Source organism: Sorex araneus, chromosome 1 (assembly GCF_027595985.1).
Source record: "Sorex araneus isolate mSorAra2 chromosome 1, mSorAra2.pri, whole genome shotgun sequence".
Classification (NCBI taxonomy): domain Eukaryota; kingdom Metazoa; phylum Chordata; class Mammalia; order Eulipotyphla; family Soricidae; genus Sorex; species Sorex araneus.
The window spans coordinates 184,718,738-184,779,685 of NC_073302.1; the positions used below are offsets into that span (position 1 = coordinate 184,718,738).

Genomic DNA, 60,948 nt, shown 5'->3' on the forward strand with positions numbered 1-60,948 from the left:
CAGAATTTTTTTAAAGTTTATTGGTATCCAGCAAGGGTTATCTTTATTTTTCAAAATTAAAAAAAGCTATAAAATTTCATTGGCTATAAAATATTCATTCAATTGGAATATATCTTCCAAAGAAGTAGAACAGTGGCTAGAAAGATAGGACAGAAAATTCAGCTGTCCCAGATTCAGTTGCCAGCACCCCACATGATCCCCTAGATGCCATCAGGAATAATCCCTGAGCAAAGAGCTAGGAACAATCCCTAAGCACCACTGAGTGTGTGCCCCAAAGAAAACAAAACAAAAAGAGAATAACTGAATGGGCCAGTATTTCTGGATGGTTCTGATATGTATATAAATATATATATTTATATATCACTGTATCACTGTCATCCTGTTTTCATCGATTTATTCAAGCAGGCACCAGTAATGTCTCCATTTATCCCAGCCCTAAGATTTTTAGCAGCCTCTCCTTACTCGGTTTTTCAATGATTGGAGGCTCTTTTCAGGGTCAGGGGAATGAGACCTGCTATTGTTACTGTATTTGACATATCGAATATGCCATATATATATACATACATACATATATATGGGGGTGTGTGTGTATGTATTGTAATTTGGGGCTGTAGCAAATGTTCTCTCATTGACTTGCTACCATGTAAAAATCTAGTCAAATGTTATTTAATTGTAGATTCCTATTTCAATGCCATAAATAATATCTTGTTTGAAATGTCTTTTAACTGTGTCAAGTAACATTAATGATAGCACCAGGACTTCCTCGCGGCAACTAAGATGAGCTGGGGTGGGTGTAGCTGTGCTTCTCCAGGCTTGACTGTCGGCCAGTCGCCACCGCCTGTCGTGCATACTCAGCTTCTAGGTTCCAGTGGGCACGAGGCATCTGGAAGAATGCTATCACTTGAGACCAGCTGATGTGCACTGAACATCAGCTGCAAGCAAGACAAGTGCCTTACAACTGGGGAAAGATACAGAGGGTGTGGCTGGCAGCTTTAAATTAGAATGAAAGGAAGGAGGCTAAAGGGCAAGATGGAGAGCCAGAGAAATGGCTTACACGGTGACATGGTGACAGCAGAACAAGGTCCAGGGCTCCATCCCAAATAGACATGTGCCCCCATCCCAGCACTGCCCAATATGGCACTGATGGCCCCAGGTACCACCAGTTTCAAACAAGATTATTCACAGGTACATAGCTCAGCCAGGTATTGTGGGTGTGATCCCTGGGCCCCAAAGTTTCACTGAGGGAACTATATCTTTAAAAAAAAATAATTAGAAAAGAATGTTGGGCCACAGAGATAGTTTAGTGAGTGAGACACTTGATTTGCATGCAACCAGCCCAGGTTCAATCCACAACACGGGTATGGTTCCCCAACATCACCAGTAGTGACCCCTGAGAACAGAACCAGGAGGAAGCCTGAGCACAGCTGAGTGTGACCCAAACCTTCCCACATCCCCCCACAAATGAGTCTGGGACTATAACTCAGCAAAGAGTACCTGCCTTGCATATATAAGTCCACGGGTTCAATTCCAGCACCACAAAAATAAATACACAAGTAAATAAAGTGGAAGAAAACTGAGATGGGGAGCACATTGAGTTGATATGTTGATATGTTGATACAACCACGGAAGGAACTAGGCAGATATTTGAAATGTAGACAATAAAAATTCCAAAATATGTCATCAGCCAAATAAGAATTTTCGATAAATTTCTGCTAAGAACATTGAAGAGGGAAAAAAAATATAAGAAAATAAGAGAACAGGAAAAAAGAAAGGAAAAGAAAGAAGTGGAAAGAGAAGTCCAAGAATCCAACACCTAGAATTCTCATCTCAATTACTAACTCACCTTCCAATCTGAAGGCATCCCCAAGTCTCAACGGGTGGCAACTCCCACATGTGTAAACCACTGAATTCTCACATAGACAAGAGCCAGGCAGGAACGCCCATCTAGTATTATGACAATCTGAGCTTCCAGCTGCCAGATCATCCCAATGAGCATAGGTTGACAGAAACACATTCATACTCGAGTACCTGTTGAATTGGAAAAGTCCAACCTTTAAAAATGGGAACAGCTCCTTCAAAAGCCAGTGAACGGGGCAAAGCAGAGCTAGGAAACAAACACTGAACTGCACTGACCTCTGGCCCTTCCTTTTCTGCCTCCAGACTAAACTCTAATTAACATTAAAATTCCATGAGTTTAACAGCTGAGTCTTCTAGGATAAAGCAATGTGAAAGGTGGGAATGTTTTCTACGGGAAAGGGGATGGATGAAACGTGCAGTCCACCAAGTTGTCCTTTTTGCTCTTCTCCCCTGAAAAGCAACACTGCATTTTGTGAGCATGAAGCAAGAGATGCAGGGATCTCTCTCTATGACCATCACTCAGAGACTGGGCAGAGAAGAGAACCAGAAGATGATTTTACTCTCCAGGGAAATGAGATAAGTGTACCCTTTCTGGGGAAAGCCAAGAAGGAAATCGGTAAGGGCACTTTCAAAACACATACTGTTTGTTACTTTCTAGAGCTCACTTAGTCCCTAACTCTTTAAGAGTAGATTTTGGTACTGTACATCCTAGAGAGACAAGACTGGCTGACTGTGCATGATTTAACTTTACCTTCATGGTGAATGACGACTGGAGTTTATACGCCAAAAGAGGACAAAAATCAAGACTTTGAAGGAGATTCAACAGTTTGGCCCAAAATTCATTAGCCAAAGGCCTCAAGCCCAGGTCTCTCCACACAAATGTTCTTGCTCATTGCTCTTTCCTGCGTCTCTGAATAGTCAAGGAACTAAATCCTATTTCTTTGGATTGTGAGGTCCAATCGCAACTCAGGGCCCTCCAGCCTCTGTTGCTTTTCCTGTCTACTCTCAAATGCATCATTCTGGGCCCTTAGAAGAACCCACTTGAAATCTGCCTGGCTGGAGCGATAGTACAGGGGGGATGGTACTCACCGTGCATGTGCCTGAGCCATATTTAACACCTCACCACCGTATACAGCCCCTAGGAGCAATCCCTGAGCACAGAGCCAGGAGCAAACCCAGGCATGGCTCAAAAATAATAACAGCAACACGAAAAATAATGCCTCTCTATTTACATCTTGTAACATACGTGTAATCCTTATATTTCTAAGCCAGAGCAAGTGTCCACCGTGTGCAGAATCCCTTGTTCCTCCCGGGGTGGCCCAGCAATAGAACATCCACCCTGCAAGCCTGAGACTAAAGAACTGTAAGTTCGGTGCCTGACACTGCACCACACACTGTGGAGTGACGCCAGCTCTGCCTTTTGGAATTCCTACTGCCACAGCACAAAGCAACACTGGGTGCGGAGTTAGACATTTCATGCTCATTTTTATGAATTACTGCTATAGCTTTTATTGGAGGCCCCAGAGAGGACAAGTATCACTCTTGGTGCAGCTCAGCCAGGTGGCCTGGGAGTGTGGTGTGTGTGTGTGTATGTGTGTGGTGGTGGGGGGTGGGGATGCAGTGGGGAGACATGTGAAGGCAGGCTTGGATCTCAAGCAAAAACTCCTCTCTCTCTCTCTCTCTTTCTCTCTCTCTCTCTTCCTCTCTTTCTTTCTCTCTTTCTGTCCTCTCTCCTCATTTATCAACTTATTTCTCTAAATAAAACTAAAAATATAAGAAAAATGGGGACTGGAGCAATAGCACAGCGGGTAGGGCATTTGCCTTGCACGCGGCCAACCCAGGTTCAATTCCCAGCATCCTATATGGGCCCCTGAGCACCGCCAGGAGTAACTCCTGAGTGCATGAGCCAGGAGCAAGCCCTGTGCTTCGCCGGGTGTGAGCCAGATAAGCAAAATATATATTACGACCGCATGACATCTTATAGCCAACTTCTCCCTCTGGGAGAGCCTGGCAAGTTACCAAGAGTTTCCTGCCCACGTGGGAGAGCCTCACAAACTCCCCATAATGTATTCATATACCAAAACCAGTAACAATGCTGGGTCTCATTTCCCTGACCCTGAAAGAGCCTCCAATGCGGCACCATTGGGAAGGACAAGTAAAGAGAGGCTGCTAAAATCTCAGGGCTAGGATGAATGGAGACATTACTGAGACCGCTTGAGAAATTTGTCGATCAACAGGATGATGATGATGATGATGATTAGATATATATGAAAAATGGAAAGAAACACCAATGCTACTTTACTTTCCATCTTTTGTCATAGAAGTCAAATCTTTAGGTTTTCTGTAAGAACAAAGCTGTGTAATATGTACTTTTGGGAAACTCAGGAGATGTGCCTATAAATAACTTTGAACTTGGTAGATACTACACCAACACGGACATCGATGTAGACATACTACGTCCCAGGCTCTTTACAAGCACTGTCTCATTTCATCGTGACCCCAACCCGACTTTGGAGACATAAAGTGGATAAACGAAGAGCCCCAGGTAAGTTGTGAAGCATTCAGAGGCACTATTAGGGACAGACACCGTCTGCAGGTAACTCAGAGCCTTGCAGAATAGCCACGACAGGAAACATGGCACAATTGATCATAGTCATCATCCTTTGTAGGATTTGAAGAATACTTTTCTCTGGGTGTTTTAATTTCCATTTATTTATTTATTCATTTATTTATTTATTTATTTATTTTTGGGTTTGTTTAGGAGTTATATCCAGCTATGTTCAGGGGCTACTCAGGAATTACTCTGGCACTGCTTGGGCGACTATATGAAAATCCTGGAAAATGCCTTGCCTTCTGGACTATCTCTTCAGCCCTTATTTTCCCCATTTTCCAAAAGTACACAGTCAATTACAGTGATTCAAACCAAAGGGCTTAGTATTTAAACTATAGCTACATGAATATTTTTTGTTTGTGTTTTTTTTTGAGGACTCTGAGGATATACCCAGTGGTGCTCAAGGCTTCCTCCTGATTGAGCTCAGAGATCACGTCTGATGTTCATAGGTAGTACTGGGTGATCATAGGTAGTACCGGGAATTAAACTGGTGCTGGCCACATGCAAGGGAAGCACCTTACTGCTGCACTATCTCTCTGGCACAGAAACCTTTTCTAATGCATGTTAATTCTCTTATGTCTGGAGGAGACTATTGAACACAGATATTGAAATATCATAGGCTTTTTAGACATGAAGGCACTAGGAATTACACATCTTACAACGTGTTTATTATTACTACGTAAATAGATAGTCTCCAAAAATGAGATTGGGAGTTATATTGGGAACACAGTGTTTGCTTAATAAATGTTGAATGAATCAGTGCAGACACATTCAATTATATATGTGTGTGTACATTTATGTATTATATATAAAGTCTCTAAAAATTCATTTATTTAATCACTCAATAAATAATTATTTGACAGATGCTTTTAAAATATTGTCCTTGGCGAAGAATTTTTTTAAGCCAACAACTCTTCTAAGTTTTGGTTGTACTATAAGTGCAACATACTAAACAAATTTGTTTAGCTCATATTGTTGGGTAAACTGGAGCGATAGCACAGCGGGTAAGGTGTTTGCCTTGCATGCGGCCAACCCAGGTTCAATTCTTCCATCCCTCTTGGAGAGCCTAGCAAGCTACTGAGGCTATCTTCCCCACCCAGAGAGCCTGGCAAGCTACCCTTGGCATATTCGATATGCCAAAAACAGTAACAGCAAGTCTCACAATGGAGACATTATTGGTGCCCGCTCAAGCAAATCGATGAACAATGGGATGACAGTGATACATATTGTTGGGTACTTTTAAAATTCAGGTATGAGAGGTAAATTTTCTATACTTTCAGAAAATCACAAACATGATAAAAAATATGATCTACCTTATATGTTCTAAAGACAGGTCTAGATCATTATTAAACTTTTGCCTATTTATATCAATGCCTGATACATCAAAACCAGATATAGCTCCAAAGAAACAAAAACACTTAAGCAAAATCCCATCTGGAGCCTTCTGAAAAATAATCCGCTCTTGTAGATTCCTGCTGTCCTTGTGTGACCCTTTTGCAGTCTGAGTAGCACTTGAGACAGAGACCATATAACATGGTCTATTGCCCACACACATCCCTCCTAGCATTAACAAAGCAAATCACCACGCAAAGTACATATAGCTACCACACTGAGAAAAGTTTTTATTCTCTTTCTCTCTCTCTCTCTCTCTCTCTCTCTCTCTCTCTCTCTCTCTCTCTCTCTCTTTCTCAAAATGAAGACTCACTAATGAAGACCCATTGAGTATTAAAGTGAAATGATTTCACACTCTTCAAGGTCTTGAAAGCAGACACTCTGGAACTGGAGTAAATTCAGATTATCACTCAAAACACAATTCTCTGTAGCTAATACTCTAAGGAAGAAGAGAAAAAGCACCATTCACCCACTCAATAGTTACCTGTGTGGTCAGCACTCAATTGTCTAAAATCAGACACTGAGCTGAGCATAAGTGTTGAAAGATTTTTTTCTTCAAAATTTATTTGTCTACAAAGAAACTTTTATTGTGTCCAGTCCTGGAACTTGTCGGATGACAGTGATGACAGTGATACAGTGATATGATCTTAAGCTTATTTTCACACAACACATTACAACATTATTAATAACTGCAAGTGTACAATTCAGACATTTTAAAAAATTATCCAGACTTACTTCTGTGATCAACAAGTTTTTCAGGTTCATTTGAATAAAGCCCTTATATTTATTACCTGGGTTCTGTGAGGTTCTTAATTAGAACCAGGCCCGTGGAGAGTCGCCCAAATGCATTAGGAAGGAAGACGGCCTGAGCTCCTTCAGCTCTGTTCAAGACAGCACGCCCCAGCCTAACAGCTAAATGTCACTGCTCCTTGCCAAATGCATCAAGGACTTTGCTGGCACCAACGTGCCCGCTTCTGAATGAGCTATATTTCAGCATCATCAGAATTAACCGTCCACTAAATTCAATTTAATCAGTCTGCCTCATCCCTGGTGTTTCACCTTCATGCACAATTTATTATAGTTTCATCCGAAAAGTGAAGAGCTCAGAGCACACAGATGCTATCCTGTTTCTGAAAAGAAGGGCCTTTTGCCGGAGCAGATTCTGACCCTGGGGAGCAGTCCTCACTGTAATTGGCCTCTTTGTGGAGAGGCTGACTGTGTTCGCACGGAACAAGATGAAAGATGCAATGTCAGGGCTTAACAGCTGCGAGAAATCTCAGCACTTTGCGTTATCCCTTCAGCGACAAGATGAGAAGACACCTCCGAAAGGACACTCCCAGTTCCTTTCTGGGGGCACCTCTAGTCTCTGACTGTCCTGGGGACCTCCACACTCACTGCAGGGGGCAGGGCGTGGTGGTGGGGGCGGGGGGTGCTGGACCCATTTTATGTGACTTCAGAGGGACACCTGGGAGGCACTTCGTCTGCATGTATGTCTTCTCTGAACTTCTGCTTCTCTGTTTATTACTTTCTTGTGGTGTCTAAGAAAAAGTAACAGACACTGTCATGCATATAAAAATTGAGAAAGAAAAATAATAAAGTAAGCCTTATGGAAGGAGTGTCAAGTAGTATTTAATATCAGCAACATTCACTAGGAGGGACTATCATTTCTGCAGCCTTTAGTTAAAATGCTGCCTTTCAGGGCTGGAGAGATAGGACAGAGGGGAAGGCACTTGGTTGGCGTCCAGCAGGCACAGGTTCAATCCCCGGCACCCCAAAGATCTAAGAGCTCCATCAGGAGTAATCCCTGAGCGCAGAGCCAGGAGTAAACCATGAGTGCAGCCGGATGTGGTCCCCAAACAAGTGTTGCAGCTCACAAGAAGCTCAATTCGGCAACAAAGCAATTGGGACATCGTAGGAGGCTTCTAGTTAGGTAGAGGTGATATAGGTTCCAAATTTTCAGGTTTAAGCAAAAAAAAAAAAAAAATTTTTTTTTTAAACAGACTTTTAAGGATGGTGGAGAGGCACGGAGTCCTTTCTCTGCTGACACAATTCACCAAGTTGGTCACTTGGTACCAGCTAAATAGGCAAGCTGTGTGCTTGCCAGGAAAGCAGAAACCAGCGCCTTTGGGCATGATCTTCGAGCAGCTCCAGGGATCGAACAGGTGTGTGCAGAGAAGACTCTTCCCTTGGGTCATTCCAGCTGGTGCCGACTCACGCCTGGACTTACACACTGAACAATAATCCGGATCCATAACCAGATCACATGTCAGTCCTCCTCGGTGAAATAGGCCTTTATTTTTAGAGAACAATGGGAATTATAGGAAGCCAGCGGCCTGACATCAGAGAACTATAAATAGTTGTTGGAGAAGGCACCCCCACGCTCCTGGAACCCAATTTGCAAAGGCAGTTGATAATGGGGATAGGTTCTGCCCCTGCTACACAGCTTGCAATGCCCCTTTCCGATCAGACCCAGCACTCGCTGTCACGGGGAATTTGGATCAGCAAGATTGCTCACTGCGCTGGGTGTCCACAGCAAACTGAACACCGCTGACCTTCCCTGCACGCAAGATTTAAATTTGTACCGTTTGGCTGGTAGGCTTTCCTCCTTCTCCCTATGGACCAGGATTAGAGATGAACTTTCAGGCTCGGGCATACACTAAGAACACAAACACAGACGCTGTGAAGAGCGGGGCCTGATGTCGTTCCTCTGAACCAAAGGTCAGCATTGTTTGCTCCCACAATTCGGCTCAGCAAGAGGCAGCCACGCACACTGGCCCCACTCAAGAACTCACCTGGGGAAGGCACCAGCTCAGGGGTCCTGCGTCGTTCCCTTCCTTAACATCATCTACTGTCCTCTCAAGGAAAAATCATTTCCCTAGTTAGAGACCAAGTGGGAGGGCCGACGTAGAAATAATATCTATTGATCAAAATAATCTGCATTGGTATGAAAAACTCTGATTCGTAAGTGGCAAATAGGAAAAAGAGAAAAAGTTGCAGGTAAATATGCCTTCAAGGAACCTGCTTATGGTTGAAGCAAGCCATTCCAAGGCAACAGCCTCTAAAACTCTTGCATCGTCAAGTATGGAGTCAGCAGGGCAGAGAATGCCACAGAAGCTGACCCCCATTTTAACAGTCAATTAAGAGTAGCTTTGGGAATGGAGAGTTATACAGCACGTACAGTGCCTGCTGTACACTCGGCTGGCCCAGATTTGATCCCTGAAGCCCTATATGGTCCCCCAATCCCCACCAGGAGTGATCTCCAAAGTGCAGAGCCAGGAGTAAGTCCTGTGTGGCTCAAACACCAAATAAATCACTGTCTGATGGAAGAGAGTTGCTATAGTCTCCTGTTTTAAATTTGCAATTGTTTCTCTATTTCCAAAATGGAACTCATAGGTGTATATAAAGAATCTCGAGGATCCTACACAGTATTTTCTTGACTTAGAACCGAGAAAGAAAATGTAGTATAGTCTTAATTTAAGTATTATACCAGACACAGCAGATCTCAAAACCAAGAGAACCAGGGAAAAGTTTGGGGGTTTCTATTTTTGTGGGGGGAGTGGTATATTAGTGCTCTGGGATTACTCCTGGTTCTGCGCTCAGAAATCACTGCTGGTGGATAGGGGGACCATATGGGAGTAGTCAGGGATCGAGCCTGGGTTAGTTGAATACAAGGTAAGTGTCCTACCCACTATACTATCATTTCAGCCCACTGAGACAGTTTTATTTCTTATTTAAAAGCTTATGTCTAAAACCAAGCAATTCTTTTTCTCATCAACATGTAATGTTGAAATTACTTTTCATTTTAATTTGTGTAGCTATACTACTATATCTGATACACAAAGAAAATGCACTTCACTATCACTGCTTCTCAGAGAACATGAAGAAAACAGTTAGGAAGTCTAATCTTCTCTTAGCAATCCATAGGTCTATTAGCAATCCATAGTACTTAAGAAAATGTTTACAAATTGCATCATTGGGATTATTTTCCAATCTGTGTAAAGAACGCTTTGCAGTTTACTCATAGAAGTGCAGGGGATATTTCCTGTTTATTTTGAAATTTTTAAATCAGTAGGGACTGTTTTATCCATATAAGTTTGATTACACTAACTGTTTAGGTCTGGTTTTTAATTGGGGTTGGGCATGCGTCCCACCAGTGTGTGGAGGAGGGGAGAGTCACTCCGAATGCTACTCAATCCAGAAACACAAGTCTCACTTCTGTGCCTGAGCCCCGCAGTGCTGAGACCACCCCTCAGTACTCACAGAGTCATGAGGTACCAGGGATCAAATGTGGGACCTCCAGCATACAGAGTTGAGCCATCTCCCCAGCTCTTGTACACAGCTTTTATGATCACCTTCATCATTAAAATGAGAAATATCTATGATAAATGAAAATCACTATCGGACACTCTCCTTGGACACACAATTCAGATGTGGCATCAGCTATATAAGTCATATTGCATGGTATCAAATACAAAGAGCTACTGTGAAAGAGTATGTTTGGTCCACTGGAATTTTGGAGTATGTCTGTCAAGTTGACAGGTGGGGAATGGGGCTGCCCAGGTGTTACTGGTGGTTCCCAGAACAACAGGGTCCAAAGCTCAGGCCTTCGCATGAGCCTATCCACACCTCCCTGGACAACAATGCACACCTGGGCCCTGGACTCAAGTTGTCAAAGCCAGTCCCTGAGCACTGCTGGGCTAGCCCAGAGACCCTGGGCCAGTGCTGAGGAAGTTACACCCTACCCAATCTTTTTAAATGAGGTCAGGTACAGGAGGGCTGGCTCAAGTGGCTGGAGAACAGGCTCTGCCTCTGTAGGCCCTGGATTGATCCCTGATATTTCACGGTCCCCAAGCCTGGCTGTGAGTGACTCCGAGCTCCACCAATGTGGCCCAAAAGCCAAACTTTTTTTTTAATGAGGACAATATAAATAAATAATGCAAAAAAGAAATCCTTCATTCTGCTGGTGCAGAATAATTAGGAATCTGAGAATAATAATTAGGAATCTGAGGAACAAATGATTCGCACATCAAACTTTTTGCTATGCAATTGCATGTAAATATACATGCTGGCATTTTCCACATTTGCAAAAAAGCAGTCTCAAGGATATCAGCTAAGAGGGCTCAAGGCCAGCCTTCAAGTGCAAGTTTTGTCTACTCATTGCAGATTCTGCTATTTGGTTTCAGGCTGACCTCCCTTGAGTCACACAGCCTTCGATATGATGATCGGCCTTGGTAGAGCAGAGCAAAGGTTGCTGCTACCAAACCTCGCTGGCTTTGTCTCAGGATACACTTCCATTATACTGTCCAGGTAATGTTCTCCGATTCTCACTAAGTGATTACAAGAAGCACCTAAGCTAAACAGTGCAGGCAAAGAGATTTTAAAGTAATTCCCATGTGATGATCTTAATCAACAAAACACATCAGCAAATCAAACTTCAAAAAAGAAAAGATTGTGTGGGATGGAATCATTAAATCATAAGGTCAGACTTTCATAAGGTGCATTAGATTCTTATCACCTTGCTCTAATTCTTGAATATATCACTACTCACATCCCTGGTGACTTCCCAGAAATAACAAGACATTTAAAAATCCTGAGACAGCTGCAGTGTACAGTTAATACACACTATGCATCACATAGGGCCCCCAGCACTTAGAACCTCGGGATAAACTTGGAAGTCTGCAACTGAAAAGTTATTTTTAAACCCAAAGCAGGTGATAATTTAAAAGAAGGAAGAAGGTGTTAACAAACCAGTTCTGATTCTTTTCTCAGTTTCTATATTGTTTGCATTGCTCCTTTCATTTTTCAACTCTCAGTGTTAGAAGAGTTGGAATCAAATCTAGAAACCCTGCCAAAGGACGTTGACTTGATCATACTAAGGCCTTCCATCAGCATCTTTCTTCAAACATTGAGCAAAATTATCTATTTGTAAAGATGCTTTATTTCTATTTTTAGAACATCAGAAATTATACATATAAAGACTGATGACAAAATGGTGACACCACAACTACATAAACTGTTATTTTTATTTACACAAAGTAAAAGGCATACAATATTGAACTGAGGGGGAAAAATGTAAGGCTTTCTGACCAATACACCTTTTGAAGCTATCTACTACCTAATTAAGTAAGTTATTAGTATCAGACCATTTTTGTATGCAGCAAATTTTTAATGGAGTCCAGAAAAATACATAACTTGTGATTTAGAAAGTGGGGAGGGAAGGGGAATATATTTACTAGCAGTGACTAATTTCAAAATAATACACGGATGGAATGAGTCTGAGGCACAACATGTGGGAAGCAGCCTTGGACAAGGGGCAAGACATCCCAGGTATACTGAGAGCAGTTTCTGAGTGCTTAGTCATTACACAGCCTTCAGGAAGAGGTTGGTTAATACAGTTTTGATGGTGCCACCAGCCACACATAGGGTGGTGTGTTCAAATTTGTATGAATAGATTACTGCTTTTATACAGAAAATTAAATTAATGAGAATTTATATCATCTCAAAAGGTTCCAGAGCACAGTCACGGAGCTCTGTTCCACCCCAATTTTTGAAAAGCTATTTGCATTAAAACTAGCAGCTACACGGGCAGAGCAAATGCTGGACATACTACTTTCCTTTCCATTTGATAACAAATAAATACTGACAACATTGTTTTTGTCAAATTGTCCCACTTTAAACACAATTCATAGCCCTAAAGTTTAAATTTCAGACTGTGTCACAAAATTAAGAATGCAGTGTCATTTGTGTATTCATAGCTTTGAAAAACTGTATCTATCATAGACTTGGGGGGGAAGTTTTTTTTTTTTTAGTGGCTAATATATTTCCATGTGAGAAATGAAGACAAGTTGGATTCCCAATAGTGCTTGTCAAAGTCAGTTACGTGGTGGTTAAATGACAAATAAGAACTTTGTCAGCGACTCAGGGAAACTCCAGTAGAATCAATTGCAAAATTCTCCCTCTGAAGTCTCAATTTAGCTTTGGCAAAACAAAAACCACTCGAAAATTAAATGCGGACTAGAACCAAACCAGACAGTGAGTTGACAAAGAAAATCCACGGAGAGACATCAACCTGTAGGTTCTGGTACCTCCATTCTACAGATCAAGTAAAGAAATGCAATCAGGAGAGCTGGAGCGATAGCACAGCGGGTAGGGCCTTTGCCTTGCACGCAGCCAACCGGGTTTGATTCCATCATCCCATATGGTACCTGGAGCACCGCCAGGAGTAATTACTGAGTGTATGAGCCAGGAGTGACCCCTGAGCATCGCCGGATGTGACCAAAAAAAAAGAAAGAAAGAAATGCAAACAGGAGCCTTCTTTAATATTAAGAATAACATGTATATGCCTTAAGGCAAGTTAGAGGAAGATAATGGCAGCACAGTTAATTGGAGCAAATAATTGTTCCCAGGCAGTCATCACGTTCTATAGTTTGAGGCCAGTCTAGGGCTGGAGAGAAGCCCCACTGCCTTACCTTGCCTCTCAGTGAACATGCACAATTCAGTCTTGAAGAGGGGGAAGTCAACTCCAGTTCTCAGACACTGTGGGTATAGCAGGGAACAAAGCGGGAGGAGGAGAGGGAGAAGAAAGGAAGACACTCTCCGTGGATGGATCCTTACTAGGAGTGGTCAGTGTTTCTGACAATGAAATCAAGATCTGGCACCAAAGAGCAGGATCTGCAGTTTCTACCTTCCCTTCCTCCGTAAGGTAGAATAGGGATTAAACAAACAAGGTACCAGTCCAGGCAAGAGAAATGCTATTCAAAAGTGAAATATTCTGGGGACTGTAGTGATAGCACAGTGGGTAGGGCATTTGCCTTGCACGCGGCTGACCTGGGTTTGATTCCCAGCATCCCATACGGTCCCCTGAGCACTGCCAGGAGTAATTCCTGAGTGCAGAGCCAGGAGTAACCCTTGTGTATCACCGGTGTGACCCAAAAAGCAAAAATAAATAAATAAAGCAACTCCAAAATGAAAATACACACACACACACAAAAAAAATAGTGAAATATTTTTTAAAGGAGTCACAGGTCCAAGTATAAAATCTGCTAATGTGAAAAAGAGGTGGCTGGCCAAAGGAATGACGAAATAAGCAGAAATCTCTGCAGGATAAGGCACCATATGGCCTCATTTTTGCAGCACCTGGACCACTGAGACATGCCTGGGGGGTAACTTTCACCCCTGACCCCTCTAAAGGCTCAGAAAGCTACTAAGGAAGATCGATTCTGCTCTAGAATCTCTCCTTGCCCATATGGTATCATGTTCTCCAGTGAGGAACTAGACAACAAATGCAAGAACTGCTGCACTGAAGAGAAAATCCCAAGCAAAGATATGTATGACAGGGGCCAGAGAGATAGCACAGTGGGCAGGGCACTTGCCTGCATGTGGCTGACGAAGGTTTGATCCCCGGCATCCCATATGGTCCCCTGAGTCAACCAGTTGTGATCCCATCCCTGAGCACAGAACCAGGAATAAGCCCTGCACTCTCCCAGGTGTGCACCACGAGAAAAAAAAATCAACATATATTACAGTAGACATACCTCTGAACCCCACCCAGGCTGCAGCGCATGTCCAGGGCAGCTCAGCAAAAACCTGCACAACTCAATCACCTCCATTTCATAAGTGTATCTGCTGAAAAACTCAGGTATGCAGGTTTGTTGGGCTTTTTGTTTTGTTTTTTTTTTGCTTTTTGGGTCACACCTGACGATGCACAGGAGTCACTCCTGGCTCTTGCACTCAGAAATTACCTCTGAAGTTGCTCAGGGGACCATATGGAATGCTGGGAATTGAACCCGTGTTGGCCGCATGTAACACCCTACCCACTGTGCTATCACTCCAGCCCCAGATATGCAGGTTTTGTGACTGAAATCTCTAGGCTCGCATGGAGTCAGGAACGGGCAACCTCCCCCCATCTCCCTGAGCTTCCTGGAGCCTGGCAGTCACACCCACAAACTGCCGCTGGCACCATACAACCACATTAATGGCCATGACCCAGATAAATCTCACAAGAGAGCAACACACTGCAACATGCTGCAGACATGCAGACAGGCCTCCAACCCCAAGGTCACCATTCGGTCAAAATTTAACTCCAGCTGCATCAGCCCGTTCAAAATTTTAGAATCTCTAGAGTGACATCCCATACTCTACCCCACTGATACACCAGGAGTACCACACTGAATGGGGTGTAAAGTAGAATGCACTACTCTCGATTAAAACACGTGTGTGTGTGTGTATTAGCACACAAGTCTCAACTTATAACCACATGCTAGTAAATCTCTTATACAAGGGCTTAAGAGCTCCAGGCTGAGATACAATAATCTTCATACTCTTTCTTCTAAGGAAACTTTGATCACTTTTAGCAGATTTTCATAACAAGCAATACAAAATAAATTATTTAGGGCCCACTACTGGGGTAGGTTTGGGTGGCGGATAGGGAAAATTCGAAATTCTGGTGGTGTGAAAGTGTAATGGTGGTGGGATCGGTATTGGAATACTGAATGTAATAAATTATTGTGAACAACTTTATAAAAGTAAAATTAAAATTAGAAAAAAGATGTATTATGGGATTCAAAAAAATCTTTTATTATATATCCCTTGAGGCTCATTCGAACATGTGGAGAGTGGCCTTGAGCATGGCTGTGGCTAGGCTCCAGAGGTCTTCAGCTTCGGGAGCTCTGCTGGACCCCATCCCCGAGGGGCCCCGGGCAAGACAGCCATGTGCGTGGGCAAGAGACTCTCTGCATCACTCTCTTCTGGGAGCTTGGTTTTAAATCTCTGGATGTTGGCCATTGGTGGGATTACACGGCGCTGGGGAAAGTCCCTGAGTGTGACCACCTAGCTACTGGGAAATGGGAAATCAGTAACAATGCTAGGTCTCATTCTCCTAACCCTGAAAGAGCCTCCAATGCGGCACCGTTGGGAAGAATAAGTAAAGAGAGGCTTCTAAAATCTCAGGGCTAGGACAAATGGAGCCATTACTGAGACTGCTTGGGAAATTCGACAATCAATGGGGGGGATGATGATGATGATGATGATGATGATGATGATGATGATGATGATGATGATGATACATCCCTTATTTTGGTGCTCTTGCTAGATTTCAAACTCATGTGCAGACATTTAATTAAATAAAACTTCAAGAAGGCAACTTGAACTCAATAAGAATAATTTTCATGCTATAAAGGGTATGGCCATTTGGATGATTTACTCTTATGGTCATGAGTTTAAAAAATGTAATTGAGTTAATATGCTAAGAAACTATAGGCATGATATATACTTTAAAGAATAAGTTTTTTATTTTAATTTCAAAAGAAAGTCTACTTTCTTCACAAAAGGAGCAAGTGGGATTCTAATCCTGATTCTGTTTGTTTCTTTATGAGCACACCAGCAATTCTAAGGGTTTAACTCCTGGCTCTGCACGCAGGGATTGCTCCTGTTAGTGTGTAGGAGATCATATGTGGTGTTGGGGTTCAAACCCAGGCTGGCTGCATGCAAGGCAAGCACCTTATCCCCTGTACTGTCTCCCCAACACCTCTTTTAATTTCCAAATGGAACTCTATCTCCCTTGGAATATCAATAGTTCAGGTCAGAAATCACAAGTTTAGTTCAATAATTGGGTCGCTATTCTTACAAAAGAGCGACAGGTTTACTCGCCACAAGTCACACACTTTTAAAGATTCTGTAATATGTTATACAAAACACTTGCATTTTAAAAAGAGTGCCTTAATATTGCCATCTAGCACCTTTTAAAAGCAATTGTTGGGTGAATAAAGGCACAGACATCAGGAGTTTCAAAGACTGTTTTGATTACTGCCAGCGGTTAGTTTATTCTGCTGCCTGTGACAAGCATCTTGCACATTATGTTTAATTCGCACAGAAACTGTAAAGTAGAAATTATATTTTCTGTTTTATATACTTAAAAAATTATACTGGGCTCGCGGTAACTTAATCTACAAATTATGAGCTAGAATGGATGAACCATTCTAAACCACAAAATTAAACCACAAAATTAAAATGGTGGCAATGACAGTCCATTAAATGAAATGCCAAGCATTTTAGCTCCTGCTTGCTCTCTCTGTCTCTCTCTATATATAATATATAAATATTTAATGTATTAATTATATACTTAAATATATAATATATTCATCATCATCATCATCCCATTGATCATCGAATTTCTTGAGTGGTCTCAGTAACATCTCCATTCGTCCTAGCCCTAAGGTTTTAGCAGTCTCTCTTTACTCATCCTTCCCAATGGTGTTGGAATATAGCTCTAAATATGTTAGGCCTGACTTTGGTTCGTCCTTGCTCCCCTTGCCCAAGGAGCTTAGGTTTATCAGTCACACCCATCAAAGTGCTCCCGAGTCACTCCCATTCTTTTGTTTATCTGTAACCAATTCTACCAGTTTATCTGCTCTTCCCTTAATCAAACTCTGTTAATTGGTAAGGTCAGAACTTCCTAGGACACTGAATATTATAACATTGCCTTTCTCTCCTCTTTATGCCTTTTGAATAATTTACTTTAAAGCTATGTCTTTTTTGTATAGACACAAGAAGACAATATTATGTTCTTATAACTTAAGACTTAATTGGCCTCGATATTCCCTTCTGGGCATCTGCTTTCTCCACTTAAGCCTCAGTTGCCCTCAGTTCCTAGCACCCCAAAGTAGGGTCCCCGACGTGGGATGGGAAGGATCCAGGGCAAGCGGTGAGTTATGTGCTACCCTGGCATCGAGATGGGCCTGGCCAAAGTGCCTAATTCTTAACTATAAGTTAAGAGCTTGATCATAGACAAATGCTGTCATGATCCAATAGTAATTATGAGACTGGGACCCTGCCAGGGATAGGAAAGACTGATCTGGCCTGAGCACTGTAGTCTGAGATTGAGATGGCCCCAGGAGAGCAATTCTATAAGCTTTAATGCATCTCTTATTGTGTCCATACAAAATAATTAATATTATGAATTCTTATATGTTTGCTGGATGAGGAGAGGAGAAACACATTCATGGGACTCTGCCCTTGGGTGGATCCTCCTGCTGAAAGAGAATTAAGTCCTAGGAGAAGCATCCCCTGAGGAAAAAGAACCTTAATCTATTGCTGACCACACCTATGTGTATGCCCCAACCCCCTGATGCTGTGGAGATTTAACTAGGTTGGAAGAGTGGGTTGGGGGCCAGATCCACGGCGCCAGATCCACCGGGGCCAGATCCATGGGAGCCAGATCCATGGGGGCCAGATCCACAGGGCCAGATCCACGGGGGCCAGATCCACAGATTGAGAGAGAGACCGAGAGCCGGGAGAGAGGCAGAGAGAGAGAGAGAGAATGAAGTAGGATGGGGGAGAAAGAAGCAGGAGGAGAATCAGAGGAGAATGGAGATGGACATGAAATAAACCGATCGAGCAACCAGTTTGGCCTTCTTCCTTCCTTCTCCTGCCTCGCCGCCTGCGCGCCCCTTCTTTTTCTTTTTCTTTTAGTTTTATACACAATGGTACCACATTGGAGGCTCTTTCAGGGTCAGGGGAATGAGACTCATCATTGTTACGGTTTTGGCATATGAATATGCCACGGGGAGCTTGCCAGGATCTCCCATGGGGGCAGGAGACTCTTGGTAGCTTGCCAGGTTCTCCCAGAGGGAGAACTAGGCTATAAGCTTCCGGGAGCTTGGTTTTATAATCTCTGGATGTTGGCCGTTGATGGGATTACATGGCGCCAGGAGCAGTTTCTGGGTCTGACCGCCTAGCTACTGGAAAATGGAGGATCTGGGCGGAAGAGGTCCAGTCCTGATCCAAGCTGCCTTGAAGATCTCAGCCCCGGGTCCCACACACCTGGGTTTCTCTGCTGGTTCCTTCATGCATGAGGCTTTTCTGAATGTGTGGAGAGGGGCCTTGAGCATGGGAGTAACTTTCAATAAATTCATTCTTTAAGACCTTAAAGCTCTCTCATGCAAGGAGAAGAGCTTAGGTAAAACAGTCTATGCAAAGGAAATGGACTGAACTGGCACACACATAAAAATGTGTTGCAACACATATTTTCATATTTTTAAGACTCTTATCTATCCTTTCTTATAATACACTGCATTGGTTTAATTTTTTGCAAGCATAGATAACATGCAATATATAAATATATATTGAAAGAGAAAACAACTAAGCCTTTATTTAAGCTTTTTAAAATGTATTTATATAAATAAAATTTATATAAATTATTTAATATTACTTAAATAATAAATGTTTACTTATTATTTAAGAATTGACAATTCTCCAGATAACAAAATTAAAAGGGTTGGAGAGATTGTGCAACAGGAAGGGGCTTGCCTTGCATGCTGCTGACCCAAGTTTGATGCCTGGCACCCCACATGGATCCCTGAGCCCCATCACAGTGATCCCTGAGCTTAGAGCCCGGAGTATATCCTGAGCATAGCCAGGGGTGGCCCAAACACCAAAAATATTAAATAAATAAATAAATAAATAAAAAGTAATAATAAAGAGAGCTTGGGAGAGAGCGCATACCTCCTGAAACGGATATGGGGTCCAGCGAGAATGAGAAGCCTGTTTATTCTCTGGCACTATATAAGGTCCTCTGAGCCCTGCCTGGTGGGACCCCTGATCTCAGAGCCAGGAGCAAACCCTGAGCACTGCTGGGTGTGACCCCCCACACCAGAAATAAACAAACGTACAAGAAAAGGCATAAAAACAAAGAAATAGTGGGCCCCAGGCATGCCCACCTGCGCTTCTCCTTCTCCTCTAGCCGAAAGTTAATCATCACAGCGCAGTAATAGAAACTCCTCTCCTGACCCGTTGTGGGGCCCAGGCCTGCCAGTGTCAGGTTCAACCAGTGGTGCCCTCCAAGAGCCTTCTGAGCGCCCAGATCACTCTCTGGGCCCCACAGACAGCGGGTTCGGAGTGGCTTGGCCAGCCCGGGGCTCCGGGAGGAGCCGACAGAGAAAGCAGAGAAGAGGCAGCTGTTCTCGCAGGCTCCTTCGCAGGATGCTGTTGCGAGCGGCTGACTTCTTCCCAAGGCCAGTGCCCAGCTCTGCTCCCCGACAGGGCTGGGAGCAGGCCCTGAGTCCCCCAACGCCTCTTTATCTTTACAGCACAGAGGCATCTACTCTGTCCGAAACTACACTGCCAGGGCCACATGAAAGATGACAGAATTCTGGGAACCTGGGATGTGACCTTAAAGTTGACTTTTATTTCTTAGTAGAAGGAAGTGGGGGGCAACCTAGGAGGAAAGCTGATCATCTATTCTGTTGGGCAGCACGAAGAAGCAGGTTTGGGAATTTGAAGGCAAACACTTGACTAATGTTGGTCACTCTCCTAGAGCAATGCCAGGACTTCCCTTCCTGGAGATTGTTAGCATGGTTTCTGCCCAAACTGTCCAAGGCCCCACTGTCCAGTTCCCACACAGGCATTTCTCTGCCCGGAAGGCACTCGGCTCTCCTACCCACCTGGCAAACTTCTCTACATGCTCCACACCTACACACGCTTCCTTGGGGAAATTCTCTACACTTACAGTGGAACTGGGAACTTTCTCCTTTGTGCATTCAAAAAATCCCTTACATAAGCCTACACTCATTTAAAATGCAACTATTTGCTGTGAACTCTGACTTCAGGGTTCCCTTGCCTTGGCATACTCACCAGTGCCCGCTGTATTTTGACACATAGTAATTATAATAAAAATGTGCTGGGCAAATAAATAAATGCTGAGGTCATGGATCTGATGGGACATTCCTTCTGACAGATAAATTACAGTACTCTGCTCTGGGTGGTTCTCTTTCAAATACACACGCATTCGTTTTTCTGTCTTTTATATAAAACGAACCGTTCCCTGAACCTCCGAAGGTCACCACAGCTGGCTGTAGATTCCCAAAGAAGCTTCTCTCGTTGCTAGTCACGAAGACAAACCGAGTGTAGCGTAGAGGAAGTCGCATGGAGAAGTTTATTCACAAGTTAGACACCATTTCTCATGCGTGTCCTACGGTTGCCATAGGAAACACCGGCCCAGTGGGCTCTCATGCTTTCCACTATTTACCGTCTCTCTATAGTCAGGAGATTCCTCAACGGGAGGGGGCTGGAGGGTGGGGGTGGAAGAAGACAGGAAAAATTTAAAGAAAGCTAAGAGAAAGGCAAAAGTCCACAACAGTCATGTTTCACATTCAGGGCCAATCCCCCAAAGAGCATTCAATTTCTACAGGGCGGGGAGAAGAGGTCAGGCAATACTACACTAAGTATAATTAATATGATCTTCTTTCTCCCTTAAAAAGATAATTTATCTAATTTGTCATGTCATTAGGTTTTTTGAACTATCAAAAAAGTGGATTACCTAATGTGGTTTATACTACAGAACAGTATTCAATCCTATAAAAACCCTAATACCAGAGAAAATTTTTCCTTAGAACTGTACCAATTTCTTATGACATGAGCATGACATCAAATATGTACGTGAATGATTAGAGTAAAACTACATAAATACTAGAAAATACAGAAATCTGCCAAGGAACAGAGCTCTAAGTGGTCATTTTAAAAGATGAATATGGGGGGTGGGGAGTCAGAAAGATAGTGCAGCAGGCAAAGCACTTGCCTTGTACACAACTGACCTCAGTGTTTGACCCAGCACCCTAGAACGCTCTTTGAGGTCAGAGCCAGGAGTAAAGCCTGATCATAGTTGAGTGTGATCCTAAGACAAACAAAAGATCTGTAACAGGAGATTTGGGAGCCACACGGTGTGGTGCTCAGAGAGCACTCCTGGCATGGCTTGGGGACCATGTTAGGTGCTAGGAATTGAACCTGGGAACAGCACTGTATAGCACTGTCATCCCATTTGTTCATCCGTTTGCTCGTGCAGTCACCAGTAACACCAGTAATGTCTCCATTGTGAGACTTGTTACTGTTTTTGGCATATCAAATACGCCACGGGGAGCTTGCCAGGCTCTGCCACGTGCAGGGGGGCGGGGGGGGGGGGGGGGGAGGGATACTCTCGGTAGCTTGCTGGGCTCTCTGAGAGGGACGGAGGAATTGAATCCAGGTCGGCTGAGTGCAAAGCAGATGCCCTCCCTCCTGTGCTATCGGTCCGGTCTGGGTACACTGCATAAAAGGTAAGTGCCTTAACCCCTGTACTATCTCTCTAGCTCCTGTAATAGAAAACTTCCTGAACAAGACACCTTATACAGAGGTCAATTTCTTATACAAATTATATCAAGAATGCAACGTTTCAGGTGGACTTTGGATTCCAATTTAAATTTTATTTCCAATTTAAACTTTTCTCCCCCAACCCCAGCCCCACTCAGAACGAAGGGCAGAGTGAGGTGGTGGAGGAGTGAAAAGTCACTGAAATATCGAAAACACCTAACATGTCCGTTCTTAGCTCTTGCCTTCCAGGCCCTCAACGCCAGCATTGCTAGGCCTCCTCCTGCATCTGGAATCTCTTGGAGAAAGGAGAAGAGCAGAGGGCCAAGGTCCTCCAATCCTGATCTGGAACTTTCAGGGTCAATGACTTCACCTTCTCCATGTTTTACCTTTCCAGACTTCCCAAGAAAGGCACTGGGAGAAAAATAAGCACATTTCTACTGCACAGACATCAGCCATCCAAGGGACCAAATTGAGTGAGTTAAGGCTGTGTCACTGTATCACTGTATCACTGTCGTCCCGTTGCTCATCCATTTACTCGAGCAGGCGCCAGGATCATTCTCATTCGTCCCTGTCGCATTCAGGGTCAGAGAAATGAGGCCTATTATTGTTACTGTTTTTGGCACGTCGAATACACCATGATAGCTTGCCAGGCTCTGCCATGCGAGATTCTCGAGTTAAGGCTACTAGCAGATAAATGAGCAAGACATTTCTCCAATTCCGGTGCCTCCGACTGAAGCTGTCCTGGGCTGCTGCCCGGTGCAGACTCCCGCGGCCTTCTTGCTATGCTGCTTACGTCTGTCCACCAGGCGGCATGGCCTAGAAGGCAGCACCGCCCTGAACCCATCTGTCTCCGTGTGTTCTGCCAGTGCTCTGGGGACAAGGGTGACTGATGGCACCACCTGACCGCTGGTTAGAAGACAGGCCCAGTGCTCTCAGAACAGACCGGTCATTTCTCAACTCACATTACCATCTATTGCGGGGCGCGGTCTTATCTCCTGTGTAAGGCTGACCAAGTCAGTAGCAGCTGCTCGAGTGCTGGGTGGAGAGATAATGAGGGCCAGGGAGGAAGCGCGGATGCGAGGAACTTGCCTCGCCTGGGTAAAGCCCTGGTTCAATTACTGCAACCTCACACACGCCGTGCAAGGGAGAGGCCGGCGCTGAGGGCTTGCCTGGCTCAGACTGCAGTGATGGAGACAAGGGTCCTTCTCCTCCGAGCCTGCGTACTTGCTTTACCACGCACTTCTCTCTGCTGCTTTCCTCCACTCTGGAGTTCATTCTCTCCTGTCACATCTTTACCTATTTGATGTAAATTTTACAAATTTACTTATTAGTAAATTTCTTTTATTAAAACTACTTTGCTTCACTTTAAAAAGAGGGAAGCAAAGGGGTTGGAGCGATAGCACAGCGGACAGGGCGTTTGTCTTGAACGCGGCCGACCCAGGTTCAATTCCCAGCATCCCATATGATCCCCTGAGCACCTGAGCACCGCCAGGGGTAATTCCTGAGTGCAGAGCTAGAAGTGGCCCCTGTGCATCGCCGGGTGTGACCCAAAAAGCAAAAAAAACAAAAACAAAAAAGAGGGAAGCAGAGAGATAGCCGGGTTTAAGGCACTTTCCTGCACACGGCGGACCTTGGCTTCGTCCCAGGCACAATATATCCCCACCAGGAGTGATCCCTAAGCACAGAGTCAGCCATTCAGCCCGCGTACCACCAATTGGCCCCCAGAACAAAGTCTGGAAAAACAAAGAAAGAGGAAGGTACAGTGAGCACTTAGAGTGGGGCTGGATGTGGATGGATGCTTACTGATGTGTGCCACAGCACTCGCTCCGTTTCTGCAGCTCTTCCTCAAAGCACTTCCCACAGATCCAAGTTTCAGTATGATCAAAAACTCCTTCCTTGCCGTAACTGACACTATAGGCCTGGGATGGAGGATTCAGTCTTGTAAGCATGTTATTTCTACACATAATCCTTTCACAGGGGCTGGATCGATAGCACAGCGGGTAGGGTGTTTGCCTTGCACACTGCTAACCCGGGTTCGATTCCTCCATCCCTCTTGGAGAGCCCAGGAAGCCCGCACAGCAGAGCCTGGCAAGCTCCGCTTGGTGTATTCAATATGCCAAAAACAGTAACAAGTCTCACAATAGAGATGCTACTGGTGCCTGCTCGAGTAAATCGTAAATCGATGAGCAACAGGATGAGTGATACAGTGAATCCTTTTACATAAAACTTTAGTGGAATTGAAACTCAAGGCTCCAGAATGGGGCCTCAAGGATTCTTTTTCCAGCCCCTCCTTCTAATACCCTTCCGCGGAGCATTCAGCAGTGACTCTGAAAGGGCTGCTCCCTTTGCCACAGACTCGAAGCCTCTGAGCTCCTTGTTAAGAGTCTCCCCAAGCCAAAATCCCTTAACTGAACATCACTAATGGGGCAGCAACACCTTTATTCCATACATGCTGTATTTTTGTTGAAAGAGTTTTCTTTTCTCAACGTGAACTTGGTATGCACACTTGGCCCTTAAGTCTGGCTATCAGAGATATCCCTGAGGTCAAGGGTGAGAGCTTAAGGCATTTGATTTTATGCTTTCACCCTGGAAGTCATTTAATAAAACCTTTCACTAAGTGGTTTTTTTGCAGCAAGAACATAAGTGCAATATTCCTCTCCCAAGGATGTGATACAATATGCTGGGAACCCAGCAAATGAATAATTAACAAGCCTGTTCTTTGGCTTCTAGTAGTGTTCTCCTCAGCCAAGAGTCCTTGCTTCTTTTCTAATGTAAAATATGGAGGAACCCACTTCTTAACTCTTACCTAAAGAATACAAAATGAAGCATATCAAACATGAGACACATACACTTTCTAACCGTTTCATTGCTTTTATTATAATAAAATCCTAGACCAAGGAAAAAGCAAATCCTATTGCTACCTTGTGCATCTGACGGACCTCTAAAACAGTCTTTTCTTGTCTATGGAAAATTAAAAAGTTGTGTGGTACTGTAAGCTATTTAATAAGAAACGGTTTGTAAGATCTCATGAGGTGTGTTAGAGCAAATGTGTACCTGTCTGATATGAAAGATTGAATCAAAATGCCCTGGGAAGGAGAATTCATAAACTGACCATGCTAAAAGGCTAAAGAAAATAGAATTTTGTTTTTCAGCTAGAAAACAACCAGGCAAGGCTATTATTTATTTTTTTAAGAGAATATGACCTCCTGCAGGAGTCCAATGATGGAATGCAGAAAAAGCAAGAGTGATCTGAGTGCAGTGAGGCCTGACAAGCGCACTCTGAAAACAACTGAGAGTCTGAAAACTTTCTAGGAAACTGTACTTCAAATGAGACCTGGCTACTAATCACGTGATAGCAGATACACAGTATTTCAAAATGTTAAGCTTTTTAGGTTTGTCACCATTTTACCCATCTTGAAGGAAAAGAAAGATAACAAGTACACATTGCTTATTTAGTTCAAATTATTTAGGCACGGGGGCTGGGATGGATCTCCTGGGCACACAACCATGTTTCCTGACAGATGATGGGAAAACAGCGGCATACTTTACCTCGAGACGGGAATGAGCACCAACGTGGGGCAGAGAAATGTGGGAAGTAGGCGGGGTTCTGAGAAGGCCATCAGCCCTGTTAATGGGGAAGGGGGGATGGCAGTTGACAGCAGCTGCCCATTGATGAGGAAGCACCACACAGCAATGTGTGTTTACATCACCCTTTTATTTCAGTTAGAAATAATACAGTTCCACAGGGTAAATCATCAATAAATAACGGTGTTTAATCATTAAACGTAAAAATCCCAACTCTTTGGCATCTGACAGGATTCTATTTCTTGTCAAACTAATGACTGTAGAGATATAGTTAATCTTAGTGATCATTTGTCAAGACAATATGTTACAAAGGTGCAATTTACTTTAAAATATACAACAGCTGAAAATTTCAGCCCACCACAAAATCTGAACAACGCAGTAAGCTATGGGCCAACTTTCCCAGGCCTCTTTAGGTGGTGTGCCTTGGCGAAAGTATAACAAGTGCTGACAAAGCGTTCTGGGGCTTTCTAATGCTCTAGTTTGCCATTCATTCTGGCTGACGAAAAAGACCAGAATGGCCCACCCATTAATAGATGTTCTTAATTTTATAGGAAGACTGCTACCACCTAAGGAATTCATTGCCCAAAATACAATTTAAAGTAAGCAGTTCTCCACTGCCCAAAATGCCATTTCAGTAATAAATTGCACCTTCAGAAGTCAAAAAGAAATAGAAACTTTTACAAAAAGGTAAGTTATACGTACATTGTTTCATTTTCCAAAATATATTCAAGAATAGTTGAGCTGCATTTGTTACTAAAGCCAGGGCATTATTTCTTTAGCAACAAATTAAACCAGTGCAATTGACATAAATTGTTAAGTAATCCAGGATTAACCCATTAAAACTGCAGAAGCCCTTAAGACTTCTGCTCTGATCCTAGAAACTGGAATTCCAGTGAGTCCTTGTACTTCGGAAAACTAAAACCGGGATGAGCCGGTGCCATGCTAACTGGTGTCACTTCACACTTAGTTTAAGCATTCACTAGTAGAAACCATGAGGTCCTCGTATTAGGAGTTCCATTCATTTACAGAACATTCAGATGCAAACAGTATTATGCCTATAGCCCACAAATAAAAAGAATCCTTCCCATTGTAAAGATCCAGAGGAAGTTTGACTTAGAAAATAAGCACGGAGGAAACTTTTTTCCAGCTTAGGAAAACTTCAAGTTGGACTCGTTCTGGAAGAGCTTCTTTCCCCACCCCCACCTAATGGAAAATAAATACTTTGTATCCCAAATTTAATTTTATTAAGACACACTTGAATAACGCTATAAAGAAATATTTTACAGCCGTAGAGATCGATACCTTTCCATGCGGAAATAAAAAATCCATTGCTCAATAAGATTACTGAGGCAAATGAAGAAAGAGCACTCTCTCGTCCATCTGAAATGTTAATTTTTTTCAGTGCAAAACCAGTTATAAAATATTTAAACTCAATCTTGAAAAATAAAAAGTGGTCCAATTCAGCCATGTTCCGGTTCTAAATTTCATAAAACAAATCATTACGTACGTTTGTAGTAAAATACAGAGATCAAACAAGTACTTGCGTACTGAAGATAGAAATTTCTAACGTGTCAGGCCAAGCCAGCAACAACCGAGCAGGTAACATTCCCAGTCTGAGCGCCGGTGTCGGAGGGATGCTGGAGGGATGCCGGAGGGATGCCGGAGGGATGCTGGAGGGATGCTAGAGGACCGCGGCGCCCCGGCCTGGCCTCGCTCTCTCCTGCGTTCCCGGCTGGGCAGCTACACGCACACCACGGTCAGCATTCGGGGTCTCTGTAGACGCGTGCCGGGGCCGGTCCCCACAGGTGGGGACTCCGCTCCGGCCCCAGACCGTGCGCGCGGCGGGTGGCGGGCGGCGGCGGGCCGGGTCCGGTTCAGTCCGACGGCAGGGGCGGTGCAGCGGGCCGGCGCGCTCAGGTGCTGCTCCTGGCGAAGACGCGGTCCCCGCGCAGCGTGAGGTGCTGCAGCTGGTCCTGGAGGCCCTCGGTGTCGGCGGGCTCCCGGGCGTGCATCTTGTCCAGGTTGAGGTAGTCCAGGGACTTGGAGTGTGCGCGCTTGCCCTTGAGCAGGCAGAGCGGCAGCGGCCCGTGCAGGGCGCGGCAGGGTTCGCAGGGCAGGGCCTTGGCTGCGCGGTCCCCCGAGCTGGGCATGCGGCGGCGCCGGCGCCCGTTCACCGCGGGGATCTCGTAGGGCTGGAAGTGGCGCGCGCGGGCCTTGGCCAGGCGCGACGAGCGCGCCAGCGCGTCCAGGGGCTTGGCACGCAGCCCGGGCGCCGCCTCGGGCCGGGCCTCGTCGCCCGCCGCGCACTTGTGCGCCAGCTTGAGCAGCTCCTCGCCCGTGGCGAAGCCCACCAGGTAGTTGGCGTCCATGTGTAGGATCTGGTAGCCGGCCAGCGTGCGGCGCATGGGCGAGCAGGGCGTGCTGGAGCAGCGCGGCTTCTCGGCCTCGGCGCGGCCCGGCGGGCTGGCCTCGGCGCCGGGCAGCGGCAGGGCGGCCAGCGGCGCGCGGGACTCGCCGCTCACGTCCACGTCCATCGTCGGCAGCGGGGCGCGCGCCTGCGGGGACACAGCGGGTTAGAGGAGGCGGCGGGACCCCGGGCACCGCCAGCGCCCGAGCCAAAGACAAGCACGCGTCGGGGAAGGAGAGGAGGGGCGGGGGCCGGGGCACGCGGCCAGCCAGGTTCGATTCCCAGTGTCCCATGGGGCCCAGGAGTGACCCCCCGAGTGCAGGAGCCGGGTGGGACCCAAAAAAGCACAGAAAGCAAGCAAGAGAGAACCCGGAATCCGGGGAGGCTTGTGATAACCCGGACAAAGCAAACATCCACGCAGGGACTCCGCCCGCTCTGCCAGCAACCACTGCACGTGGGTGCAACCCAAGCCTGGGTCGAACCCAGTCTGGGTCGAACCCAAGCCTGCAGCGCAGCCCAGAGGAGCCGCGGCTGGCCCGCCCGCATACGCGGCTCTCCCCGCGGACGCCGGCTCCTGGACGCGGCGGTCAGCGAATGGAAAATAAATCGCCACATTAAGCAATAAAAAGTTGTGTGGTTTTACCAAAACCAAAATGATTTCTAACGTGAACTGAAAAGGCCTTTTATTTTTTGTATTTTTAAATTGAACGGAAGTGTTCACCTGGCAGACTATGCCCCCCACTTCCCTATGGTGAAGGGCATATAATCAAAGACAAAACCTGATCCATTTATGCAGTGACTCCCACTTAAATCGAAAATCAAAGTTTAAGGAATGGAGGCATCTCTTTGTTGGACGGAGGGTGGGGTTGCTGGGCCACACCCAGTTGCACTCTGGGCCTACTCCTGGCTTTGTGCTCAGGGATCACTCCTGGCAATGCTTGGGGGACCACTGAGTCCCCTCCAGAGAACAAGAGTTGGTGTCTTGAGACAAGGCAAATGCCTTCACCCAGCACCATCTCTCCAACTTGTGGAGGAGCTTCAGTGAATGATGTCACAGACCTTCTAAACGTCGTTCATCCAGAGACTCATTCAACTGAACAAAGCCATTATGCAGGTGCGCGGAGCGATAGCACAGCGGGTAGGGCGTTCGCCTTGCACGCGGCCAACCCGGGTTCGATCCTCGGCATCCCACATGGTCCCCCAAGCACCGCCAGGAATAATTCCTGAGTGCAAAGCCAGGAGTAACCCCTGAGCATCGCTGGGTGTGACCGAAAAAGAAAAAAAAAATTTAAAAAAAAAAACCATTATGCAGTTCTAAAATTAACCCTAAATACAATAACTGGGTCATTTTCAGCATCAAACATTTATAAAGTATCATAGGTATTTTGAATATCAGGGGGAAAAATCAGCAATTTGGCACTTGTTTTATAATATCTGAGATACTGAACTTCCATGTAATTAATAAACGGCAGAAAAACCTGTTGACATCAGTCATTACAAATACCAAATTACAGAGTTCGGAAAACTCCTAGGCCACATGCACCACAATTAATGGACAGGTTCCTGGAAAGCTGCAGGGAAGTCAAAATTTAGAAAGGAAAATACCAGGAGGTAAGGTGCAACAACGCCATTTCTGTGAGACTTCGCTTCTCTGAGATCACTGAGCAAACGTGGCCAGTGCAGCAGATGGCCTAAGTGTCCATCCAGACCCTGCGGAGAACAGCGCTGCGCCTGCGACATGATCTGAATCCTGGCACCAGCGTCACACAGGACGCCCAGGCACGCATCCAGAAGTAGCTCTTACGTACCGCCAGGTGTGGCCCCTAAACAAAACCCCGGATACAAAACGAAGTCGAAGTAACACCTAATTATTTTCCAGTTTAATTATTATGGTTCAGATCACATGTGTATTTAGTGTGAATGTAAACTCTGATGTACAGTTACCACACCCCAGTTCCTCATATTACATCAGTGTCTCCTCATTCCCTCCATACTGGGCACGCCCAGTGCAGAACTGAGAGCTGAACAGATTTATGAGCCAAGATCAAGATTTTGCTCTGATTTTATCCCGTCTATTCCCTTGTCTCCCCATCGACCACAAATGTATGGAATTACCTAGTACTTGTCCTTTTCCCTCGGGCGCTTAGCATGTTGTCCTTCAAAACCAGCCCAGCTGCTGTGAACCACATGGCTTCATCTTTTCTTAGAGCTGCACAGAATTTCCTTGAATATGCATTACAACTTCTTTTTTTAAGAACAATTTTATTTTCTTTTTGGGTCATACCTGGAAATGCTCAGGGGTTATTCTGGCTCTGTACCCAGGAATTACTCCTAGTGGTGCTTAGAAACCATATGGGATGCCGGGATCGAACTCAGGCCGGCCATGTGCAAGGCAAATGCCCTACTCACTATGTTATCACTGCAACCCCTATTAAAACTTCTTTAACCATTCAACTGCTATTGGGCATTGGGGTTGCTTCCATATCCCAATTACCAAGTACTACAATGATCATATATATGTGAACACCTATCTTTTCAAGTTAATGTCTTATATAATACCATAGTAATATAAAATTATAGCATAACTTTGAGATGAGAAACTTATTGCAAAAGACTATTAAATCAATCTAATCAATACTTTTGTAAAACAAGTCACCTTTTGTTCATTAAAGCATTTCAGAAAGTTTAGGTATTTATTTACAATTCTGGCAGTTAGAAAGCTAAAAAAATTAGAAATGCATTCCTTCATTTGCATACTACAATTTCCACCATTTAAAAAATATGTATAAAACATGTATATGAAAAAGATGCCATTCCGTCTACTCTAGAGTTCATATGGCATAAGTAAAACCTAACAACAGAATGCCTGAGATAAAGCATATGCCAAAGGAACAAGGCAGTTTTAATTTTACGTTATATCTTAGACTATTTCTAATGTTAATGCACAGAAAGTCCTTGGCCTCTCAATTCTTCTTGACTCAAAGAAAGTGGGCGAGAGAGATAATACAGCGGGTAGGGTGCTTGCCTTGCCCTCAGGAGATCTCAGTTTGACTCTCCAGCACCCCACAGGATTCAGCAAGCACTGCCAGGAGTGATACCTGAGCACAGAGCCAAGAGTGAGCCCTCAGCACCGCCTGGGAGGGCCCAAAACTCAAAATCCAAAAAAATACACACACACATACACACATATATTTAAAGAAAGTGGCATTCTTCCAGGCTCCTAATGTAAAAATAAATTTATTCTGTGTAATCAATTTCTCTACTAACAGGCTGGAGAAAGTAGGTGACTTAGCAGCAACTTTGATAAGCACCAAACCCCTAAGGTTTCTCACGTGCTAAATTTCAAAGGCCATAATGAGCCTGATCTAATTTTATGCCCAACCAACAAATGTTTCCTCTAAATCAAAGGACAAACTAATCCAACCTTTCTCACCCATTCTGTCGCCTATGATAAGGACAGAGGGCAGCTGCAAGGTCTTAATCGACTCACTTCTACATTTCATCCTGAAAGACTAGGAAAGAAGGGTCAGAGAGGCCCACAGAGTCTGGGCAGTCAAGGAAACGAAGCTCACCCCACACTGGCCACCGCATGCATCTGTCCTCCATGACCCTGACACCAGGGATGACCCCCCTCAGGCACCTTCCTGGGGTCCTCTCTGGTACATCCTACACTTCGCTGTCCACTCTGATCTGGGGGATCATTCCAACTGAGGCTCACAGGAAAGTCATCGTTGGTTGTCTCTGGATCAATGCTGGTCAACAAGCTAAGCCTTCAAGGCCACCATCCAGAGGAGCAGGCATGGACCCCATGATTAGCACAGTCATCACCAGATGCTCCCACACTAATGTCACCCTTCTGCATCACAGTGCCCACCCAGGGACAGAGTCTCTGGAACTGCGCTGAAGAGGGCTCGACAGCCAGCCTCTCCTTGCAGTCTCCAGGGAGAGAGAAACAGACGGGTCACTATACTCCCTAGGAAATAGAAGCCAGGAATCTAGAAAGCACAGTACTTTTTCACCAACAAGAGGAAATAACATACAAAGGTCAAAATTTGATGTGGCCTTCGAGTGTGGCTGTTTCCCAACTACCCCAGATGAAACACCCTACAGTCCTACGGTCCACAGTTGTATGAAAAGCCCAAGCAGCTTAGTGAAAGACCCAAAAGAATCTTCCGGCATCTTCCTGAGAGATTAACCTGGACTGTTAACTGAAGATGATGTTTAAGAGCTCAAAAATGTCAATGAAGCCATCTGTTGGGGGGCGGGGGGAATCTCCTTACTTGGGCCAAAGGATAATACAGAGGGTGAGGCAGTTGTCTTACACACAGCTGACCGTGTCCAGTCCCCAGATCTTCAGACGGTTCCTAGTGCTGCAAGGAGTGATCCCTGAGCACTAAGCCAGGAGTAAACCCTAAGACCCCTAGGTGTGCTGGGGACCAAAGCCAGGGTGGGGCAAGCACCTCATGCGCTGGACTGGCTCCAGCCCACTCTGCCTAGCCTTTTAAATGGCTCCTCCTCCCCATGGCACTGTCGTGAAGCACATCCACTTCCCGGCACTGAGGAAGATGACTGAAGGCTGGGTCTCAGAAAGTGAAGTTTCCTGGCGGGTAACTCCTTTCCATCTGGGTACAATGCTGACTAAGCACTAGGCCTTCACAATGTGACCAAATTGAAAATTTTTTATGCTATTTAATTTCTGAGAACATTCTGGCTGAATTTAAATGCTGGAGCAAAATCTTGAAGCCAGACACAATATGAGCTTTCTCATATTACTTTTTTTTTTAGTTTGTACTATTTTCAGTGCGGTACCAGGATTTACAACACTATTACTCATACTTTTCATGCAAGCATCATTCCAACACTAAACCCACGACCTGAGTCCCTGCTTCCCCCCACAGTGCTCCCAGGACCTTCCCACTCACCCCAGGCCCGTGTAAGCTCAGTCTATAGGCAGAATCTCTAGTTCTGATAACTCTGACCATTTGCTATTTCCTCTATCTTTCCGTTACGTCTCACACACAGGTGTGGGTGATCCCTCCCTCCCTCCCTCCTTCCCTCTCTTCCCCCTCCCCCCCCCACCTCTATCTCTCTCTGTGGAGTGGTGACACCTACACATGCAGATGAATAGAGCTAACGTCCTGGAATCCCACAAAAATGTAGATCAATGGTACTTTTTTTTCAAAACTGTATTATTTTACAGGCATGCAAGCTTTAACAAGTATTATAAACAATTTGGTGCTCAGACATTTTAAAGTTTACATGAAACAGAAAAATCATACAAATGTGAAAGGGTGAAGAGAATTATGAATATTTTAAGGGGTTGGAGCAATAGCACTGCAGGTAGGGCATTTGCCTTGCACGTGGCCAACCTGGGTTCTATTCCCAGCATCCCATATGGTCCCCTGGACATCACCAGGAGTAATTCCTGAGTGCAGAGCCAGGATTAACCTCTGTGCATCGCTGGGTGTGAACCAAAAAAAGCAAAAAATTTTAAAAAAATTTTTAAAGAGAAATCTGAATAGGTCTATAAAAGCATAAAAGTGTGCTTGATCCAAAGAAAGGAAATACTGGCTTTATGTAAGATGTTATACTCTAGATACTGTTTAAGGTAGACATTACTAAGTAAAAAAATATAATAAAAGTCCCTATGGATTAAAAACAATACACTATTCAGTATAAGTGTTAACTTGTCACTAAAAATATGTAAAGCCACCTAGCAAGCTAGGAGTGAGCAAACCTTTCTTAACCTAGAGAGCGCAGCCCCGAGTGCCATGAGTGAGCGCCACATGTGATGCCAAAGGCTCAGGGGTCTGTCCTGTCCTGTGAAAAAGGACATCCTCCGTTAGTGCTCTGTGTAGGACTGGCTTCGAGGCTATGAATTCCCTAAGCTGTTCCCTGTTCACCAGGTTCTGTAAAGTTCCTTCAAATCATAATTAAAATAGAGTGGAAAGAGTACTCTTGGGGAGGTGCTCATTTCTTTGAGTTTTTGCAATATTTCCTTCCATTCTCTCCTACCTCAGAAAGTCTCCCTCGCCAGGTCTGCCGTCACTCTTACAGGCTTGCCTGTGCATGTAAGCTCCGCCTTTGACTTTGCTGCTCTCCAGAGTCTGTCTCTATCTTTGCTTCTCGTCACTCTGAGCACAGGGTGTCCTGGTGTGTGTGAACTGCTCCAGATAAAGAGGGGTCAGGAGAGATACTTTTTTTCATCTGGAATTTAAGAGGCAAAAGAAAAGGATAACACTAGAGATAATAAAGACTACACAGTTTCCAAGTCAATCTATACTAATCCGCCTACAAATTCATGCTGCAAAAAATTCTTACCGAAATGTACTGATCAGAACACTCGGCATTTACAGTTACAGTTGGAGATGGCCTTGTTTAGCAGTATATTCTTCACGTTTGGCATGAAAAATACTTGTGGCTATATTATTCTTTTTATTTTATTTTATTGATTCACTGTGAGACATAGTTAAAAACTTTCATGTTTGGGTTACAATCACACAATAATCAAACACCCATCCCTCCACCAGGGCACATTCCCCACCAGCAATATCCCCAGTATGCCCCCCTTTCCCACCCTCCCCCTGCCTCCATGGCAGACAATATTCCCCATACCCTCTCTCTACTTTTGGGCATTATGGTTTGCAACACAGACACTGAGAGGTCATCATGTTTGGTCCATTATCTACTTTTGGCACACATCCACACATCTCCCATCCCGACTGATTCCTCCAGCCATCATTTTCTTAGTGATTGCTTCTCTATTCCATCTGCCTTCTCTCCTCTGCTCATGAGGCAGGCTTCCAGCTATGGAGCTATTTTCCTGACCCTCATATCCACTGTCCTTGGGTGTCAGTCTCATGTTTTGTTATTTTATATTCCACAAATAAGTGCGGTACTTCTATGTCTGTCCCTCTCTTTCTGCAGTACTTCTATGTCTGTCACATAGCATGAGACTCTCCATGTCTATCCACTTATAAGCAAATTTCATGACTTCATCTCTCCTAACAGCTGCATAGTATTCCACTGTGTAGATGTATCAAAATTTCTTTAACCAGTATCTGTTCTTGGGCACTTGGGTTGTTCCCAGATTCTGGCTATTGTGAACAGTGCTGCAATGAACATACAGGTACAGATGTCATTTCTGCTGTGTTTTTTTGCACCCTCTGGATAGGCTATATTATTCTTAATAAGCCCATATGAGATCTAGTATTTTGTTTCATATTCTAAAGTCAGCCTTGTATCAACAAAAGCAGACTGGGGAGATAAACAATACCAAAGCACTCCCGTAAATACCGTAGGTATGTGCCACAGATATTGCTCCCACCAGAGCAGTAAGAATAAATGAAAACCAAGAAATCAGGACCAACACTGACTTCAGCGCTGCTGAGCACTGGAAATCAGGGGCTAATGCCACCCTTCCTGCTCCCATTAATGCCTTCTGTATACCATATAAGACAAAAATAATGCAGCTAGAAAGCAGAAAAAGCGATGCTATGATTACAGAAAAGGCAAAATTTCTGGAATAGAGGAGTCCAGAAAATATAAGAACAACAAAAGAAGCCCACTGTCAGTGGACAATGTTTTTTATACTCAACTTCTCAGGACTGAAGTAACGGTACAGTGGGCAGGGTTCCTGCCCTGCACCCGGTCACCCTGAGCTCACCCTGGCACCACATATGGTTCTTTGAGCACTGCCAGGAGTGACCCCTTAGCTCAAAACCAGGAGTCAGCCCTGAACACAGTCAGATGTGACCCCAAACCAACAACAACAAAAATTAAAACTCAGTTTCTTAAACTATCACTAGGAATAAACACAACAGTTTCACTGATACCAAGTAGTTTCCGTATCAAATCCACCCCGAGCTGCCACCCAGTATGTAAGAGTGACCCGCACACAGGGCTGATACAAGACCCTGCCATGTCCAAAGGTGCAAAGGTGAGGATTCAAAAGCAGACTAGACCTGGTAACACCCCAGTATTTATTAAAATGTAGGCATTTTTAAAACCCTAGTTTCAAACTTTCACTGCAATTACTACAGTGGGTAAGGAGCTGCCTGGCACATGCCCAACCCAGGTTCTATCCCTGGAACCCCATGTAGTCTCCTAAGGGACTGATCCTGAGCACAGAGCCAGGAGCAGGTACCAAGCACCACTAGGCATGCTCCCTTAACCATCCCCCCAAAAAAAACCTTTTGTTGAAATTGAGCAAACCCATTACTGGACCCAATAAATGGTAAGTTTTACCACTGCAGTACAAAGGATTCTTTTTGAAGAGCACTGCATTCTGGGAACTGTTTTTAAGGCAGGCTTATCATCAAAATTGTCATCCAAAAAAAAAGCTCCATATGCTTGAACTGTTTTTAGCCATATACAGTGATAACCTTGAAGAGGAAACAGAACTTTCTAAATGCATCGAACAAAAACAGCCCCATCAAAGGTGGAGAGAGACGCCTGCAATGGCCATTCCAGAGGCCAGAGAATGAGCCTCCTGCCAGCCTTGTGACGCTCAGAAGCCGCGTGCAGCTCCCTCCCCAGTGCTCTGCCCGCAGTCTCAGCAGCCACTCGGCTCGCACGTGGCCCCAACTGGGCTGCAGACTCCATCGTGTCCCACGGGCTTCCCAAAATACTGGTATCTGTTCTGTCTCAGCGAGTGGCTCACCTCCTCTGCTGCGGACTCTGGGCTCTGGCACCGTCAGAGGTTCTCCGCGCGAGTCCGTGTGAGCCCATGCGGAGACAGGTGTGGGAACTCATGTAGCACGGGGCCCGGTTCCACTGTCAAGTTCCCTCTGGTTTAATTCAGTAATTATAGTCCTAGTGCTGGCTATCATTTTTGGCTGCTTCCAAATGCTAACGACTTACCTCTCCGGCCTTCGAGTCTTACCATTTCAAAGCCAACGTGGGCTTCAGAAACATCTCAAACTTGGATGTAAGCTATCAGTTAATGCATGCTGACACCAGGTCTTCACCTACACACACATCCGTAGAGCTATTTTCACATCTTGGAACCCTTTATTAGGTGCAGCCACTTTGGAAACGGCTTGTTAAGGCAAATAAATGTTTATTAAACAACCTAGTGCCCTACTTCCTAGGTATTTGCCTGGGGGGGGGGTGCGTTCATAAAAGACGAACATAAATGAATATTCCAACAGTTTTACTCGTGATGAACTGAAAGAGTCCAAACATCCATCAACAGAAACTGTGATCCATCCATCCATCCCTTCAATGGAGCATCACTCAGCAATGAGAAGCAACAAACCAGGACTGCACTCTGTGAAAGAGGCAGGCAGACAACGCGGCGTGTGTGCGACACCACTTCTGCCATGTTCTAGAAGATGCAAAACTTGGGGGAATAAATCAATGATTGCCAAAGGTTCGTGGTGGCTGGGAAGAGAGGTCAAAGGGCCCAGAAGATCAGGGGGTGATTAAAGTATCCAATATTCAAAATATAAGCTAATAATTATGTAAAGTGCTCTATTCATGCTCTGGTTCTTTTTCAAGTGGATATATCTGGCCAAATTCATCAACTGTATGCCTCAAAATGTGAGTATGATTTACACTATAATAAATCTGAATTTCAAAACAAAAGAAGTAGCCACGCATTTCCAAGTTTCTTACAGTGCTCCACATCAAACAATTCCTCAAGTCAGAAGAGACTTGAAGGAACTTTAACAGCTGTCCAGTCTGAACCCTTCAAGAACTGGTCAATTCAGGACCTCATGCTGGCCTTTATCTTCTGTCACTCCACAAGGTGTCCTTTGCTTACCCACTTACCAATACCTATACGTACATCCATACCTGTATTATAGACACACACACACACACACACGCACACACACACACACACACACTTACCCCAAACTGACACCATCACGGACGGACTCAGTTTCTGACTTGAATTGGAGGCGCTCAGCAGTGGAGTGTGGGCCTTCAAAGCCTGAGGCTAGAGCTGGCCCCTTGGGCCCAGTGCTCTCACCAAGCGGGGATGCAGCCCGTCCGCTCTCTGCTGTCCAGACACCCCGCGTGGGGTCTCTGGAGGACAGCAGTGGGAGCCTGTGGCCTCTTTGAGCCCCACCCAGAAAGGATGGAGCCCCCTAGTGGGTACCTGGGTGGCACCACACCTACCAGGTAGGGCCACCAGAAGGGTCACCCCCGGCAAATCCCACAACCCCATGCGTCACCACCACAACCAAGCCAGTGTGTGCACACATGCGCATAACTGCACAACAGCAGCCAAGAGGGAAGACTCCGAGTTAAACAAAGAATGATGCACCGTGGGAAGGGAGGTGCCTGCTTCGCACATGGCCAACCGGAGTTTGAAGTCCACAGGGTCCCCCGAGTCCACCAGAAACGATTCCTGGATGCAGAGACATCGGGTGTTGCCCCAAAACCAAAACCAAACACACAGCAACAGAAAACTCCGCAACAAAGGTGGTGCGTGACATGCCCTAGCTTCCCGGCTAAGAAGACATCAGACTTTCAGTCCCTTTGTTTGTTCCACAGCAAAGGCCTCTGGTCAAGTCTTTCCTTTCCCAGCATTTCCATGCAGTGGAGGGGGTCGAGCACCCGGGTTACATGGGCGATACCCTAGGTTTGAGCCCCGCATCACACCTCACTCGTCAATGCCATCCGCAACAGTGCTCCTGGTCCCCAAAGCAGCCCCAGCTAAGGGTCCCATGTCTAACTAGAAAAGAAAGAGCACTGTCAAGCTGGGGCTCAACAGTGAAAAGGGGCAGAGGGAAAAACAGGCGCCTGGCAATTTAGATCCTGTGATGATGGTGGGGCCCCGGGAGGGGTACCTCAGAGGCGTGGAAACTCAGCTGCCCAACTCTTACCATGCCAATCAAGTTTGGCGTCCCGAGAGGAAAGGTAAGCGCCTAAAACTGCTAAACTCGATTCATCTGGCAAAAATGTTCTTTTTCCAGGGGCCAGAAAGCTAGACTGGGGCTAAGGGCCTTGCCTTGCACTGTCGAGATTCTGTCCCTGGAGCAGAGGGACGCCCTCTGTCACCAAGGCCATCCCAGCCCCACCAGCAGCGATCCCCGAGTTCAGAGCCAGGAATAAGCCATGAGCATGGCCAGGAAAATAAATAAATGTTTTCTTTTTTCTTTTTCCCCCTCTCACCCCTTTGAGTCTCTTAGCTGCCGGCGTCTACCGTAGCAATCACTTATCCTGGAGCGACCCGTCCCCAGGACTGAGATGGCTCTAAAAGCTCCTAGCCAGCGTGAGCTTGGCCAGAGCATGACTCACACACGTGCCCATCAGTTTAAAATGTCAACTGGAAACTGCTTTTTGTCCTGCCGGCCTCTGGCGGTGCCGGGGCTCGAACCCAAGGCCCCACAGATGCCAGCACTAGCGGCCCCATACCCACCCGGCTTCTTTAGTAAATTCTGTTTCCTCTTTAAGGACAGAAAGCCATACAGGCACCTGTGCCGGCGCAGTCTCACAGATGCCGTGCGCAACAAAGCCGGTGGCGTGACGTGTTTCCAGCAGTTTAAATCCACCGTGCAAGACAGGCGATGTCACGTTTACAGTGAACCCTGATACATGCACAAGGCAGGGCTGCTCCTTCCGGTCTCTGCTGACCACTCTCCCGAGGCACTGATACAGGAGCAGAGCTTTCTGCAAATTAACATTGCCTGCAAACCAGTCACTCTCACTTAACCTATCTCATCGCAAGGATCATCCTGCAAATCTCCTTTACCTGACAACAACAAAATAATCTACCCAACCAAAAGGCAAATATTTCAACTATAAAAATGCTAGCATTTGCAAGTCATTTGATTTCTCTCCTGGAAAAAAAAAAAACACCTGTACTTACAGCACACACATTACTTACAACATACTGACATTTCACACTCACGTTTATGCACTTCTTAAAAACACACTGCAATATTCTGTTCATATAACCAGTTAACAAACAGAAAAGGCAATATATAACTCACCAAGCTAAATCCCAGGTGTCACTGTACAACTTCCAATGAGTCCCAAGGGAACACAGGCATAATAATTTCTCTGCTCTACGCCAGATACTAAACACGAAACATAAAAATAAACCTTTAATTTAACAAATAACACAATTTAGAAAGCAATTATCCCAATTCTAGCTGCAGAACAGGATGAAGCTAGAAGGACGTACTAACATGGGGCCTGGGTCATCATCCGACACGATATTCATTCACTTAATTCAAGGAATTTTGAGTTTGCACAGCAAAATGAAATCCCAAACGCTCTATCCCAACTTGCCTCTGGATTCTGCTGCTCAGACGCTCCCTGATTTAAAGAGGGCATCTCACACCGGGCCCACCAGCCTCACACCCTACACCCATCCAACAGGAGTGCACAGAAGTCCAAGCCACACCCGGTCACAGGAACAAGCCCACTTTCTTCATCTTACAACCAATCCTGCCTCTTGACCTTGCATAGCCAGCGGTCTTGAAAATTAGGACAATACCGTGCACCCTCAGACAGCTGTTCCTATGAGAAAAGGCGGGTAAGCAAGTTTGCCTGACTGCATGGCTCTTTCCGTCTTTCCAGATGTGGGACGCTACTATTTTACAATAAAGTCTTCCCATCTTTTTATTTTAGCAACAAAAAAGCAACAGTTACAAAAAAGAAAAAACACCTTGTTCCAAAAAGACACCTTTCTGCTGAGCATGTTTTGCTCTGCCTTCTCTTAGCTGGGGAGACCATGTGTGAGAGACTCTTTCCTGGGCGCTGGTTTCTGAAACCAGGCAAACTCCCCAAAGTCTTTTCCACCAGCGAGGCTGCTGGTTGGTTTCCGTGGCTACCTTCAGAGGGGTGTGGCCGCGCCTCCAGTGACTGCTTCCTTCACTGCAATTACAAAGGGACACAAGGGAACAGAGACAGCAAAGAGAAGGCAGGGGAGCTGCCACTCTGGGCCAGCCCTTACAGGGACAAGTGGGTCCCAGGAAACACCTAAGGATCCAACAGCAACCTCCGACTCAAGCAACTGCAAGAGCTCCTGGTGACAGGAATCTGCGAGAAGCTAGCAGGTGCCAGCCTGGGACTCTTTTCTCCAGACGGAGAGGACAGACCCCTTTCTATCATTCTGGTAGATAATTAGCGAACTGAACAAGCGAAAGAGTGGGGGGAAGCTAGACAATTCGACCGTGGATCTACTCTACACTTGAAGCTTCTGGTTTTAGCAAAAAGTGAATCTTCTAATTACCTCCAAAGAAATTCCCAATACCAATTTTACAGCCAAGTTCAACATATTTCTTATTTAAATGAATGGATTTTGAATGAGGAAGGGAAATTTTTAAAACTATTTCTAGAACCTTTGAATATCCATCACTTAACCTGACTTCATGTGGAAACTATTTTTCCAGTTTTATAGTAAAGCTAAGTTATTGTAGACATTCCTACATTAACTTGAACTTTATTCTGAATTAAATAAGTCAAGCTTTATTGAACCCCAACCCAACTGATTCCAAATACACTGCCTATTTTATACTAACCTCTAACCTCCGCTCAGTGAGAAGGCTGGGTGTGTTGCTTTTTTTATACAATGATTATGTTCCTGAAAAAGGAATATTCCTATCAGGTAGAGTATTATTTAAAACGTGTGGAGACGCACTTTATTAAACTCTCCGTCTCACTTGTGAAATGGCTAGTTTCATCCAACCTGCAACGTGTTAGGAGTCTGGAAATGAAGCTGGAACAGCAGGCAGGCCACTTGCCGCGCCTGCCATCGACCAGGGTTTGATCCCTAAGCCACAGATGGTCCCCCAAGCACCAACGGGAGTGAGGCGTGAGGCCTGAGCACAGAGCCCAGAGTAAATCCTAAGTATCACTAGGTGTGTCCCCAAAACCAAAAAACAGTGCATTTTTACACAATATGGCAGAAAATCACATACAAAATGTAAAGTCACAAGCTCTTTCTCCTACAAGTAAAATTTTTTTTTTAATCATAAATTACCAGGCAGGGAAAAGTGTATCAACAACACTTTATAGATCTATTATGGCTGCCAAATATAGTCAGATGAGTGAGGAAGACCTGAGTTGCTCTTTTAGGCTAACCACCTAAAAACACATCAGAAACCTGAATGCTTTATTCGTCAAGAAAGAAGTTTGCTAAAACCTGAAAATCTCTTCAAATTCTTGCATAACCTTTACCAGGTAATTTGGTGACAAAATCTTTGTTTCATATGAACTGTCTTTCAAAATATTATTTTTCAATAGCAAAAGGAAAATCAACCTAGAAGATTCTGAATTGGAAAACAGAACCTTCCATTGATCATCCAAACCCCAGCCTGGAAGCAGTGGACGTCCAGGAAGCAGCGAGTGATCCCACAGTGAACAAAGGGTAGTGACAGATCACTCCAGGCCGGTGCCACGCCCCACACCAGAACACAAGCAGGCGTCCCAGGAGCAGAGGGGAAGCCAGGGGTGGATGCTTCTTTCCATCGCTCTTTCCACTTGAACTTGCTCCTGCCTCCATGCCGAGGTACTGAGAAAGGATGATGGGAAGGAAACTGGGGGTGGTGGGATTTTAAATGAGAGGAGCAAAGCCAGAAGTATCCGGGGTGGTTGGGGGAGAGATAGCACAGGAGGCAGGGCGCTTGCCTCGCATGCAGCAGACCCAGGTTCGATCCCTGGCACCTCATAAGGTCTCTCCTGCGCCTCCCTGAACAGGAGTCCACCCAAGAGTAAGCTCAGAGGCATATGTCAACTCTGAGCAACACTGGGTGTGGCGCAGAACAATTTAAAAGTGGAAGAATGTAGCTTAGGTCGTAACAGATGCCTAGAAAGGAATCCAGTGAAAAAAGTATTGTAAAGATTTTACTCCGTCTCCTAACAGAAACCATCACAAGACTGTCATTTGAATGCCCCCAAGTACAGACCTGCCGAGGTACCCTTTTATAATACTCCAAGCAAATCTACAAATCTCAGATACTGACAATGGATTCTGGCCACTGTTTTGAAAATGAAGACTTGGCAAGATATGAATTTCCTCTCAAAAGTTGTGCACAAGAGGGAAAGAAAGTCACATGGAATTCTTACAAGATAGATTAAATGCTGCAAAGAGGAACAAAAAACACCTAAAAAACAACAGCAAAAGTCAGGATATGTAAGGCTGCTAGCAGCTGAGACAGACAGGAAGCCTGTGATAGTACCCTGTCAGCACTGCAAAAAGTACTAAATCAAGCCTGGCCCAGAGCTGCCCACAGACCTCTGCAAAGGGGAGGGAAGCCAGGGTGACTAAGCAAAAGACACCCAGCATTTAACTGTAAATGAAGCTTCTACAAATAGAAAAGTTTGCAAACATTAACTCCAAAGCGTGTCAGATTTCTCAGGCAAGGTGACAGATGCCACCATGGGGAAATCACGAATAATGTCTTTCCAGAGTAGATCATATGTCTTGGTGTGTAGTTGCTGTGCCCTGGCACAATTATTAACAGCACCCCGTCATCATTCAGAAGTGACCTACTTTGGTGACCATACTATATTCCTCGTCAAAAGAAGTAGCCAGCACTGCCAGGGGGTTCGAAGGAGAGGGAGGGAAGAGAAGCTGATCCACTCGCACAGGGGATTCCTACACAGACCTGATAAGTAGATCCTTGGGTTCATCCATTCCCAGCCATTCATTCATTCACTTAACCATTTGGTCACTGGACAATATTTCTTCCATCTATGCCCCAGCCAGCACTGTGCAAACACTTTGGTGTGGTAAATTTAAAAAAAATAATAATAATAAACCCCAGGCCTGAGCCACTGTACAGCGGGTAAGGTGCTCGCTTGCCTTGCACATGGCCAACCCGGGTTCAATTACCAGCATCTCATATGGGCACCCGAGTCCTCCAGGAGTCACTTCTGAGCACAGAGACAGGAGTAATCCCTGAGTACCTCCAGATGTGGGCCCCAAACAAACAAAGAACCTGGAGAATAGGCAAGGAGCCAAGTCACGCATGGACATCTAAGTCTCAAGTGTCTGGACAATGAGATACAACAGCAAACCTGAACCACGCAGGGATTGGACAGAAGGACACGGGCTCCAGATGGAATGATCCCCACCCACAGAACACATCCTCATGCTCAAACTCACACAAAGCCCCATAGCTCAGGCTGCAGCCTAAATAAAATATCCATAAGGAAAACACTTAACAAAACCTGCCAAAAAGCCACACACAGCTCTTGTGAGTTGGGGTAAAGAGATCTGACAAGTCACTGAAGGTTAAATTACTTTTTTAAAAGGATAAATTTTAGGCAAAGAAAATACAGGAGTTTTGAGTTGCAATTCCAGCACCAAAACAAAGTGGGGAGACCCCAGTGTTCTTCACAACTTCTATTTAAGGAGACAAAAAGGAAAAAAAGCAAAGGCACTTCAAAAAATAAAACTTTTTTTAAGTGCCATTCGTTTCATGAAGATATTCTGCAATCTCTCGTGTGAAAGATAACTCTAAATTTAAAATTATAAGTCGGAACTAGAGTAGGAAGGCCAACCCAGGTTCAATCCCCTGCACCTTGGTACCCAGAGCACTGCCAGGAGCGACCCCTGTGCACAATCAGGAAGAACTGAGCACGGCTGGGTGTGGCCCCCAAACAGAACAAAACAAAAAAGTGAACTCCCCCGTTCTACCAAGTCACAGAGCACGGAGTGAAAAGGCCACAGGGCAACTCGGCAGGCGGCTGCCCTGCCAAGTCCACGGAGGGCTGACTTCAGAAGAACGTCCCTCCACCCTCCGCAGCTCCTGAAAACGAAAGCAGGCACCCGCGCTGGGTCTCAGGGGGGTGACGTTCCCGAAACCATCCCTGGCCCTGCAAGCAGAGCATCCGCCCAGCAGGCGCGGCCAACGAGCCCGGGTGCGTGCAGGGCGCCCTCGGCGGGGGCGCCGACCCCGGGCCGGGGGCGCCTGTCGGGGGCGCTGTGCGTGCTCAGCTCTGCTCTGCAGAAGCGAAAGCAACACAACCAGTGTCTCATCCTGCGGGGCGGCGTCCTCCTACTTTCGGACACCTCTCAGCCTCGCTCCGGAGCTGACTCCCGGGGGCTCGGCGGGGCTCCCCGCCGCCCCGACAGGTGTCCGCCGCGCGTCCCCCCACCCCCAGCCCTCGAGGCCACGCGCCTCGCACAGACAACCCAGACCCCAGCAGGAAGTTCTCCCCCTCGCACGCCGCTCGCTAACTTCCAGCCCTGGGCCGGCCCGGCGGCAAGGGGGTGCGGGGACGGGACACGCTCCCCGCCGGGCCCTGCTGTCCCGGCTACGCGCTCGGCCTCTGCAGCGATGGAGACCGGCCGCGGACGGGGCACAGACTCCGGCACCCCGGGCCCAGCGAGCCGCGTCTGGGTCCCCGCGTCCCCGGCCACCCGCCCGGGTGCTTCCAAGTTTCCGCTGCGCGCGGCTCATCGCGGAGGCCCGGAGCAGCCCGTGCCGCGGGCCTGCAACACGGCCGGGTGCAGCACCCGGGGCGCGCCCAGGCCTCGCACCCGGGCGGCGCGGGAGGCAACTGGACAGCGGCGCCGCCCGGCCCTCAGCTGCGACCTGCAGGGCCGACCCGCAGAGGGGCACCAACAGGTCCCCCGTGCGCGGCGTCCGTCAAGGAGCCGGCGCGTCACGCGCGCCCTGCAGGAGCCCCCCGCGGGCCACCGCCTCCCGCAGCCCCGCCGCGTCCCCCGCGCCTGGGCCTCGCGCCCGGCCCCCAGACCCGCGCGCCTCGCCGCCGGCCCGGAGCCTGGCGGCGCACAATGAGGACCCCCGGCTCCCGGACCCCCGCCCGACCCCCGGGCCCCCGCCCCGGACCCCGCCCCGGACCCCGCTCCCGCTCCGGGCCCCGCTCCCGGTCCGCACTGCAGCGCGGCCTCCCGGCCCGGCCCCACGCGCCCGCCCGCCCGCGCCCCCCGGCCGCAGCCCCCGCCGCGCCCAGACCCCGCAACGGCCGGCGCCCCCGCGCGCCCCGCGACCCTCGCCGCCGCCCCGCCCCACCCCGCGCCGGCGAGCCGCGGGCGCCCCGCACCCCGCCGGGCCGCGCCCAGGGCCCCGCCGGGCGCCCCGACCCGAGCCGGGAGCGGGGGGCGGCGCCGCGCGGGGTCGGGTGCCCGCGTCCCCCCCCGCCCGCCCGCCCGCCGCCCGCCGCCGCAGCGAGGCGACAGCGCGGCCCCCGCCCGGCGACCTACCGAGGCCCGGGGCCCGCGGGGCCCGCCAGCAGCCGGAGCAGCGCCGCCGCCGCGCGAGTGCGGGCCAGGCCGCCGCCAGCCAACGCTCCCGCGCGCTCGCCCCGCGCCCGCCGCCGCGGCCGCCAGGCCCCGCCTCCGCCTCCGCCCGCCCCGCGACGTGCACCGCCCCCCGCGCCCGCCCCCCGCGCGCCCGGGCGGTGGCCGCCGCTGGAAGGCCTCGGGAGCGCGCACACGCGCACCCCGCGCCAACCGACACGCGCGCGCGCACCCCTCCAACCGAAACACGCGCGCACCCCACTCCTGAGGAGACGCGGCCCCCGCCCCCCCGCCCTCCAAGGGAGACACACGCCCCACTCCGGCTGAAAGACGCAGGATGACGCACCCGCAGAGCCTGCTCCGAATGAACAGGCACCCCAGTCCAACTGAAACACACCCCCAACTGAAAAACACGTGGCCAGACACACCCCACTCCAACCGAAACGCGGGATCACACGCACGCCACTCCACCTGAATCAGCATGCACGCACACCCCACTCCAAATGAACCGCACTCCACGCCCAAGGAAGCACGTGACCACGCAGCACACTGTAAAGGAAGCACATGTCCACGCAAACACCCTTACACGGCCCCGCTCTAAAGGAGCAGACATCCCACTCCAGATGAAACACACCCTACTCCAACTAAAAAGTACACCCTACTCCAACTGAAAAATACACCCTACTCCAAGTGAGGCATCTTGCACAGTCCACTCCAAATGAAAACACGTGCTCTAGCTGAAACACACACTGTTCATCCACTCCACAAGAAACACACCATTCCAACTGAACTACCCTTCCAGGGAAACACAGGTGCTGGCACACATGCACGCGCGCGCACACACACACACACACACACACACACACACACACACCCCAACACCTAAGTCCTTGAACTCATAGGCCTGGCCTCACTTGGGCTTCCACAGTTAAGTGATTTTGTGGCGCTTACCGTATGTGTCTCTGCTGAAAGTTATCCACACTGAGCTGTAGCAATGAAGACACAGTTTTCTAAGTTTACAATCTTTGAAAACCGCTAGATATCTAGTAAGGGGTGGATGTGTGAAAGAACATTCAGATTATGATTGGATTAGCTGCTCTTGAATCTGCCAGCTTGATCTTTTCCATTCTTGTAAGGAATAATTTCCTTTGAGGGACCAGAGATACAGCAGCTGATAAGGAACTTGTCTTGCTCGGGGCTGAACTAGTTCGACCCCCAGCAGCACAGACAATCCCCACCCCACCCCACCACGGCACCACCAGGAGTGACCCTGAGTGGGCTGCGTGTGATCCAAATTCCTCAAAAGAAACAATTTTCAGGATGGACTGATATTACAGTGGGTACTTGTCTTGCATGTGACCAACCTGGGTTCCATCCTGGCAACCCATACAGTCTCTCCAGCCCATCAGGAGTGACACCAGAGTGCAGAGCCAGGAGGCAGCCCTGAGCAAGCTGGGTGTGGTCCAAACACAAGAACGAAAACATCTATTTGATCAAGCTTTTCTATTCTCAATTCATCCTATCCATCCTGCCAAACCAATCAATACAGTAATAAAATTAATAAGAGTATTAGCTGCTTCTGTTTACCCCACTTTGTGTCAGGCCTTCTCATCTACATTTCCAGGTTATATCTCTCAGCAATTCCGTGAAGGAACAAAACAGCAGAAAGTTTCACTTCCTCATTATTAAGGGGTGTAACATGTTGGGGACTGAGCTGATTTTGAACCTAGGCAACAGAATATCAGAGCTGTCTTATAAAGGGTGCTAATTTATGTATTGTCTCAATCCAAGAGAATTTCTCCTTGTTTTTAACAAGACGCTATATCTGAGCACAACAGGCATCAAGTTGGAATAGAGACATACAACCTGGAATAAATCTAGCTTCAGACATGTCTCAGAGCCAATACAGCCCCAGCTAATGTGAAGGCAGAGACAAGCCACACTGGGCCTGTCCTCAGGCAGGACACACTGATTCCTCTGTGTCCTGAAGTAAGTAGGGTAAGGTAGAGGGAGACAAAAACTTTTGACATTCTCGAAAGAACAAATTTAGAAAACAAATTCTTTTATTTCAACTTTCCAAGTATGCAGCTTCTCAAATGCAGAATTTAGCATATTATAGTATGCATTAAATGAATAAATAAACAAACTTGGAGAATATCAGTTCTTAAAACAGCACACTGAGTTATTTCAATTTGCATCTGCTTGACACGATCATGTTCTAACTAATGGTCATTCTCTTAAAAACCACCCCCCACAACAATGATTATTCAGAAACTTAGTTTCAAGCCAGAGCAATAGTGCAGCAAATCGGGCATTTGCCTTGCCATGTCGAGTTCAACTCCCCAACACCCCAAACAGTCCCCAAGCCCGCCAGAGTGATCTCTGAATGCAGAACCAGAAGGAAGCCCTGAGCACAGCCGGTTGTCACCCAAACGACCAAAACCAAAACCAAACAAAAGATATTGAAGAAACTTGGTTTCATTTAGTATCCTTGAACAATCTCATAAAAAGTAGCTCTTGTACTTGCCCTTTGCTCTGAGTACCTGGCACTGTTCACTCCACAAAAGCAATAAACGTCTGCTTTGCCCTTGAGTTGATGGGGGCTCTGGGCCAGGCCTGTGATGGAGCATGGTGCCCCCCCCACCTACGGGCTGAGCTTCGAGCTCCACGCCCCGCCCTGACGCCTCACCCCTTCAGAACTGCCTTCAATTCTTGGTGGGTCTCTGATAATGAACCAATTGAGCAAGCAACTCGTGACTGATAAGAGCTTTATGTGTGGTCCCTCCGTGATGAGCCTATGACATCTGAGGCTGAATTCAAATTGGAGGTGACTCCCTAGACTGCAAGGCGGTGCTCAGGAGGTGTTGGAGGTGAAAATGATGCAAAAGTCTCCTCACGAGCTCTCATCTGTTCTATGAACATAGGTCCACCTATAGAGAAAAAGGAATGTTTCTAAAAATGAGGCGTCAAAATAGAATAAACATGATCTAAAAGGTCTCCAAGTCTCAGGACCGCCACATTCCATCTGCAATGCCCCCGGTAGCAATCTTTGTGGCAAGCTGTGCTTCCTCCCCACGGAATCATTTTAAAAGGTGGTGAGGAGGAATTTTATGTGGATTTTTTTTTTTAGGTCAAAAGCCTGCTTGAGAGAGCTGGGCAGAAAAACCTGGTTACAGCACAGAGGCTATAATAAAGCAAATGCCTGGCGCTGGAGCAATAGAACAGTGGGTAGGGCAATTGCCTCGCACACGGCCCACCTGGGTCCTATCCCCCGGCACCCTATATGGTCCCCAACGCTTGACCTGGAGGGATCTCTTAAGTGCAGAATAAGGAGTAAGCCCTGAGCACTGCCAAGTGTGGCTCGAAACACCCAAAGCAAACAAACAGCAAGTGTGCAAGGAATCCAGCTTCTTTCTATAAACCCATTTGGGTCCAGCAAAGAGGTGCTAACAAGGGAAAGGAGCTGCCAAAACACATCAGCAGAGACCAGGACCGACATAGACGGCAGGGGGTGGGGGTGGGGCGTCATGAAAGAGCTCAAAATCAAAGGGCGAGGGTGATGCCCCTGGAAATCAGCAAGCACTGGTCGGGGGGTGGCGAGGCCCAGCGAGGGGAAGCAGCTTGGGAAAGGCGCAGGGGATGGGACCGGGAGCCAAGAAACTGGGAGACGCCGAGACCCTCCCCTCCTGCCTCCTGGCCTGGCCAGACCCAGCCGCCAGCTGTCTCTGCCTGCGGGGTCAGCCCTGGACAGCAGAGCGGAGATAGGACAGAGAGAGAGGCTTGGGGAGATGGACCCAGCCTTTCTTCGGCTTGGCTGTGTGGAGTGTCCCCTGCGCCTGTCTGGTGGGTCGTGCCCCGCGCCCCAGTGCCCCGCGCCCCTGGGGTTGCCAGGCCTGGGTGCGCAGGGAAGGCCGGCCTCGGCGAGGCTTGGGGTGTCTTTTCCCAGAGCCGCCGGGTCCAGCCACTGGCTGCGGCACACAGCGAGTCCCTGGATGGGCATGCGGCGCTCCTGCACGGGGCGCCTCCCACTGCAGGCCCGTCAGACTCTGCGGGGACCAGGCCCGGGCCGAGCATCAGCAGGTCACTGGTCTTTTTTAGGGTCCCGGAGCTTTCCCATCACTCCGAGCTGGGAGCCACTGCCTCCAGGTACACTTCGCTCTCTTCTTTCCTACTCCGGAGAGTCACTGCCGTTGTGGTTTTGGGGGGAGGTCCATACCCACCAGAGCTCTCGGGTCACTGGTGTCAGGGCTCTGGGGACCCACGCAGGGATGTGGATCAAACCCAGTCAGCCCCCACTCGCTGTCCTATCTCTCTGGCCCTGAGCCCAGCCTCTGTCTCTGCCAAGGAACGCATCTCTCTTGGAGGCGAAGGCATTTAGCAAGGACACGCAGAGAAATGATCTTTCACAACCCTGTTGTGTATTGCCGCATTATGACCCAAGCTCATCCGAGAGAACAAAGTGGTAAGTACAGGATAAGAGAAAAATCCTTGACGTCTCCAAATAGTATCAAGCCTGAAAAGTAAGAGAAGATGAGTACAGGGCTGGAGGAGGAGGAGGAGGAAAGAGAGCAAGAGTGGGGAAAAAAAGGAGGAAGAAGAGGAGAAAGGCCCTCTCTTTCTTCTTGTCCCTTCTCACCCCTTTTCTCTGCCTCTCTCTTTCTTCCCCTCTCCCACTCTCTCTGCCCTTCCCTTCCTCTTCCTCCCCTCCCCCACTCATTGCTCCTCTTTCTCCATCTCCTTCATCAGTTCCTTTGCTTAGGACCTGTCCACTCCCCTAAATCAGTGCCGGTAATGTTGGGATATTCTCTGTAACTGAGAAGATCGAGCTGGGCCTGCTAGCTCAGGCTAGCCCAGCTTTTATTTGGCTTTTGAGCAGTGTTTGGTTAATTTTCAGGACTGTTGCAGACTTCCAAATAATTTCTAAGTGGACAGAAGCCATATTGGGAGTGTGTATGCTGAGCAATTTGGAACTATTATAAATGGGACTTCCTACCAACCTGGAGGCTTCTGGCCCCAACCTCCAGAAAATTAATTTCTCAACATACAATTTGCTAAGGACAAAGGGTCTCTGAGGAGAGACCCTTGGTCAGGAACTGAGGTCTGTGTTTCCAGAACTATATTTCATAGGACAAATGCAACTTAATCCCATAGTTCACATAGAAAAATCCACCCTTCAATTATGTAAGTCTCAAGAGGAGAGAGAAGAGAAGAAATACAAAATGGAGTGAGCACCCATGGAGAAACTGTCTCTCAGCTCCTGCTCTGACAGTAGATCGCCATGTAGTTGACCAAAACTTTCCTGGTTTAGAATTTCAAATGTGGGGGGCTGGAGCAATAGCACAGCGGGCAGGGCATTTGCCTTGCACACAGCCGACCTGGGTTCAATTCCCAGCATCCCATATGGTCCCCTGAGCACCGCCAGAAGTAATTCCTGAGTGCATGAGCCAGGAGTAACCCCTGTGCAACACCGGATGTGACCCAAAAAGCAAAAAAAAAAAAAAATTTCAAATGTGCCTCACAGTACCTAGACTTGAAAATTCAAAAGTGAGCACCTGGGCTTTGCTGAATGAAGTTTTAGTCTTCTTGAGTCTTCGGGTCCTCGTCCGTAAATGAAGAGAAGAGAGAGAGGTTTCTTCTAGAGTTCTTATAGAGCCAGAGGCGAATGGTGGGGCTCCTTTCAAATAAACTGAAAACTAAGACAGCCATGAGAAGCTGATCTGTTGGACAGAGCTCAGGGAGTCGTGAACACGGGACCCATGGTTTAAATCCCAGACTCAGATCACGCATCTCCGCAGTCTCCGCAGGACTAAGAGAGACATCCCCACTGCAGCAGCAGAGCTGGGTGAGTTTTGGGCTTTAGGACAAACACTACTGACCCCTCTCCCTCCAGAGGGAAGGGAAACCGCTAAAGGCAGCAGGATGCTCACTCTTAGTCTTTCCTAGGGAGGATGAGGAGGATGAAGGAGAGCTACCAAGAGGGGAGGGGGAGTTTCCTCCTCTGGAATTGAAATGTGGGGAGTAATAAAGCAGGAGTTCAATCCCTAGCAAGCTCTGTGCTCCCCAGAACACTGCCAGGTGTGATCCCTGAGCACAGAACCAGGAGAAAGCCATGAGCACCACTGGATATGGTCCCCAAACAAAGAAAGATTCTCACCTGCTCCTTGCAACAGCCTGTAGTTTTTAGTCCCTCTTGGGATCCTTCAAGTTCTGACTTCCAGGAAAGCTATTATCTGCCTTTCTCATGCTAGAGCCCAGAGAGCAAAGCCAGGCTGACTCAAGGAACTCCTGTACTTGGGCATCACATATGCTCTTCCTGTGATCCTCTGAAGATGCTGTAATCTGGGAAAGCAGGACCTGGAATGCCAGACAACTGGTGTCCACATTCATAAAACTTCATTCCACTTGGTTGATGAGAAATTTGGAGATTCCTCTCCATGGAGCCTTAACACATCTAGCCACATACAGGTCCCAGCGTCTCCTCCGTGAAGCCACTGAAATGAAGGCATCATAATTAACTGTTCTCTATCACAGTGGATTCTGATCCCTTACCAAAAAGTTGTCCACTACCAGTGAGAACATTAAATCTAGAGATTTAGTTGGCTTATCTTTTTATGTCTCTATTAAAGTAGAGGGGACTCCCCGCCAGGCTGTTTTCACTCCACTCCGGGCGCCCAGAGGAGAGCAGGTGAGAACCCTCCCTGCCCCGAGGGACCCAGCCTCAGCAGCCCACCTCCACTACCCAACACTGCCACACCGCAGGACGCTTTCCGGACACATTACAAGACACTTCCTACCCATTTTCCATAATTACCACACCATATTTGATGGAGTTCAGACAGTAGGCAACAAGTCATACAGTGGGCACCAGTAACGTCTCCAATGTGAGACTTGTTGTTACTGTTTCTGGCATATCAAATATGACATGGGGAACTTGCCAGGCTCTGCCATGTGGGCAGGATACTCTCAGTAGCTTGCCAGTCTCTCCAAGAGGGATGGAGAAATCAAACCCGGGTTGGCCGTGTGCAAGGCAAACGCCCCACCTGCTGTGCTATGGCTCCATTCCTATAAGACAAAATAAGGGGCTGGAGCCATAGCTCAGCAGGTAGGGCGTTTGCCTTGCACGCAGCCGACCCAGGTTCAACTCCCAGCATCCCATATAGTCCCCCCCGAGCACCGCCAGGAGTAATTCCTGAGTGCATGAGCCAGGAGTAACCCCTGATAACCCCTGTGCATTGCCGGTGTGACCCAAAAAGGAAAATAAAAAGACATAATAATACTTTTAATACTTTTCATCTAGGAAAGTATTAAAAAGTCACTTGTCTGGAGGGCTGGAGAGGTAGTACAGGGGGTAGGGCTCTAGCCTTGCACACTGTCAGGTGCGGCTCCAAACTAAAAAAAAACCAAAAATGTCACTTGCCTCTATCTGTTCCTTTCTTCTTTTTTCAGGAAACACAATTGGATTTTCTTTGGAGGAGCCATACCTTCCAATGCACAGGGGTTACTCCTGGCTCCACAGTCAGTAATTACTCCTGGCAGTGCTCAGGGGACCATAAAGGGCACCAGGATGGAACTCCAGGTGGGCCCCATGCAAGACAAGCGCCCTCTTGGCAGTACTCCAGCCCTAGGAAGCATTATTGCTTCAAAACATTACAGTGGAGAGAAAAGCCAGTGTGGAAATAACTTTGGTTAAGCCAGAAAGGTGCCATTAGAAATGAAATATTTTCCCCTTACCTTCTGCTGATTGTTATTCTGCATCACTGTAGCACTGTCATCCCTTTGCTCATCGATTTGCTTGAGCAAGCACCAGTAACGTCTCCATTGTGAGACTTGTTGTTACTGTTTTTGCCATATCAAATACACCATGGGGAGATTGCCAGGCTCTGCCGTGTGGGCGAGATACTCTCAGTATCTGATTGTTATTAAAAAAAAAAGTTGGGGTCTAGAGGGAACATCAATTACTTAGGCGCTGCTTTGCCTGCCAGAGGCCCAAGTTCTGATCATCAGCACCAGATTCCTGGGCACAGCCAGGTGTGACCCCAAACAGAACCAACACAACTGGTCCAGGGAGAGATGGCCCAGAGAAGTGGCCTGCAGAGTTGGTACGCAAAAGTCTGCAGCTCACTCCTGCTACGACATGGGTCTCCCCTCAGCCCACTCCCGGGGACCTCAGCACCACTTGGGGCTCCCTTGCCTCCCAGACCTAAAACTGATATTTGGAGAGCCTGGGCTCGCCCACGTGAGGCCCGGGGCTCCATTCTAGCACGTTATCTCTCTTTCAGTGACTCATTATAATACTAATTCTTTGTAAAGCAACCTCAGGCTTAAAAACATACTCTAGTATTTCCGATTAAAGCCGAAAGTCAATTTTCTTAGTTCCTTGTTTTTGTCTCTCAGATTTTAAAGCTTTAAGCAACTATTTTAAAAAATTGAATCACTGTGAGATAGAACACTACAAAACTGTTTGTGATTGGGTTTCAGTCATACAATGTTCCAACACCTATCCCTCCACCAGGTACAGTTCCCACCCCCACGTCCCCAGTTTCCCTCCCACCACCCCAACTTTAATTAATTTTTAAAAGACCCTTTTCCAGGCCAGAGAGATAGTATAGTGGGTCAGGTGCTTGCCTTGGATGCAGCTGATCTGGGTTTGATCCCTGGTGTCCCATATGGTCCCTGTGGGCTGCCCGGAGTTATACCTGAGTACAGAGCCAGGAGTAACCTCAGAGCATTGCCAGGTATGGCCTAGAAATAAAGCAATCAAAAATAAATAAATAAAAATAAAAGTCTTTCCCTGAACATAAAACATTAAATGCATTTTGTAGGTTTTGTTCTGTCTTGTTTTTGGAGGTCTCCCAGGCAGTGTTCAGGGGGTTGAGGGTTCCCCAGCAATATACTCACCTCTGCATGCCGATGGTTTTGCACAGGGCGTGCAGAGCCCGAGACTGACAGGGTGCTCAGCGCTTGCAGTCAAGGAACTGCCTGGGGTTCTTTGGCCAGTACCAGTGGTGCCCAGGAGCTCTGGGGTCATGCCTGAACATGCCTGAACACTTAATAATGCTCCAGAGTCTGTGCAGTACTACACACACACACACACACACACACACACATCCCTCTGGGAAAGCCCAGCAAGCTACCAAAAGTAGCCGGCCCACACGAGCAGAGCCTGGCAAGCTCCCTGTGGCGTATTTGATATGCCAAAACCAGTAATGATAGATCTCATCCCCCTGACCCTGAAGGAGCCTCCAATTATTGGGAAAGATGAGTAAGGAGAGGCTGCTAAAATCTCAGGACTGAGTGTAATAGAGACGTTACTGGTGCTCGCTCAAGTAAATCAACAAACAACGGGATGACAGTGATACAGTGAATTAAAAAAGAGAAGAGCTTTACCCAAAAGAGTGTTTCACACAATGTAAGAACATTGTGTTTGCATATCAATATTTACCAATCATTTTTCTCCTGGGAAAAGTGAAAATAAAATTTAGTCCTAAGGTCTGCCCACCCAACCAGCTCCAACTTCCCTCTACAACACTCAGGTCTTATTTCAGTCAAAGAAAATGTTAGCCAAGTCAACTCTAAAAAAAAACAAGGCACTAGGCTGGGCTTTGGCCCCAGACACTGAACCTCACCACCTCAAAAACCAAGAATTATTTGGAGAACTAAAAAAGTACTTCCAGCCAGCAGAAACAAGAACTGTGGTTAGTGCCATCAAGATATTACTTACCGGTCTATGAAATGGAAATACACATCAGATTCTGATTTATTGGAGTCCTATGATTTTCCTTCTGCTGCCACCTGGAAAAAAGTATGGTGGTTTTAGTGAATTCCCAGAGAGACTCTGAGAATAACTGTACGACACAGTCGCTGTGTATTGTGTTCTCTAACTATCTACTAAAATCACTGTAATAAAATAAGATATATAAGGACATTAATTGTAATACTTTATTAGAAACCCACTAATGGAGGGATCCTTCAGGTGCACTATCTTACACGATACATTTAAGGAAAGGCAACAGTGATGCTCACTCCTCAGTGTGTCTCTCTTGGGGGCTGGAGGAGGAGGAGGATGTAGGGAGATGCCAGGAGGTGTGGGGTTCCCTGGCTGGAATGGAAACATCAAAAGTGTTAAGGAAAAAGTCTACATCTCTCTCTGGGCCAGAACCACAATGAAATATTCTACGAATGTTCTTAAAATAGAGCTTTTAAGAGCTGGTATGAAGAAGCATCAGAATATAATTGAAAATAAAACTAAGATATCAGACCTTGTGTTTTGTGCCCTGTTGTGCAAAACTGTGATGACAGATTTGCTTTTGCCATGTTGAAACTGAAGTGTGGTGACTATGCTTCTGCGAAGATGTTGCTGACATTCTTTTCTGTATCCCAACCACAAAGTATCTTGAACACTAATTACGAAACAAATATGAGAAGGTTGTGTAGAGAAAAAGGTAGACAGGCTGGGGACATTGAAACCCTTCCCTCCCCCCACACAAAAAGACACAGTGGTACCAAGATCAAACACAGTTGGTTGCTTGAAAGATAAATGTCTTAGCCCCAATACTATCTCTCTTTCCCTCAAACAAATATTTGAAATATTGAGGCTATAGTGATAGTACTTGCTTGCACACAGTTGACCCAGGTACAGTCCCCTGTACCACAGATGGTCCCCTGAGCCCCACCAGGAGTGACCCCTGAACACACAGCCAGGAGTAAGCCCTAAACACCACTGAGTGTGGTCCTCAAACCAAAAAGTAAACAAAAATGAAATATTCTCCCCAGCACATGTGGGGAGTCTAGACTTCCACTCGTATGAGGAGGTAGATGTCCCAACATCTATAACCCGGGTGTTACTAGAGAAAAGGAGGAAGCAGCAGTCACCCTGCTGTGGGGGGTGTGGAGACCACGCAGATACCTGGACTCACCTGGCAGAAACAAGGCACCCCTCCCAGGTTCCACTGGGGAAGGCCAATGTAATGATCTGGGGAGCAGCAGTGAGTCTGTTCTGGGGTGGATGAGTGCTCCCAAGCAGTGCTCAGCATCCCAAGGAATTTTCCTGTCAATACTCAACGAACTGGGTTGGGTAAGTCAATGCTTAGCTGAGTGGTGCTGGGATGGGGTGCAGGGGTGGGGTGGGGGCTCTACCCAGTAGTGCTAGGGAGTGATCCGTACTGGAACTTGATCTCGAGTCTTGGCATGTGCAGAGTATGCAGAGCTGACCAGTGAGCGAGCTCCCTTGCCTGAGTCCCTTTAACCGTCTACTCCCGGCGGGCTCTGTAGGCGCTGCATTCTTCAGGAGAGCTGAAGGGTCCTGACCGCACTCCTAGCCCAGCAATCGTGGGGAACTTACCTACCTTGGTGCCAACAAAGGCTAAGTGGAGGCATAGGCATGTAACGTCCCCTGTGAGTAAGCAGACGGTTCTTCCTTGATGCCACTGACATCAAAGGAAACCAGCTGTATTGAGGGTTTTTTAAAAATCTACCAACACTGAGCTGATACAGATAACAGAATTCTGTGATGAGACTACCAGTGTGCCAGCATAAAAATGCTTCAATGAGCAATTACAAACAGCTTGAAAGGAACAAAAACACAGAAAATTTCAAAGAAAAAAATCTAAAATCTCAGCAAAAAAGGAAAAAAAGAAAAAAGTACTACTAGAGGAATGTAATAAAGATTTTAGAGCTATAAAACACAGTATTAGGTGGGCTGGAGAGATAGTACAGCAGGTAGGGCAGTTGCTTTGCAAGTGCTGACCCAGCATCCCAAATGGTTCCCTAAGCCTGCCAGAAGTGATCCCTGAGCACTAAGCCGGTATGAGTCCTGAGCACTGTCAACTATAGCCATAAATCTGTCACTGTCACTGTCATCCCGTTGTTCATCGATTTGCTCAAGAGGGCACCAGTAATGTCTCCATTGTGAAACTTCTAGTTACTGTTTTTGGCATATCGAATATGACACAGGTAGCTTGCCAGGCTCTACCTTGCGGGCGAGATACTCTCGGTAGCTTGCCAGGCTCTCTGAGAGGGTCAGAGGAATCAAACCCGGGTTGGCTGCATGCAAGGCAAACACCCTACCCACTGTGCTATTTCTCCAGCCCATAGCCATAAATAATAATAATAATTAAGTACAATATTAGGGCTAATCCATGGCTTAAAGGAGTGGAGCAAACACTCGGTCTGAAAGATCCTTGTTCAGTCTCTGTTCAGTCCCTGGCACCACACAGTCTTCTGAGCACTGCCAGAGAGCCCTGGGCAGCACACCAGGTCTGAGCACTGCAGTGCTGGGCCAAGCACTGCACTATTCACCCCACAGTGCTCTGGCCCTGAGTCTGCTCCCTGCACTGCTGAGTGAGGCTCCTACAAGGATGCAGGAGTGGAGGACTCAGTACAGGCACCACAGCATCGTGGGGTTGACAGGACAAGAATTGGTGAGTTGGAAGACAAAACACTAGAAATTACCAAGGCTAATTAACAGAGAAAAATGCACTGGTGAAAAAAATGTCAAGGACTGCAACAGAGTGTGAAAGATTTAATATTTATGTCATTATACTGGAATAAATGAATGTTGAAAGTAGAAGAGAGAGGGTAGGGCAGAGTACTTAAAGAAATTCTGGCTGAAATCGATCCAAATTTGGCAAAAGACACCTGCCTAGACGATTCCCCAAGGAAATAAACCAAAGAAACACTGAGACATACCAAACTCAAACTTCTGAAAACATAAAGCAGAGAACAAGTCTTGAAAGAAGAGAAAAAAATAATCATGAAAGCAGTAAGAAATAAAGGACACACTAGAACAGAAAAAGAATGCCAGTGGCTGCAGAACTTCCATCCAAAGGAGCAGAGCGCATCACCACAGGCCCTACAGACTATAAAAAATTCAACTCCACAAAGGCAGAGGGTATTATAATGTAATGCCTGAGCATCACTGGTATGGCCCAATACAAAACACATGGTCGTGCTTGCTTCTGCAGCACATATACTAAAATTGGAATGATACAGAGAAGATTAGCTTGGCCCCTGTGCAAAGATGACATGCAAATTCGTAAAGCGTTCCACATTTTCACTCGAACAGTGTATGACTGAAATGTAAACACGAAAGTTTGCAAATCTATAACTGTATCTCATGATGATTCATTAAAAAATAAAATTTAAAACAAAAAAGAAACATGGTCTAAGAACCGATTTTTATTTTTCATTGCATTTTGTTGGCCATTCATGCCAACTCTTAAAAAGCTTTATTTTGAAATACAAATATTTAATTTAATATAAATCTGTCACTGTCACTGTCATCCTGTTGCTCATCTATTTGCTCGAGTGGGCCCCAGTAATGTCTCCATTGTGAGACTTGTTGTTACTGTTTGTGGCATATCAAGTACGCCACGGGTAGCTTGCCAAGCTCTGCCATGCGGGAGGGAAACTCTCGGTAGCTTGCCGGGCTCTCGAGAGGGACAGAGGAACTGAACCCCAGTTAGCCATGTGCCGGACAACTGCCCTACCTGCTCTGCTATCGCTCCAGCCCTAAATATAAATCTAAATATAAATCTAGGTGTATTAAATATATCATCATCATCATCATCATCCCATTGATAGTCAATTTTCTCGAGTGATCTCAGTGGTCTCAGTAATGTCTCCATTCATCCTAGCCCTAAGATTTTAGCAGCCTCTCTTTACTTGTCCTTCCCAACGGTGCCGCAGTGGAGGCTCTTTCAGGGACAGGGGAATGAGACCCATCATTGTTACTGTATTTGGCATATCGAATACACCACAGGGAGCTTGCTAGGCACTGCTGTGCAGGCAGGAAACTCTCGGTAGCTTGCCAGGTTCTCCGAGAGGGAGAACTAGGCTATAAGATTTCACTTTGTTAAAGTACAGAAATTCAACCTTATTTGTCTTCACAGTAGGTCTGAATCTAGTGGGGTACTCCTAACAACAATAGTGAGGTTTGTGTTGAAATATTGAATGTAACCAAAGTAAACAGAATGTAAAATGAAACTTATCAGTTATAAGGTAGGGGGTGGAGGGGCGGGATGGGAGGTGTACTGTGTGGGGTTTTTTTTTTTTTTTTTGGTGGTGGTATATGGGCACTGGTGAAGGGATGGTTGTTTCAACATTGTATAACTGAGACCTAAGCCCGAAAGCATTGTAATCTTCCACACGGTGATTTAATAAAATAAATAAAAAAAAAAAAAGATTTCACTTTGTGGCCACGAGCTTCTGGGAGCTTGGTTTCATAGTCTCTGGATATTGGCTGTTGATGGGATTACACGGTGCCGGGGGCCAGTTTGTGGGTATGACTGCCTAGCTACTGGAAAATGGGGCATCTGGGCAGAAAAGGCCCAAACCCGATCCGTGCAGGCTTGGAGATCTCAGCCCCGGGTCCCACACACCTGGGTTCCTCTGCCAGTTCCTTCATGTGTGAAGCTCATCCGAACGTGTGGAGAAGGGCCTTAAGCATATATATGTGTCATTCATAGATGTAGAAGTGACTTCTCATTAGAAATTTTGTTAATAAATGGTGCATATATTATGATATATGTCATTAGACAGATAGATAGATATCAAATAGGTGTTGCCTGCTTGTTCCCAGGTGATAGTACCTGCCTAAATCCTGCACTCAGTCACCGTTGGCACTTGTGAAATACTACAAACAAGTCTGCACTCATGAATCTGACGACGTAGAAGAAATGAATCAGATCTTCAAAACTGCAAACTATGAGGCTTGGCAGAGAGCTCATGGCCAGGGCCACATGTCAAGGTGCACTGCTCGGCTGGCACTGGAACCCAAGTTTGAACCCCAGCACTACGTGCCCCCTG

The 60,948-nt window shown here is 46.7% G+C and overlaps 1 protein-coding gene and 1 non-coding gene across 7 annotated transcripts; one reads left to right on the top strand and one right to left on the bottom strand.

Annotated features, from left to right (window-relative positions):
- Positions 1–25,675: 25,675 nt before the first annotated feature.
- On the bottom strand, positions 25,676–46,227 carry MACIR (macrophage immunometabolism regulator). 6 transcript variants are annotated; one of them, XM_055122786.1, is made up of 4 exons: positions 46,108–46,225; positions 39,917–40,003; positions 33,987–34,178; positions 25,676–28,119 (listed from the first exon to the last, which is right to left on the bottom strand). In XM_055122786.1, the coding sequence occupies exon 4, from the start codon at positions 28,096–28,098 to the stop codon at positions 27,478–27,480; it is 621 nt and encodes a 206-aa protein (XP_054978761.1). In that variant the 5' UTR covers positions 28,099–28,119; positions 33,987–34,178; positions 39,917–40,003; positions 46,108–46,225; the 3' UTR covers positions 25,676–27,477. The 6 variants fall into 6 exon arrangements, with proteins under 6 accessions (XP_054978761.1, XP_054978707.1, XP_054978978.1 ...); XM_055122732.1 differs by lacking the exon at positions 39,917–40,003 and having other exon boundaries at positions 46,108–46,227; XM_055123003.1 differs by lacking the exon at positions 33,987–34,178.
- A 12,862-nt stretch (positions 46,228–59,089) lies between these two features.
- LOC129401326 (U6 spliceosomal RNA) lies at positions 59,090–59,196 on the top strand. Its single transcript, XR_008628257.1, has one exon. It is a non-coding gene; the product is annotated as a U6 spliceosomal RNA (small nuclear RNA).
- The last annotated feature ends 1,752 nt before the right edge of the window (positions 59,197–60,948 follow it).

What these genes read in the sequence shown, in the direction of transcription:
- MACIR (XM_055122732.1), bottom strand. Translation starts at nt 28,098, where the DNA reads ATGGACGTGGACGTGAGCGGCGAGTCCCGCGCGCCGCTGGCCGCCCTG.